The sequence below is a fragment of the Silene latifolia genome, chromosome X (genome assembly GCF_048544455.1).
Source record: "Silene latifolia isolate original U9 population chromosome X, ASM4854445v1, whole genome shotgun sequence".
Classification (NCBI taxonomy): Eukaryota; Viridiplantae; Streptophyta; class Magnoliopsida; order Caryophyllales; family Caryophyllaceae; genus Silene; species Silene latifolia.
Genome location: NC_133537.1, coordinates 9826225 through 9892491, shown reverse-complemented (window position 1 = coordinate 9892491; position 66267 = coordinate 9826225). Strand labels below are relative to the sequence as shown.

Sequence of the window (66267 nt, the reverse complement as noted above, 5' to 3'; positions counted from 1 at the left end):
ATTGTGGCTATGTTATTTAAGAAATAGATTTTCTAGAATCATTCTAGGCAATAAAGAACAATGAGAGATATTTATAACGGAAATTGAGTACATTTGCAATCATGAGATGTGCAAGAGGATGAGTCTCGCACACTGTGAAAATAGTGGGAGCTATTCTTAGGCTAGAGGGCCTATGTCTTGATTGGATCTCGACACGTACTCAGAAAGTTTTGTAATGCAAATGTATACATTACAAAGGAAAACGAGTATGTAGTAAGGTTGAGTAAGGTACAAGAAGTTTATAAAACCTACTAACCAAAGCCTTCTCATAGGCTTAACACGATGAGTCATGTCATTTCAATTAAATTGAGATGACTACTACATTCAAGATCAAACTGGATTATAGAATATGAAGTAGTAATCAGGCATTGACTATTCATATGTGATAATCGCATTTGTCGTTCGAGTTTTACTTTAAAACTCTTTTATTATACTTTGTTACATCCAAACGGGTTGTATGATGATATTGAACCCCGTTAAAGTGAACTCGGATTAACATAGTATTCGCCCATAGTCACTTGTATGAGGTGACGTCTTGAAGTGACTAGAGTGTGATGCGATTGATGGCAAGTTCAAGTGCCATAGAGTCATGTGAGATGACTAGTCGATCACATAGGCAGACTGTTAGGAACACTTTGTCGGGCAGTGACCGCTTATAGAGTTCTGACAAATTTATATAGCCTGGTCGTGGCGAGAGCTACTATAGTATTCTATTGAGTCGATTCTTTTGACTAAAGACTGTTCGCCTAAGGTGGCACAGTTTCAGATTAACTTTGATTTGTGTTACTACGACCTTCGTAAATGGGGTCAAATGGGCATATTTTGGGTTATGATGGCTGTGGCTAGTCGAAGGGAATAAGTGCGATAGGAATTGTCCACCCCTTTGTCAGGGTTAAAACAATATCTCAGGGCCACTCGAGGAGCAATAAACTGGAAATGCGTGGCCACGCTCGGAAGGTATCTATGGTAGATAAATTCCGGTCAATCAGTTATTCTCCAGATCGAGGAAACCACTCTCGATATGATCACTTGCAAGTACGACCCGAAAGACACCTTGCATTGAGTGGGAGATAGTAATAGGACAAGAGAATTGGTGACGGACACTTCTCGAGGACAAGTGGGAGATTGTTGGAGTAAGTGTCCCCGACAATAATACGATCACAATTGTCGATCATATTGATTGCATATTTAAAACTCATATCAAGACTACGAAAGGGATGATACATTACATATATAGTCAACTGGTCCACACATATCGGTAATGATTGGCTGGCTAGAGTTTGACATTACTGTCGTGCGACGGAGGTGATCAGATGATCCCTTGAGGTCACACCTAAAGGACGATTCCCTTAATTGAAAAGGTTAATTAATTGTATGACGATACAGATTAATTAATTCCTTAAAATTGAACAAATTATTTGATGGGGCATATTCTGCACCCGCCGACCGAGTCAACATATTGAGCAAAGTCAAAGATATCCACAGCAAGTCAAACATATTAGACAGCCTAACCGATGCAGCCTCTCGGCCTGTCACTTGGGTCTCGGCTGGTCAATCAGCCAGCCGGGAGACATATCCGCGTACTCATATCCAAGACCCCTCGGCCGGCCTGCCATGGGTCCATCGGCCGAGGGTAGAACGGTCTTTCCACCTGCTAGCCACTTTGCCACTTGGCCACTACGTGACAAAAGGTGTAAGTCTATAAATACTCCACTTCTCTCAACGAGAAAAGGATCCGAAAATATAGCCTAAACTCACTATTAATCTGGTATAAACTCCCTTATCTCTCTACAATATACTTTGCCAAGTAACACACAACTTAATCTCTTTAAGTTTACTGACTTGAGCGTCGGAGTGAGTACGCTCGGTACAAAGCCGAGCCCTCAGTTTGTTCATTGTTTCAGGAGAGACCGAAAGGAAGAGTCAAGCAAAGTCATCATTCAACAAAGCTTACGTGGTCATAACACTGCTCCGTAATCACACCCGGAACAATTGGCGCCGTCTGTGGGAAAGACTTACTAAAAGCTACTTAAATCCCTTACAAAAAAAAAAAACACAAAACAAAACCCACCCAACAAGCTAAGAAGATGTCAAAACAACAAGAGGTAATAGTGAGCGACGAAACTGCATTCTACCAGGATGACACCGTCCCTAATTCTGAGATCGGGCAGTCCCCCACCGGCCGAGTAATTCAACCGGCGTACGGGATGCCGATACTACTGTAACACCGCGTCACGCTGCCAAGTCACTAACATGGGACATGTGGTCGATGCAGCAAAACTGAAACTACTACTGGACCTGATGGGTAATACGCCGATCACCCCCGCCGCAACGACGGTGACGGCAGCACACCCACAGGTGAACAGGGTCCATAAAGTGACCCCGAACAACTTGTCCGGGGCAATAGAAGGAGCCCTGCATACTAGGACGCCGGCGGTGCCCGTGGTGCTAGTGGCAGACCGAAGTCCTTCCCCCACTTACAGGAGGACAGCGTCGCCACCACAGCAACGAGGCCACCCCGAAGAAACGAAGAAAGAAGTCCGACTCTCCAAAGTCGGACAACAAGAAGCCCTTCCCGCCACGGGGAGAGAAGCCGGACTAGGATTGCGAGGAGCCGATCGCCACGTGTCATTCGACACGTGGTCGACAACCCTCGGTGCCTATGTCCTCGACGTCTCGTGCTTGACCAAACTAAAGTGCCGTCCATATCATACAAAGGGGACGGTGACCCAACCGACCACGCCGAGGCTTTCGAGTCTTACATGCTCGGTATGGGAGCGGCTGATGAGGTATGGTGCGGTCTTCCCAACAACCACCGCATGGGATGGCCCGGAGTTGGTACAAGGGGTCATCTAATGGTTCGATATCTTTCTACGCCGACCTAAGGGATAACTTCATAGCCCAAAGACGCTGCCGCAACAAGAGGAGGGCCGTGGAGACATCGGATCTCCTCACTATCCGACAGGGGGAGGACGAGTCTCTACGAAGCTATGTGAAGAGGTTCGATGCAAAAGCTCGGCGAGATCCGCGAGCCGAACACCGAATCGGCGGCCTTCGCACCGATGAAAGGCCTCCCGAAAGGCGAGCTCAAAAATGAGCGATCAAGTGCGAGGCCCTCAACCCGGACTCCGCTTGAAAAGATGGCGGACAAGGCCGTAAAGGTGGAGGATTACCACAAGACTGGATAGGCCACGGTGAAGCTGGGCACCGGGAAAGGAGAAGCCGGGAGAATATCGATGAAGGTCGCCGTGACATGAATAGGTCACGGCTGAAAGATCTAACAGAAATGAGCTCGGCGGGCGCCGGGAGTTCGGGACCATACACCCGAAGAGGTATCACGGTCTCACCCCTGGTCAAATCACCGGCGGGTCTATGCCCCGAGCAAGAATGAAGGGCGAGTGGGCAAGACCTCCCAAGACGAGGGCGGAAGGCGACCCAAGCCAATTTTGCGATTACCACGGCCAGGCCGGGCCATAAGACCGACAACTGTTGGCATCCAAGAATGCCATCGAGGAGCCGATCCGAAAGGGGGCCCTCGGCAAGTACGTAGGCTGGGGCCCCGAGACGAGCTCCGACGGGCGAATAGAAATCGGTATTCCGGAGGATGGGAGTGATCCGTGGTTACCGAGGAGACGAGAACGGAGGGTCGGCTAATGGGCACAAACGGCACCTAAATGAGCTTTACCAAGCCATCAACTTTGTGCCCACCACAGCGATCCCCGCTTCCACCGTCCCCGATATAACCATCGGAAGGAAAGACTACGAAGGAGTCGTAGCCCCGCACAAATGACCCACCGGTAGTCCACCCGGACATATCCAACCACTTGGTTAAGAGGTGCCTAATTGATACAGGCGCCTACACGAACATCATGTTCAGGGAATGCTTCCTCAATCTCGGTCTGAAGATTGAGGACCTGAGCCCCTGCACCAGCCCACTATACAGCTTCTCGGGGGCCGGCCTGGTACCCCTGGGGTCAATTAGGTTGCCGGTGATGTTCGGCCAAGACAATGCGGCCAAGAATGTTTTATCTGAGTTTGTGGTCATTGATGGTTCGTCCGCCTACAATGTTCTGATAGGTCGGGTTACTTTGAGCGAGGCCGACGCTGTAATGTCCATCCGGGCCCTGACATTGATGTATGTCTCGGACCGGGGGGAGGCACAAAAGCCCGTCTCAAAGGACGAGAGAGACGAAGTTGTCAATGTCCAAATATCTGCCAGAGGGTGTAACATGCAATCCCTCAAAGTGGCAAGGAAATCAGAGAAGGGGAAGAGCCCATCCTTACGACATGAGGGTGATCCGATGAGCACCAACAACGTCAGCATGGTCGAGAGGGCCGAGATCGAACAAATAGAAATTGACCCAGGACGCACCGTAACTGTCGGTGTCGGCCTGGAGCCAAAGTTCAGAGCCGACCTCCTAGACCTGCTGAGGAAGAACAAAGACGTCTTCGCGTACTCAGCCGCCGAGATGCCAGGCGTGAGCCGAGAGGTGATCTTTCACAAGGCCGAACGTGCTCTCCAACGCTCGCCCGTCGAGAAGATGAGGAACTCCTCGGCCGAGAAAGACGAGGCCATCAAGGCCGAGGTAGATAAATTATTAGAGGCAGGCTTTATCATGCCTTGTACTTACCCTAAATGGCTAGCAAATGTTGTAATGGTGAAGAAGTTATCAGGGGGGGTGGAGGATGTGTGTTGATTTTACAAATCTTAATAAAGCATGCCCTAAAGATTGCTATCCCTTGCCTCGAATAGATAGTTTAATAGACGCAACGGCAGGCTACACTATGCTGAGCCTGCTCGACGCCTTCTCAGGGTACCATCAGGTATTCATGGCCGAAGAAGACATGCCTAAGTGCGCATTCATCACCATACACGGCACATACATGTATAAAATGATGCCGTTTGGTTTGAAAAAACGCAATGGCGCAACTTACACTAGGCTGGTGGACAAAGTGTTCCAAGATAAAAAGGGCGAAACATCGAGGCTTACGTCGACGATGCTATTGTAAAAAGCAAGTCCGACAATGAGCACTTGGCCGACTTGAGCGAAACATTTTGTTCACTAAGGAAATACAAGATGAAACTTAACCCAATGAAATACAACTTCGGTGTCCGGGCAGGTAAGTTCCTCGGCGTACTTGTCAGCGCCAGGGGAATTGATGCCAATCCAGAGAAAGTCCAAGCAATACTGGACCTACCGGAACCGAGGAATCGAAAAGAGGTTATGATGCTGACCGGGAGGATGGCGGCTCTTGCCGTTCATCTCTCGGTCAGCCGACAAGAGCACCCCATTCTTCAAAGTGTTGAAGGGAATAAAGACTTCACCGGGGGAGGAACAGAGCACAACTTTCAGCAACCGAAAGCTCATCTTCAAACTCTCCCAACCCCGTCCGGCCGATCTTTGGGGAGACGCTATATCTATACATAGTCGTTACCTCGGCCACGGTCGATCGTAATCGTCGAGAAGAAGACAAGCAAGAACACCCAATCTACTTTGTCGACCATACACAAGCTGTTGCGCCGAGAAATTACCCACCGATTGAAAAAGCGACCTTTCTTTGCGTCGTTGCCACAAGGAAATCAAACCTTACTTCGATCGCATCTGTGACGGTCTTAACCGACCAACCATTGGAGAAAACATTGGAAAAATTTGAACAATCCTAAGAGCTCATCAAATGGGCAGTAGAGCTATCCGGCTTCGGCATTCAATACAAACCGTGGCCCTCGATAAAGGGGCGAGGCACTTGCAGAACTTCCGGCCGAGTGCACATACCAAGAAGAATCCCGGCCGGCGTATGGGAAGTATATACCGACGGGTCCTCTCGGCAAACAGCTCAGGAGCCGGCATCCTTATCATCAGCCCAAACGGGGACGAGTTTGAGTATGCCTTGAAATTTACCTTCTCGGCCTCAAACAACGAATCCGAATACGAGGCGGTGATAATGGAGTCGAGCTAGCTAGAGGCTGCCGGGCGGAACACATTGTGTTGAAGACGGACTCACTATTGGTGACTAACCAAATCAGAGGAGAGTATGAGGCTCGAGACGATGGGATGGTAAGATACCTAGAAAGAGTAAAAGCGACACCTTTGCTAAGTTGAAATCTTTCCAAATCCAATGCATCCCAGTGTCGAGAACAACCGAGCCGACGCTCTCTCAAAACTTGCCGTTCAAGCATCAAGAATGTCACCGACCGTCTTTGGTGGATATCAGGAATGCTAAAAGCATCACTGAGACCGTCGGCATGGTGGGCGACATCGAAGCCGAGACGACGTGGATGACTCCGATAATGAAATACAAACTAACAAAAGAGTTACCGGAGAACCGCAGTCTCTCCCAGAAGATAAGGAGGATCGCCACAAGGTACTTGGTGTTCGAAGGAGAACTATACAGAAGGTCCGTAATAAGACCACTTTTGAAATGTGTCGGCCCAGCCGACACGGCTCATCTTGTGACAGAGATTCACGAAGGCATCTGTGGACATCACATGGGGGCAAGAACGTTAGCCCACAAAGCTCTCCGAGCCGGCTACTTCTGGCCTACCATGCTTGAGGACTCCAGAGCTAAGACCAAGAAGTGCAAGAATTGTCAGATGCATGCTCCGGTGATACACGCACCCTCCCGAGACTTACAACCAGTACTTAGCCCCATACCATTTGCACAGTGGGGGATGGATTTATTAGGGCCATTTCCGACGGCCTCCGGAGGAAGGAAGTACCTGATCATCGCCGTTGATTACTTCACCAAATGGGTAGAAGGCATCGCGGTACCAAGACCACGGCGGCCGTAAGAAAGGTAATCTGGGAGAATATTATAACTCGTTTTGGGTTACCCCAAGTCATGGTATTTGACCACGGCCGAGAGTTTTGGAGTGACATGGTGATGAACTGGCTAGAAGAGCTCGGTATCAAGTTTGCATACTCCTCCGTCTGCCACCCTCAGAGCAACGAGCAGGCGGAAGCAGCTAATAAAACAATCCTAAACGGGCTGAAAAAGAAAATTGAAGATCTAAAGGGAAGGTGGGCTGATGAACTACCCGACGTCCTGTGGTCCCTTAGAACCACGGAGAAAGAAACAACGGGGTACAGTCCATTCCACCTCGTCTATGGGTCCGAAGCCGTCCTGTCAATTGAAGCATCGGTGCCGACATTCAGAAAACAAATCTTTGACCCAGTCGAAAATAAGGAAGGCCTTAGAGTCTCCCTAGACCTGGTCGAAGAAAGCCGAGACACGACACGGTTTAACTTGGCAGTATATCAAAATCGAATGAGAAGAGCATACAACCGTAGGGTCCACAAAAGAGACTTAAGAGTAGGAGATCTAGTCCTAAGAAAGTCAGCCGCCACCAACAAAGGAAACATCCATGGCAAGATGACGGCCAACTGGGAAGGACCCTACAAAGTGGTTGAAGAAATGAGGCCGGGTACATACCGGCTGACAGACATGGACGGAGTGCCTCTAATAAGCCACTGGAACACCGACAATCTTAGAAAATACTTCGTATAGCGGTGGAGGTGTCCGAGACCGTTGTGGGCACCCCAACGCTTGATTATATCTAAGGAAGAATGTTCCGAGTTTTCTATCAAAATGAAGTGTCCCTCCCATAGTCATACCAAGATATTTACAACGCAAGAAAAAACGTAAACTCAGTTGCCTCGGCCAAAGCCGGGAGTGACGAGGGAAATGCGACTTGCCCCACAGCAGTTATAAACATGCTTAGGAACGTATAAGTACGGTTGAGAAACGCAAATCGGACGCCTCGGCCAGACCAAGAGTGAAAGAGGAAGCGATCAACACGTCTACAGATACGAACGCTGTCGCGCCGTAACCCCAATTGCCTCGGCCAGACCGAGAGTGACGGGGACACAACGACCGATACGCTAACATGTTCACAACGGCGGTTGGGAAACGCAAATCTGACCGCCTCGGGCGGTGGAGGAAGCGACCGACACGCCAACATGTTTAAAAACGTTAAGTACAGTTGAGATACGCATTCTAACTGCCTCGGCCAAGTCGAAGGTAGAAACGAAAAAAAAGCGCTCAATTAATAACGAAAGAAGACAACTCAGATGAAAATGAGATAAAGACCTCGGCCAAGCCGGAGGCAAAATAAACAAACTCTTATTAAGGTATTTACGGTAATACAAGAAAGAAGTCGACGTAGTCCCCATTGGGATAGCCTAAACACAACCTACCAAGAGTTTACAAAAAAGAAGGAACAAAGAAAAGGTTACGGACATAAGACATTAAGTGACAAAAGATGGCGGGGAGGAAAGGCTCAATAGTTGACCCCAAAACCGGAAGCTATCCGAGATCTTTGGGTGAATCTGGTGACGACCGCCCGTCTCCCTATGCCTGCTTCATCATCATCGCAGCAGAGTAGCGCATCACCATCGATGGGCGACTCGAGCGACTTGGCAGCTTCAGCTGCCTTTGCCCTCTCAGCTTCCTCCCTGGCCGCCTTCACCTTCTCAGCATGGGCCGCCTTCTCCACAGCCTCCTCTTTCTCCTTCTTCACCTCTGCCTCCTCCGCAGCAGCCACCTTATCATCAAGCAGCTGGTCGAATTTTTGCCATGGGAAGGAGCCGTCAGGAAAGAGCTCTCTGATTACTTCCCTGGTAGCTTCTTCGGCCTGGTCCCGGTATTGGGCGCACATGGTAGGGATGACGTCATTTTAGAGCGTCTCAATGTCCTCCTCCCTCTGGGCGAGGATAGCCTTTGTGTTCCTGTGCGCCTTCGCCTGAGCCGTGTACAAAGACTTCCATTTTTCCCTCTTAGCAACAGCAAAGTCGAAAGCGGGCTGAAGCTTATCCCGCTCATCCCGCAGCTTAGCGGCGGCAGCCTCCGCAGCCTCAGCCTTGGCCCTCTCGGCTAGGACCGCCTTCTCAGCATCCTCCCTGAGCTTTCGCTCAGCGAGGAAATCATTTTCGGCTGCCTGGAAGTCCTTCTTCGCCTTATCGGCCTCTTGCTTAGAAGCATCAAGCTCAAGCCTAAGCCGTTCAAGCGCAGGGGCAGCTTCAGCCATGACCTTTTCTTGCTCCATAATGTGGGCGGGGGAAGGCTTCGGGGAGGAGGAGACGACGGCGGCATTCTTATCACCCGTCTGCACAGACTGCTTCTCTGATCGCCGTTCAGAGGGACCGGTAGACGGCGGCGGTTGATCTACAAAAAATTCGGACAAAGCATCCATGTCAACATTCATTGACATGCCAGAGAGCCTGTCATCAGGAACGCCTAATGAACTAGCTAAATCTGAGCCACAGGTTAGATCTGTACCAGGCTTGGCCTTCTTGGTTGGAGGACCCATTTCTTTGCCGGCCTCGGTAGCAGCAGCAACGGCAGCAGCAGACGCTGTCTCTTTTCTCTTACGTAAAAGAGGAGATTCCTCTGCAACGGTGACCTCCTCATCGGTAATATCGACGACCACCACCTTCTCCTTTTGGACTGCATGGATTGAAGGTTGAGCTGAAGTTGACGCCGTCGCCGCCATAGACGCTGCTCTTGGCTTTCGGCGCGGCACGTTACGCGATCTTCCTCTCGAGCCGCCCCGCATTCAATGCCTTCAACTCTGGTCCATAAGTTCGTTAGGGGCCGATCTGCGATCACGTGCCTCGGCTTTAGGATGCGGCTCAACAATTCTCCTGTCCTAGCCGAGTCCCAACCTCTTGAGGGTATCCGCAGAGACGGTCCGGGCCAAAACGATCCGCAAAAGAAACGAAGCGGGAGTTAAGAAAAGGAAATAAATCAAGGTTCAAAAACGAAGCATAAAAAGCGAGAGATGCGCCTCACACCGACCCCACTCACCCCCTGTTCGAGGGCCGGTATGAGGCCGACGCGCGAGCAGGCTCATCCTCAAGAATGATCTGCGTCGGGGCATCCATCCCTTTGGCATCCCATCCTTCTCGACCTCAAACAACTTCATTGCCCGTTTTTCGTCCTCATTAAGATGGACCCTGATGGCGTCCATCATAAGCTTACTCGGGAGACATATTTCTCACGCTCCCCGATTCTCACACCGCAAGTTGACACGGTCTTTGAAAGGACCGGCGGCATGGATAATCCTCCGGAACCTCAACGTATACCCACCGCCCCTTCCAGTCCTTGCAAGAAGTAAGCTTAGAGACGGTGATATAACCCGCTCGGTTGTATCTTGTACCACCCGAGCCCGCTTGGGTAGTCATCCTAAGATGGTGGAGCCGTGAGAAGAGGTTCACCGTTGGGGCCTCCCCTTTGAAAAGACACAACCATACAAAACCAACAATCGTCCTGATGGCCAACGGATGCAGTTGGGCCACGGCGACATTCATGGCTTTAATTATGGCCATAACGTATTCATTCGAGAGGAAACCGAGCCCATACTCCGGTGTCGATGTATACGCCGATACAACCTTGGGAGGGCAACGACCGCCCGACCTTCCCCGGAATAACAATTCTATACTCCCCGCCAAAGGAGTAATGGTGTTCAAAAAGCTCAGAACCGGAGCAGCTAGCAAACTTATTTGTCCAGGCACGACTAGGACCGATCGAGCAGGCATCACCGTGATGCAAAACAAGCGGCCTCTCTACGGCAGAAGGGGTCGCCTCATCATCAGTACCCTCAGAATGGGTCCCTTCATCATCATCCTCCTCCTCGAAACTCTCCAAAAATTTTGGATCAACTTCAGGAGAAGGAGACCTGGGGCCCCCAAACCCTATCGGGGTGACGGCCAGCGCCTCCTCCTCATCAGGACGCGGCGGGGAGCCCCCCGGCGCAGAAGTACTGGGTTGAGCATCCGCAGAAGACATAGTGACAACAAATACTTAACAAATAAAAGTTGAAAAATTTGTTTGTTTACCTTGGAAAAGTGTTACGCCGAGTAACGCTTTTGAAGACTAGAGAGAGGTTTCGTCGAAGAAGGATAGAAAGAAGAATTTTTTTTTAGAAAGTGAATTTTTGGTGGCCAAAATCAGAGGGTAACTGCTCTATTTATAGAGCAAAGCCCATGAAACGGACCAATCAGGGCAAAGCCCATGAAGCGTCAACCAATCAACGCCGAGCCACGTGTCAAGCATGCAACCATGGAATGTCAATCGACAAACAGTTACAAATCTTCTTTGACACGCTCCTTGACAGAATGTCAATCGACGTATCTTCTTCAACACGCTCCTTGGTATCTACTTGCCAAACGGCCCGCTGTTCAAACCAAGCTTGGCAGCACCGGCCGGGGGCATTCAAAAGCTCCGGCATTCTCAACCCCGGTCTCAGCCAGGGCCATTTTCTTTTCCACATCTGATGTCCATTACACATCCATGTGGAGGGGGGATATGATATGATACGGCCTAAAACGAAACCAAGCCGAGGAAGAAGAAGCGGAGAAGAAAATTCAACTTGCACGAAATACGCTCAACACTCATCGAAGGTCCATACCACGGCATAGACTACGGCTGGGGCAAATTGATGGGGCATATTCTCGCCACCCGGGCCGACCGAGTCAACATATTGAGCAAGGTCAAAGATATCCACAAAGAAGTCAAATATATTAGACACCTAACCGATGCGACCTCTCGGCTGTCACTTGGTCTCGGTCAATCAATCACCAGTAGAGAGACATATCCGCATACTCATATCCAAGACCCCTCGGCCGGCCTGCCATGGGTCCATCGGCCGAGGGTAGAACGGTCTTTCCACCTGCTAGCCACTTTGCCACTTGGCCACTACGTGACAAAAGGTGTAAGTTTATAAATACTCCACTTCTCTCAACGAGAAAAGGATCCGAAAATATAGCCTAAACTCACTATTAATCTGGTATAAACTCCCATATCTCTCTACAATATACTTTGCCAAGTAACACACAACTTAATCTCTTTAAGTTTACTGACTTGAGCGTCGGAGTGAGTACGCTCGGTACAAAGCCGAGCCCTCAGTTTGTTCATTGTTTCAGGAGAGGCCGAAAGGAAGAGTCAAGCAAAGTCATCATTCAACAAAGCTTACGTGGTCATAACACTTCTCCGTAATCACACCCGGAACATTATTATAAGAGAGAAAAATGACATCTTATTATAATGTGATTAAATGAGATTTTATTTAGTAATTTAAGAAATTATATTACTAAAATTAATCGGTGTTTGCGAAACACGCGAGATGAGAATGATAAGTTAGTTATAATTACAAGATGTTGTGAATTATACTAACTAGTAATTAAATGACCATTTTATGAGAAAGTAATTTTAAATTACTAGTCAATTTGTTAAATATGATTTATTTAATTTGTAAATGATATTTAATTTGTTAAATATGCATTTTAAATTAAAACATGACATAAGACATGTCACATGTCACATGACATACAATTGTACAATTGACAAAAATAAAATGGACTCCATATTACACTATAGAAACCGAAAATTGGTGGGCTATATGAGAAGTTTTGTCTTTTTCCATTTGTCTTATTCATTTGTCCATAACACTTGATAGTGACATGACCATGGAAAAAGACTTACACATTTGTTTTGTGAAGACAAAAAGAAAAAGAAAAATGGTCATAAGACCACATGAAGCCACCGGTTTTTAGCGTGAGGATTGAGAGAGTTTTTCTCAATTTTTATCATTCTTCTTATGTTTAATAAAAACAATACCTTCTCTCTCTTGTTCTTCATAAAATTCATTTTTATGAATCTAATTTGTACAAATCAAATACTAATAATACTAGTAGTAGTATATGAGTATTAGTAATCAATTTTAAGGTAAACCACATTACAAATATCTAGTACATGTTAGTTTGTGGGATTAAGGGATAGTCTTGGGTGCTACTAATTGGAGGGCTTCTATTTTGAAGTCATGAATGTTCATCCAATATTGGAAAGCTCAAGAACTAACAAGAAGGAGATCTTGTTGGTGCCCATTTGACCGAAATTTAATTGGTGAGAAATTGATTTTCTTATCTCTTCTTATTTAGTTTGCATGCATAAGATTTAAATTAATTTTATGACTAAATTAATTTGTAACATATAAGAATATGTTAAGTAATGAGATATAGATTTCTAACAAAAAGATCGTTGTTTTTAAAATGAAAGATTAGTTTAATGAAAGAAAATTTAATTTGTTTCTATATTTAGGTTGGAGTACTTTGGAGGGAGAAGTTTTTGAGAATTTAGATGTAGGGGTGTTCACGGACCGGACCAAACCGGACCAAACTCTCTGGACCGAAGACCAAATAAGTGTTAAGAGGTGGATCGAGGACCGGACCATATTAATATTGGTCCGGTCCGGTCTGGACCATAAAAACACGTGGACCGGACCAAATGGACCAAAGTTGACCAAATATTATTGTCATTGACATGTTTTAGCATATAAAACTAGAACTCGAGAAGTTCGCAATGATAAAAATAAATAATATTATTTTCTTACCAGATTTAACTACATAATTACACATGTTATAATACGTGTAAACAAAGTAGAAAATAAAATCAATAATATTACAAATTTAAAAATTCTTTTATTACATAACTTTCATCCATTGGTCAAAATCCCCACGCTCTATTCGGGTTGGTCCAGGACCGGACCGAAGACCAAAGTAGAGTAAATAGGTGGATTGTGGACCGGACTAAACAAAATTCGGCCTGGTCTGGTCCAGACCAAATGGTCCGATCCAGTCTAGTCTTTGGTCCGGACCACTGAGTGGCAAAATCGGTTTGGTTCGAGTGAAGCTCCTTTTGAGTCTTTGGCCAACAGATCGAGCCCGCGCACGCGCACGATCAGCATTCATTCCCAAACACAGTGGAGAAAGATGCAAGCTTCGAGCAAAAATGGCGATCGAACCAATCTTTCTCGCACATTCAAATATCTTATGGGTTTGTCACTATCCCATCAAATTTCCAAACTATTTTACAAAATTTTACTAACCCAATTTGTTCTTCTAATTTAATTTTGATTTTCTATGCAGCAACCCAATTTCTATCAAGAGGAATCCCCTTTATCTTCAATTCTTGGATCGTTAGGCATCTTACCGAAGCTGATTATGCTGTAAGTTGCTTATTTACTGTCAATTTGTTATAAAGTTGTCACCTTTTTTGTAATTTGATCTTTGTAGTTGTAATTTTAGCTACATTGCTAGGATTATGGATTGTTGAAGTTAAAAAGATTGATTTTTTGGGTGTTTTACTGTGAATTGTGGTTGCGCTTATTTCTCTTGTGAAGCAGCGCTCCTTTGAACACAAGGGTAAGGCTAAGTACATCCGACCCCTTACCTCGCTATTTGTAGGAGTCATTGAGGCACTGGGGTAATGTTGTTGTTGTGGTGGGTTGTGGTTGAATAAAGTTGGAATCTTGGAAATGTATTGATAAAGCTAATTTAGTGTTAAACCGCCGCACCGAAGAGTTTTTGGTGATCATGATTAGTGGATGGTTTGATAAAGATTCTCTAATAAGGAGCTATGTTGCAATTTGCAAATAAATGTTTTTGATGGTGATTAAATCCGTTTTATGTGTTCTGAATAGTTTTAATGGTTGATTGACTTCCTGACTGTTGGGTTGCAGATTTATGCAGTGCAATTCCATCTGTTCGTTACCTGTGTACTGTTTCTCAGTCGTGAAGGATTTCGGCGTGCGTGTATGCGTGCTGAATTCAAATGGTATTTTTTTATCTCTCTTTTTAGATTGTTGATTTGGTTTACATTATTAAATTGGGGTACACTGCAAATTTTTTGTATTGTGATGTTAAATGCTTGGTCGGGATATCTCAGGTGTCCGTTGTAGTTAAAAATGATTCATGAAAAATCAGTGATATTTGTCTCTTCTTTTTTGCTTGTGCTGCAGTGAGGACGACACAAATGGAGAAAATGCATCTAAGTTAATGAAAGTGGCTTGGCTGTCTCTTCCTCTTGGTATTGTTGTTACCGTGATAGCTTGCACAGCCATCTTCTGGTGGCAAGAGCTGAGCTTTTCTAGCTCATATGGCCAGGCTATATTAATAAACGGTAAGGTACTGATCATCTCAGCTATATCTTGTAGGGGATGAAGATCTTGTGAAGAATTTTATGTTAAATTGTTGTCTTACTGCTTGATCTGTTACTTGTTAGCGCTGCAGGCTTTGCATGCTTGTTGGAGCTTTTGGCAGAACCATTGTACATACTTGCTCAGTATTTGTTTTGTCTCAAGCTACGGATGGTAGTTGAAAGCACAGCAACACTTGCTCGTTGTCTAACCACTTATGCACTCATTGCTAGGAAAGGTGGCTTTGTAAGTTGTGGATAGCACGCTAGATGTTAACCGTCTTCTGAATTGTGTTACTGCTTTCTACTTTGATAGCTTGCTTTCTTTTCCTTACTTGAGTTCAGTTTTTCTATTCTTGTGCAGCAAAATGCTATAGTGTTTGGATTGTCTCAAGCATCATATGGAGGTTGCATTTTCTTAGGTTATTGGGGATACTTTCTTTTTCTTCATAGATTGCAAGGTTCAAAGCTCTTCCCCTTCAGGTAGATTCTACTATGCTGTCTAAGAGATGTATTTGTTTGTCTATTTAAGGAGGCTTCACTGAGTGTGTTTCTGATTTCTGTTAGGTAGCGTTTGGAAACACGGAATTGATTTCGTTTTCATGATTTCAATTGTAGAAATTCAAATGTTTGAATTCAATTCCAAATCCAATTCCAAAATTGCGTTTGGGAAACCCATGGAATTGGAATTGGAATTGAACTTGGGCGAGACGGATATGGGTCGAGGTCATTGGATGTTTTATATTTGAAAAAATTAAATATTGTCTCGAAAAATATTTGCGATCGGAAAAAATATCATAAATAAAAATATTTTGATGAAATTTTCGTCACAAAATAAAACTTAAGAAGTGATGGAATTGAAATGACTACCATATGGTAGGTATTTGAGAACCCCAAATTTTAACTAGCTTGGAATTGATAAGGAATTGAGTCAAATCCAATTCCAAATTCTAGGGATTCCCAAACACTTGAAATATCTCAATTCCGGAATTCAATTCCAATTCAAGGTTTCCAAACATAGCATTAGGTTATTTCTCTATCATAGTATCATGTTGGGTTAAGACTCTATATATCATTTTCTCTCAGAGCAGGTGACATAATGAAGTACGATAAGCCACTGTTCAAGATGTGTACGCTGTTTACCCTTCAGTCATTCCGTAAATTGGTTCTCCAAGAAGGAGAAAAAATGGTCCTTGTGTGGTTCGACACTCCATATAACCAGGCTGTATATGGTCTAATAGACAAATTAGGTGATTTGTCTTCCAACACTTGATACTTGTCTGTCTACTTTAAAGAACTACAAGCTATATCCCAATGTTCAGAATTCAAGACATCTTTTGCTTGAAACAGTAGGTCGATGTTCAGGGCTTATTTGCTTACGTTGTCGACAATTTATATCTCAGGAAGCTTGGTCGTGAGAATGGTATTTCTACCCTTTGAAGAAAGTTCCTATGTGACGTTTGCAAGGTCTGCTACAGGTTATATACTCTCTCTTTTCAAGTCCTCTTTATCAGTTCTCCAAAAAAATTCATATATACTCAATAGCTCTTGATGTTAGGCATCTCTACTTCCGCTCTTTAGGATGTATCTGCGGTTGTATTTGAAACACTTAGTTTTCACTGAAAAAACATCCGTAATTCTCGTCAAAAGATAGCAATCAAAGCTTTGCTATATGCATTACTTTCTGTGAAAATGTTGTATCACCAATCACCATGCATAACTAGAGTACTAGATATTATTTTTCTGTACTCATATATAAAATGCTGCCTTTCACATTGCAGAAGAATCAGTAGACAGAAGGAAACAGCGCCTAACAGAAGCCCTGAAGCTTGTGTTGTTAATCGGTACATCTGCCCATCTTGATATGTCATTGATACGTAACTCGGACTAGATGGCTGGATATAATTGCAGATTTATATATTTGACACTATTTGTGTTGACGATTGTCGTAGGTCTTATTGTTGTGGCTTTCGGACCAAGCTATTCTTATTCACTCATTAGATTGTTGTATGGCCATAAGTGGAGTGATGGAGAAGCTTCACCTGCCCTCAAATACTATTGCCTGTATGTTATGCTTCTTGCAATGAATGGTAAGTGATATTTTGCAAGAATTTTAATGACCGTATTACTTCAATTACTTTTGAACTTTCTTTTAACTTCGATCACTTCTCATTCCGGTGCTTCTCGGCTCGAATAAAAACGAATGAACCTTTCTGATTCTATGTTAATTACTATGAACATTCGCAGGACACCCCCCCTCCTGTAAGAATCCATATACAGATTTCATTAACATATATTTTTCAATTTTTGAATTGCACCAGGAACATCGGAAGCTTTCCTTCATGCCGTTGCGGATGAGAGCCAATTGAAGCGCTCTAATGATTCGCTACTTGTCTTTTCACTGATATATGTTTTGCTGAATATCCTGCTGGTTCGATCAGCTGGGGCCATCGGTTTAATAATAGCAAATTCTACAAGTATCCTTGTTTATGTTCATAGCTGTAGACAATCATTTTGCCAAATGTTGTGACTTTAATTTCTTTGGCCGATTATACATAAGAGCCTCTATTTACGTGTCAATTCATATTTTCCATTGAAAGAAGTCCGACAAGATACAGAGTTTTTCGTTTAGTTCTTAGACTGCTAGTTTTCCCCTTTACCCGCACTCGTGCTGTTGGTAATGGCTTACTGTGTTGTGGTCATGTTGTGAATTTCCAACCTCTGTTTCCTTGACTATAGTAAAGATATGGCACTGAGGATAATTTATTCAGCGGTTTTTATTAAGCGTTACTTCAAGGTTGGATTTCCTTTCTTCGAAAAAACTTATATGAGACGGTCTTACGCGTGAGACCAAACTTAAATGAGGCATGTACCAGAACTTTGAGACAATCTCACGCGTGAGATTGTCTCATACAAGACTCTTTACTTTTTCTTATTGCCAAACCTCATTAAAGTAGGGATGTCCTTGCGACTCTCTTGTGCGGTTTCGTAGTTTGATTTGCTAGTGCCTACAGGATTCATCCTCGTTTTCGCTTCGAAGCTGTTTGCCCTCGGGTTGGGTGGTACTGATAATTTCTGGAGCCGTCACTCTCATATCCGAAAAGATATTTCTGGACAAAGATAACTTCTGGATTTCCTTTTTAGTTCACTTTTCTGTTGGATTTACTTGCTTCTGTTTTTCAGCTGTTATCATGTAAGTCTTGTTTCCATCGCCACCCTATACTGTACTGTTTAACTGAGCAATCACTTCAGATAGTTTCTGAACTTACGCTCTATCTTCTTTTTGTTCGATAGTTACTACCGGGAGCGAGGTTTCATCAACAAATTGATCCGTATTCGCCATCATGCCGACTAGATGGGAATATCCTCTTCTCGCATCACTGAAGGTATCGTCTTCTCTCCCTCCTTTGCTTGCGTAGTTGCCTTGTCCATTCTTGTTCAATTATAGACATTCCAACCACTGATTTTATGCAATACTTGCCTGCTGATCGACTTTGGTTTGTGGGGGTCATTATCTCTTAAGCAAGTGGTCTACCCATTAATTTGTTTTTAGCAACCAACTGCTATGTGGAAAATATATGGAAATTTATGGTCGATCAGAAAGCAACGAGTTTAACTTTAGGTTTATATGTATGATTTTGAGCATCTTCCTTGTTTGTGATAGTCTGAACTCTGAAGAAGCTCTATATCACGCACCCTCCCGGGAAAACTCACCTATGCCTTCTCTGCTTTTTTTCCCTACTAGTTTTATACACGTACAAAAAAATGTACGGGTCGTAATAGCAGTCGCCATCATTAAATACATGAGCATATAATTGAGCGTGATTAAGTGTTCAATACCGTGACAATATAAATAGTCAAATTTGGAGATTCGAATATTTGATAAATATTAGATTTGAATATCAGATAATATACAACCGTATTTTATTAGAATTATATTTTAGGTATTTGACATGTTAGACCCGTTAAATGTACGTAAATTGCAACATTTTATGTAAATTGTGACATTTTAACTCATGTTTTAACCCTTGTGGTGGGACCCTTCCCCGGACCCTCGCCTATCGGGGACGCCATCGTGTTGTGCACGGTGCACCGGGCTACTCTTTTGGTTGTCCCAAGAAATGTTACGTTGACAGTTGACACACATTGGCCACACCAAATGCTACGTGCTGACACAACACTCCTGACACATAGGTTCGGAAAATGTGATTGTTTTCACATAAAAACATGTATGACATCCATAGCCGGGTTTGAGTAACATAGTTCTCATTTCTCAAGCACTCGTCCTATTTGTTTATAACTTTTTTTTTTTTTTTGAAAAGATTTGTTTATAACTTAACTATTCCTAAGTTGATTGTTTCGCATAAAACATAATGTGTACAACTCTCACAGGTCGGTCAGACACCTCACTACCTCGTCTTTCATCGGTAGTCATCAACCTATGAGACGGCTTTTCTACGAGGTGTTACCGTAGCAAGAGAAACTCTGAGGACAACAAAGATCGAGCCATTTCCATCGTATCCACTAGGTCAATAGGTGACTTGTATTCTTTCCCAAAATTCGAGTTTTTCTTGAAATGAGCAACAAACAGAGACAAGAACTTGTCCAAATGATGTGTACAAAAGGATTCGGGTGATGTTGGTTATCAATTAACCATACAAATCTGCATACTTATTCGGGTCACGAGATATATTATGGGTTTGTACAACATTGCTTTATATCCTTGTAAAAAAAAGTTTTCAATAGCGGATTTAGAAAATTTTCTTTCCAGGGTCCCAGAAAAAATATACTCCGTAATACATAATTCTACATGAAAATATAAATTTACTCTATTTTTACCTAAGAATTGGATCAAAATACTGATGTGACCTCTATTATACTATGTCGGACTTGTTTCGAAATCAACAATAGGAATGTAAACTCACTAATGCATAGTCTGGGGATCGGAATGTTCCTTGATAGGGTGGTCAGTTATGCTCATTTTTTCCTTCTCTTCCGAGACAGCAACCAGGCAACGCATCTCGGGGTCTCGACTCAGGATGATGATTCTTGTTGAAGCTAAATATACGTTTTCGGCAACAAATAAGTAATAATATGAAGAGGAAGAATGAGAAAATGATGACAATGGTGACCAACATGAGCTTTCCATGTACACCATAATATTTGTCATTCAGAAAAACACTCTTTTGCAAATACAAGGGACTTGGGCTTGGAGTTGGACCTCCTTTTAGGGTAATGCTATATTTTCTCATGTAGTTTTGTGTGTAATATTAAGTGAGAAGATGTTGAAACAAAGGTTATAATTTATACACCCTTAGCCTTTATGCATTTCAGTAAGTTTCCCTTAAGATGGGTCATTTCCCTCTTTTAAGTTTTAAGACGGGAAATGTGACTACTTTTTAATTTTAGCTATAATAGTAGCTATAATATTTTGACGTTAAATGATCATTTTTAATTATAAAAAATGGCAATATTTCACCCGTTTTAAATCTTAAGCGGAAATAGACCGTCTTAAATGAGAATGGGTGTGTTTCCAATATGGGGTACATGTACTGAAATCAACAACATGCATGATCAATTTCGTACGGTCCAATTTCGTCGCAAGTGGGCCTAAATTTGTCACTTAGCTACCCACTAGCCCGTCTCCTTGAAATAAGCAATAATCCCATGGACCATGGTTACCTTGTTTGAACCCGCTCAAAAACAATGTGAACCAAAAATGATCCGGCTCGATAATAACTCGAACAGTAAAAGTTAAGACTTGCCCAACCTGTAACCCGACCCGTAAATGGATAAGGTTATTAAAAATTTGTTTTTAGTGAAAATAAAACTAATATAAAATTATTAAAATAACCTAGATTTTCAAAACATTGAGATAAAGTATACTTATATTGTTTTTTAAAAAAAATATAACTTTTTCAAGATCGAAATCAATGTCGCATGACCAATCATCGGTTTTTTTAGTTAGAAATCGCACCCATTGTTTAAACATCTTTTTAAGTTGGAACTTGCATGAAATTATTGCGTAAAACCAATTCGTTTCATATATTCTCATTTGATCATGGAATTTGCATGGAATTGCGTTTAAAATAAATTTATATTTAACTAAAAATACGAAAAAAATAGCCATTTAAATACGAAAACCACGATCAAAATGAGATTTAAAAATCCTAATCATGGACAAACACAAATTCAAAGATCGGTCGTGGTCGGACTTTGAAATACGCCGCCAACCATAGGGTAGGACGTTGATATTCAAAGTCCGACATGGTCAGACTTTGAATTTCAATATATTAGTAAATTTACGAAAACACTATTTAAATTATTTTTTCTTGTTCATTCACTACAATTATAGATGGTGCAATATATTATTAAATTTAAGAAAATACTATTTAAAGATGTATATTAAATGGTAGAGAAATGGTCGTAGACAGCTAAGAATGCCAACCTCATACAATGTTGATTGATAACCTTGTATATTTGGTAAAATAAACTTGATATAGCTAGTTGTGCTAATACACTCAAATGTAGATTAGATATGATGATAACTTATAAACTTCAAACAAAATTATTTGATGTGCATATTATTTTTATTTAATTATACTGTATTGTTAGCCTCTTTTTTACTATTCACACAAAATTTTTAATGTGTTATATTGACCAATTAATATACTATTTTCAAGTATTCAGTAAACTGCATATTTAGATATAGAGCATATTGGTTGAAATCTACCATATCCGTCCCTATTTACCTTTAATTTTGGCATAAAGAGCAAGGAAAGTGGAGTGGACCAATTATTGAATGACAAGTGTGCCAAATTGAGTGTGTGGAGAATATAGTTAATCATCAAAGACATTCTTAAAATAGAACGGTAAATAATTGACTAAGACACTTCAAAATAAAACAGGTAAACAATTGAGCGGGATGGACGGAGTACAATTTTTTTTTGATAAAGAAGGGAGTACTATTTTTTAGTATGATGTTAATAACAACATATTATATCAGAATATTCGACTTATACATGAAAACACTATAATTTATTTTTATAATCTGCTAAATACTAAACACTCATAATATTCCTAATCATGCTAATTTAACTACTAAAACCTACTAACGTTATCCACTACTATGAATTTGCTTCCACTGTTTGTCAAACAAGCCAAGATCTTTGGATGAGCCTGTTAACTTTATTTAATTATGTTGCATTATTAGGTTGTTTTTACGGGAAAGTGGTGATTGACCCCCCATAACTTTGTACAATTGTGAAATTAACCCTCATAACTTTTAATTGGAGTGATTAAGCCCATAACTTACATTATAAGTGAAATTAAACCCCTTTATCAAAATCTCACGAGAAAATCAATTTATCATATCATAAAAGTAAAAATGGTTATGTTTTTTTATGAAAAATATAAAATAAAAGGTTAAAAAAAATTAATAAAAAATGGCATAAATTAGATAAAAAAAATTAAAATATTTTACGAAAATCAAATAATTTATTATTTTTTATGTAACGTACAGATTTTTCAACTTTTTTTTACAATTTTCGCAAAAAAAATTCAATTGCGAAATATTTTATTAGATAATTGTGTTAAAATCAGAAGTCGAAGAAAAGATTTTCATTACAAATAAAAAATATAATAAAAGGGTAAAAAAATAATCAAAATTTTCTATTATTTAACATTTCAAAAAAATTCACTTAAAATTGTTAATTGTTTTTTTTTTTTCAAAAAATCATACTGAATTACATACGTATGTAAGAAAATGCTTTAACTATATAATATGTATGATTTTAGTATGTTATACGTATAGTTGTTGGTATATAATGATATTATGCAGAGATTTTGATAAAGGGGTTTAATTTCACTTATTATGTAAGTTATGGGGCTAAATTACCCCAATTAAAAATTATGAGGGTTAATTTCACAATTGTACAAAGTTATGAGGATCAATCACCACTTTCCGATTGTTTTTACGTCACATATTAGCTCATTCAACATCACACATTCACACATATCTAGCATATTGAATATTTAAATATTTACCATGCATCCATGAGGACCATGACACACGTTTTTGCTAAATATAATTAAACACCTATCATTTATCAGTTATTTTAGTTAATACTTCACCGACCTATGACAAGCTTTTTTGTCGAAAGACAAAGAAATAAATAATGTTTGGAAGAAAAGGATAACACTCAACTACTCAAGCATGCATATAATTGCTTGAATTATTAATAATGAAAGTATTTCACTATTTTGGTTGAATTGGTTCTTTCTTTTTTGGTCTAAATATTTTGTCAAAATCTAATAATGGTCAATAATCTCAAAAGTTATACATGTTGTTACAATAATTTAATGACGTTGTGATAAACTTTGGAGTGATCTTGTAATTATCTTACCATTTTATATTTTTATTGCATCGTTTATCTTACTTGGTATATTATGGAGTACTTAGGTATCCATAGTTGTGTGGCGATATCGGTCCTTTACAATGGTTAGGGACGACACATTAATAATCCTCCTTAAGGATCTAAGAATTTTTCGAATATGGGATATTTGTGAATTGTGATCAAAGTAGGCATCCATTTGATTAAAAATGTTAACTTAATAATATATATGAAAGTGTTTATGTGTCTATAAGAAAACTGATGAGACACGAAATCGAGATGTAAAAATGTAGAATGATGAAGGCCAAATATGGGACGCAAAAGATAAGAGCCTCCGATCCACCTAATAATAATTAAGGTAAAGTTGGACCAAACGGTAACAAACTAAAGTGATTACAATTACACCTCCAAATTACGTGGAAGTTGACTCATTACTTGTACGTTAGTTTTAAATTTAACCACGTAATAATTCAATCGTATTTCCTCTTTTTTTTCTTTTCAATTTCTTTCTTTCTTTTTTCTTGATTGATACTCCATCTAACCACCTAAGTCAACGTTTAATTTAGTTTTTAAATTTATGGCCAATCGGAAAATGCGGCAGCTTGAAATATTTTAGGGCAAGAGGTTACTTACTATATAGACAATCACATGTTGCATGGCTTCGTTTTTCTAAACAACGTCGATTGCGTGTATTATTTCATTGCTTGATGATCCAAAAAATCATCAACTTATCTTTTATTTTGAAAATTTTATGTAGGATTGTTCCAGAAATACATAAAAAACAGACTATATACAGTATTCGGCAAACGTTTTCAAGTAAGACGGTAGTACAACGGTTATCCATTTATAATACCGAGACTTGAGTATATATTATTGTGTAGAACTTTATAGTTAAATAAAATGTATAAGTTGTTCTACGCAGTTATAAATTTATTGTAAAATATACTGTAGTTAATTATTCTTCTTTAAGGTAGAAGAGTAGAAGCTTAAGGTCAGGCATTATACCAAGGGAAGTAACATGCTTGTCGAAGTTTAGATCGTCAACTTGAATTTTTACAAGGATGAATTAATGACCCACATGAATGCATGTATGGGTGTTAATGAGCCAAGACGAGTCTGAGGTTGGCCTTACTCGGCTTGTACTCAAGAACAAAAATACGAGCTTGAGTGATGACTAACTTATCCGAGCTTGAAAAAATGTACTCGTTATCAAGCTTGCGAGCTCGAGCCAACCGAGTGTATATATAATTGTTAATTGTAATATTTTCTTTCTTCCGTTATTTTCAATAACAAGGCTCGAAACTTATGTGTAAAAATATTTGGCAAATCAGTAAGACATTTGTTATGTGTGATATAAAGATATAATCATGAGATTATTTTCATAAAAAATGAGCAACATCTAATCTAATCACACAAGTTCGTCCCGCTCGCGAGTTTTTCCAGTCAAGCCAACGTTTGCTCAGCTTGACTCGTTAAACTCTCGAGCCGAGCTTTGACCGAGCCGATTTCGAATTGCTCGTGAGCTGTCTCGTCTCATTATCAACCCTACATGCAAGGACATGAAATCATTTAATTTGCTCGTACCTATAGGAGAACACTCATGACGACGAGATTATTTGATGTATGTTACGATTCAGTAGTTATTAGAGTAGGAATCCTAGTTTTACCGAAAAAAAAGGAAATTAGTGTGCTAAATCATAAGTTTACCGAAAACAAATGATCAAGCTCTAAAATAATTTCACTAGTTACTAAACTCCTCATAACAGTGTAAAAAAAAAAAAAAAAAAAAAAAAAAAAAAAAAAGATATTCCCACCGTCTTGATTATTTGTTTTCCTTTATTTTTAACACCTTATCAAGGCAGACGGAACTCGGAAGTAACCATTTATAGCTAGTAACATCATTTGTATGACAAGTGAATTTAAATTTATATGAATATCAAATTTAATGAAAACATTTTCAAAACAGAAAGGTAAACAAACGATATTCGGGAATCGAAAGAGGGAGTAACATTATTCAACACTAGTCTTATATTAGCTTGAGAAGTTCAAACAAATTACCACATGATGTAAAAATATTGACCGTTGACCATTATTATTAGACATTATGACATACATATTTCTATTTTGTTGGTGAAAATGACATATTATTATACTCCATCATTTTCTATTAAACTTGGCTGATATAACTGATAAGGGCTCTCATATCTTAAACAAGTGATTAAAGGTTTGATTTCCAACTCCTACGAATGAAAAAAGCAAACTTGGAAGGGGTCAATCTATTAAATCATCTTCAGTATGACAATATCTCGAAAAAGATTACCCCAACTATCGGTATGAATACTCTGATAAAAAAAATCATTTTCTTTAACTAATCACACCAATTACTAATACGTATCCATATTTACTATCTCCACCTATAGTATACATCCACCAATTTCCTTGATGCTTCTCCTCTCACATTTGACCTTTTAAACCATGGATATATCATATATTTGGGTCCCACAAAATCAACAAATAACAAAATTAACCATGCAACTCACCATTTCTCCTCCTCTATAAATACCTTAACATTCAAGAACACCCTACTTCATTGAACTCCATCATTTCCTCTCATTTCTCATTCAATGAAAAAATTATTATAACATACATTTCATTAGCTACAATTATACGTTCCCTTAAAGGGTCGATCTCTAACATCCTGACTTATATATCATTAGTTCCTCGTTTATATCTCGGTTTTAACCCCTAAGCTACATATAAATAATTAAATTAAACTAAGCATGGCTTCTTCTTTGGTTATGTTGCTTATTTCCATCATTCTTTGTTATGGTTTGGTTAATATCCAAGCTTCTCACCATGTGTATAGCCACCTTCAAAACAAAATGTCATTTCCTCCTGTTAAGGAACCGTATCGAACCGGGTACCATTTTCAACCCGTTAAGAATTGGATTAATGGTACGTACTATTTTTAACATTTTCCCCCCTATTATTAGGGCTTGAATTTAATTTTTTAAAATTTTTTTCATGTTAATTATTTCTAACGTTGACTTTTTCTTAATTTGTATTTTGGAATCTACCAATGGTGTATGTGTACGTAGATCCCAACGGTTAGTTTTCATTGCCTCTCAACTTTGTTCTTGTTCTTTGTTTTTATTTTAAAAGTCAATGTTTACATTTTAGCTAAGATAGTTTTTTCTTTTGTTTTGTTTAGTTACGTAATGTAGTCTTATTCAAGGACTACGTACCGTACGTGTTCGTTCAAGGGTTAAAATCAGTTAGTCTTAACATTAACAAGAATGCTCGTAAAGTCCTAATAATAATAACGACGACATAATAACAATATTACTCCGTAATCTTATTTATACTCCGTATGTTTTATTTTTCGAACTTAATATTTCTCAAAATATACGAGTACTAAGTTACTAGCAAAAAGTAACATGGAGTACATGGTATGCAATTGCGGAATACTAGTCATATGAGAACATTTTTCGGAACAAATAAGATATAAATTTCATAACTTTACGTTGAAGTACTATTTACTTCATTTAAAATCACGTTAATGGAAAACCAAAAACGTAATTTATAAAAGAATAATATTATATACGAGTATAATGATGGATGAGAATAATTATTTCGGATAGTAGAATTAATTAAATTAAAATTAGAATAATACGTATATACATATATATCTCATGCACGAATGCGCACGTCTCAACTAGAGATGGCAATCCGGGCCGGGCTAAGGCGGGCGGCACGGGCACGGCACGAGTCCGGCACGGGCACGACACGGCACGGATGAATAATACTGATGGCACGGGCACGGCACGAACGGGTTTGAGGCGGGCCGCGGCTGCAATTTTTGGAAATTCCCGTGCCTAGGCACGGCACGGCCCAAGCACGGAGGGTCCGGCACGAACCAGGCACGGCGGGCCTGGCACGGCACGGCCCGAGATTTGGCCCGTTTCTTAATTATTTAATTAAATTCCATTTTTTAATATCGTTTTTTAATTATTTAATTAAATCTAGTACATTAAAAATACAAGTAATCAACTAATCAAGACATCAAGTACATTAATATTTAATAAAATATATATTTAAATCGTTAATATTCATTATTTATATAAATAAAAGTGTATTTAGAAAAAAAATACTAAGGTTATTGGGCGCCCACGTGCTAGGCACGATTAGCCCATGGGCCGACGGCCCGAGCACGAAATTGGGCGTGCCAGGAGCGGGCCGCGGCGGAGATTTGGGTGAGTGGGCCAGGCACGACGACGACACGCCAACCCAATATCCGTGCCTTTTCCGGGCCATTTTTTTTGGAAAAGCGACGATGGCCAAGACGCGCCGCCAAAGACGGCCTAAATGTAAGTCACAAGCTCCCAATAAGTTGCTTTACAATGAGTCATGACAAGCTGTATTTTAGTGCTCTCTTTTTGGATCTCGTCGTCAATTTTTTAAAAAGTCAATTCGTATCGTCTTTTTATTTTTTGGTGACCGAAACAGTACCCGCTACTTTTAGAGTACATTGAGTATACCGTATACTAAACCTTCTAATTAAATCTTGATTGACTCTGAGTTTTCAAAGTAGGTGATGTTTGGTAAACGGCATATTGACCAATTTTTAGCATATTAAAGGGTTTTAGCATGTTTGACCAATCAATATGCTAATTTTAGTGTTTGGTAAAACATATTGAAACAAAGATATTTGGGAATATGTTGTTTTTTCAATATCTTCGCTTACCCAAAGATATTGGTTAACATATTATAAAATAGGAAATTTTTCTCCATTTTACAAAGAAAACTAACAATCTACTAATCGTAATCTGTCAATTACTAAACACTCAAATTAATTCTGCTAATTATAATATGCTAGTCAAACCTTCTGATAAAATCTATAATTTATAATATGTTTTTGCAATTTGCTTATGCTGAAATTAATCCGCTGTTTACCAAACAGGGTTTATATATTAATAATTTTCACTCTTTCAAAGTAATATTTATCCAAGTTTAATTTTTATATTGACCATTTGACATATAATATTGCAAATTAAGAAATGGTTTCTGACTTACTTTCATTATTTATAATTCAAAACACGTCTTTTTGAATAAATTAGTCATAGCAAAATAAACATTCATCATGTTTACGTTCTGATCTAATTCTTATGAACGTTTTGACAAGTATGACGGACATTAACTCAACATTAACATACCCTTCTTGCAACGATTGGGCACATATTTTTTTATTGAAAAATTCTTGATTAAAAGTGTTCGTATATTAATTGTCGTATATTTTATAGAACATTTTCGTATATTTTATACTCCATACTTTGTTATTAATTAAAAATGTTAACAATTTTAATTGTCATTAATTTGGGTGTACGGTAACATACTGCAGCACCAATGTTATACAAAGGAATATACCACTTATTCTACCAATACAACCCAAATGGAGTAGTATGGGGTCCCCCAGTGTGGGGCCATTCAACATCGACAGACATGATTAACTGGTCACCTCAACCCTTAACCATAAAACCCGAAATCCCAGCCAACAAATACGGAAGTTGGTCTGGTTCGGCCACAATTCTCCCCGGAAATTACCCGGTTATTTTATTCACCGGAATCATCAACCAACAAAACGGTCAAGTCCAAGACATAGCCCTACCTAAGGACCCAAACGACCCATTTCTTAAGGAATGGTACGTGCCTAAGGCCAATAACCCGGTCATCTACCCTACACCACAAAACGGTATCAATGCCAGCTCGTTTCGAGACCCGACAACTGCCTGGATCCTCCCAGATGGTAAATGGAGAGTCCTTGTAGGGAACAAGATTGGAACCGAAGGCGTCGCGTTGTTATTTAAAAGTAAAGATTTTATTCATTGGGGTTTGGCTAAACGTCCATTGTATTCTTACCAAAAAAGTGGAATGTGGGAATGTCCTGATTTTTTTCCGGTTTATGCTAACGGTAATAGTATCGGAGTCGAGGACTCGATTTTTGGGAGAGGAGTTAAGCATGTACTTAAGGTTAGTTTGGATGATACGAAGCATGATGTTTATACTGTCGGGAATTACAATGTGAAGAAAGACGGTTTTACCCCTGATGTCGGGTTTATGAACGCTTCTAGTTTGAGGTACGATTATGGGAAATATTACGCGTCTAAGACGTTTTTTGATGGGTCGAAGAAAAGGAGGATTTTGCTCGGTTGGGCTAATGAGTCGTCTTCTGTCGAAGACGATGTTAAGAAAGGATGGTCCGGGATTCATGTAAGTTTCGTTAAATAGTAGAGTTGTTCATGAGTCGTCTTAGTGATTGTTGAAAACTTTTTGTTAGAAGATTTTTTTTCGATTTTAAATGCAGACGATTCCAAGACAAATTTGGCTAGACAAATCTAAGAAGCAGTTGATCCAATGGCCGATTGCGGAAATCGAGACGTTGAGACGAAAACCGGTTAATGTTAACATCAGAGCACTCAAAGGAGGGTCGACTGTTGAAGTTAAAGGTGTTACTGCTGTACAGGTGAAATACAAATTTACACAATTAGTTACATTTTTTTTTTTTTATAAAATAAGACGGTCTGATACTATGAGACTGTTACTCATATAGTTTTAACTTGTGCAATTTTATGCAAAATTTTCAGGCAGATGCGTCAATAACATTTAAGATCAAGGATTTGAGCAAAATTGAGAAATATAACCCGAGTTGGACCGACCCACAATTGCTATGTAGCCGAAAGGGTGTGTCCGCCAAAGGTGGGGTCGGACCATTTGGGCTATTAACATTGGCGTCCAAGGGCTTAGAAGAGTACACTGCTGTTTTCTTCAGAGTTTTCAAAGATCACGAAAAATTTGTGGTTCTAATGTGTAGTGATCAAAGCAGGTAAATTCGATTTAAACCGTATTTTCCAACGTCTATATATAGAATGTGGAGTAACGTAAAATTATGACTAACTAAATTAAAATGCTAATGTTTTTGTATATAGGTCGTCTAAAAACCCGACTACTGACAAAACGACGTATGGAACTTTCGTGGATGTAGATCCGATTGCTGAGGGGTTGTCCTTAAGAACATTGGTAAGTTAAATAACAAGATTTATATACGGAGAATGTTTTTTAATTACTTGAATATGAAACTTCTCGGGTTATATATATGGCAGATTGATCATTCCGTGGTAGAGAGTTATGGAGCGAAAGGAAAGAATGTAATAACAGCAAGAGCATACCCGACATTGGCGACATTCAAGAACGTTCACTTGTACGCCTTCAACTATGGCTCATCGAATGTTGAAGTTAGCGAGTTGAAGGCATGGAGCATGAAGAAAGCTCGCATAGCTTAGATTTAGAGTTCTAAAAGAGATTTCTTTTGTCTTAATTACACTATTTGATTATGCATTGTATTTTATTTGTTAAATGTAAAGTGTGCATGTTTTGATGAGGGCAAACATTTATGTGAAAATGTAATTTTTGACCTATTTAATAACAGAGAGAACGATTGCGAGTCACGGTACAATGGTACTATAATGGTAGAAATAGCTTTTTTTCTAGGTATTAAGTAACTGACGTACTTTTTCAGATCCATTCATTCGTTTACCTATGATTAAAATACCTTTTACTGCAAATAAAAAAGGTAAAAAAATGAGTGAGACGGAGAAAATACAACTTTACAATTACACTTTAGGTAAAATCATCAGACACAGGTATTTCCGGCCAATATCCACTCAAAAAACTCTACACAATATCATGTAGAGACTAGAGACAGCATGGGTAATAAATGAGCAGGGGTCGACAAATCTACCATTGTACCATGAAGGCCGAGTCGAACTCAAAAGGTACTTGAGAAACAAAACCATGTATATAATTTCATTTTATGTTTCAAGCAATCATATTACAAATCCTTCGCGAAAGAGGAAAACCAAACGAATTAATTTCATTTTATCTCATAGTCTTGCTCCATTAAATTCTGAAGCTCCGATCCTCAGCCTGTCAAGTTTTAAAGTGAGAACTGCTACCTTCTGAAGCTTTTTCCTCTCCCTGCTCCTGTGTGGCTTCATTTGCAACTCCGTCAACCTCAACTACACCATTCACAATTTCGTACCTCTATAGATGATGGGAACGAAAACAGAAATTAATTAATTAGTAAACGGTAACGTAAGAGCTTCATTTTCAACTCCGTCAACCTCAACTACCGTGATCGCTTGCACAACCGGCTCATATGGCCAGGCTATATATTAATAAACGGTAAGGTACTGATCATCTCAGCTATATCTTGTAGGGGATGAAGATCTTGTGAAGAATTTTATGTTAAATTGTTGTCTTACTGCTTGATCTGTTACTTGTTAGCGCTGCAGGCTTTGCATGCTTAAAACTACAGTATATCCCAATGTTCAGAGTTCAAGACATCTTTTGCTTGAAACAGAGTATGTAGGTCATGTTAAAGGCTTATTTGCTTACGTTGTCGACAATTTATATCTCAGGGAGCTTGGTCATGAGAATGGCATTTCTACCTTTTGAAGAAAGTTCCTATGTGACTTTTGCAAGGTCAGCTACAGGTTATAATTAAGCTTCTTCTTATCAATTCTCCAAAAAATTTCATATATACTCAATAGCTCTTGAGGCTAGGCATCTCTACTTCCGCTCTTTAGGTTGTATCTGCATTTGTTTTTGAAAATCTTAGTTCTCACTGAAAAGCTATCCTTAATTCATCGTCAAAAGACAGCAACTAAACTCCCTCAAAAAAAAAAAAAAAAAAAAAAGCCCTGAAGCTGTAAAAATGTTGTATCACCATGCACCCTAACTTGGAGTATTATATACTGTTAAATCATATATTAAATGCCGCCTTTCACATTGCAGAAGAATCAGCGGACAGAAGGAAACAGCGCCTAACAGAAGCCCTGAAGCTTGTGTTGTTAATTGGTATGTCTGCCCATCTTGTTGCGTCATTGATCTACTTCCCGCCGAGAGAAAAGTGTAAGGTCATATTCCGGATTTATTCATGTAACGAACTCTATATTTGTGTTGGCGATTGTCGTAGGTCTTATTGTTGTGGCTTTTGGACCAAGCTATTCTTATTCACTCATTAGATTGTTGTATGGCCATAAGTGGAGTGATGGAGAAGCTTCACCTGCTCTCAAATACTATTGCTTGTACGTTATGCTTCTTGCTATGAATGGTAAGTGATATTTTTCAAGAATTTTAATGACTCACTGTATTATTTCAATTACTTTTGAACTTTCTTTTTAACTAAAATTACTTCTCATTCCCGCACTTGTCGGCTCAAATAAAAACAAATGGACTTTCTAATTTTATGTTAATTACTATGAACGAACATTCACGAGACCCCCTCTGTAACAGTCCATATACAGATTTCATTATTTATTTTTCAATTTTTGGGTTGCATCAGGAACATCGGAAGCTTTCCTGCATGCTGAGAGCCAATTGAAGCGCTCTAATGATTCGTTACTTGTCTTTTCACTGATATATGTTTTACTGAATATCCTGCTTGTTCGATCAGCTGGGGCCATTGGTTTAATAATAGCAAATTCTACCAGTATCCTTGTTTATGTTCATCTTTCTAGACAATCGTCGTGACAACTGTCACGGTCTTTTTTGGGCCAATTTCTTTGGCCTTCTATACATAAGAGCGTCTTTTTACGTGTCAATTCATATTTTCAAGTAAACAAGTCCTATCAGATATTTCTTTTAGTTGTTCTTAGACTGCTAGTTTATTTCAGAAAATTTTCTGGTCAAATGCTACATGTAGCTTATTTCAGAAAATTTTACATCACTCTTGCTGGTGGTAATGGCTTTCTGTGTTGCTGTTATGTTGTGAGTTTCCAACCTCCGTTTCCTTGACTATAGTAAAGATATGGAGCCGTCACTCTCATATCCGAAAAGATATTTCTGGACAAAGATAACTTCTGGTTTTCCTTTTTAGTTCACTTTTCCGTTGGATTTACTTGCTTCTGTGTTTCCGCTGTTCTCATGTAAGTCTTGTTTCCATTTCCATCCTATACTCTGCACTGTTTAACTGCGGAATCAGATAGTTTCTAAAGTTCCACTTGATCTTCTTTTTGTTTCATCAACAAACTGATCCGTATTCGCCATCATGCCGACTAGATGGAAATATCCTCTTCTCACATCACTGGAGGTATGTTCTTCTCTCCCTCCCCTGCTTGCCTAGTTGCTTTATCGATTCTCATTCAGTTAAAGACAATCCAACCACTGCTTTTATGCAACACTTACCTGCTGATCGAAGTTGGTTTATGAGGGATGTTCTCTCTTAAGCAAGTGGTCTAACATGAAAAGACTATAGTTAGGACTTAGGAGGTGTCAAGGCGGAAGTACGGGATACTCTTGGTCAACAAAAACCATCCACTTACAGTTGCTATGCTTTTCCGATCTAAGCTGAAATATCATGGAATTTGCTAGTCGATCAGAAAGCAACGAGTTTAACTTTAGGCTTATGTATGATTTTGAGCACCTTCCATGTTTATGATAGTGTGATGAAGCTCTATATCACGCACCTCTCGGAAAACCTCACCTATGCCTTCTCTGCTTTTTTCCCTATTGGTTGTCCCTTGGCCACACCACATGCTACGTTAGACACGACACTCCTGACACATAGTCGAAAAATGTGATTGTTTTCACATAAAAACATGTACGAGACCCGTAGTAGGGTTTGAGTAACATAGTTCTCAAGCTCTCGTCCTATTTGTTAATAACTTTCTATTTCTCAGTCGATTGATTTCCTACCCGTCCTTGTTCAATGTTTCCCGTAAAACATAATGTGTACAACTCTCACAGGCCGGCCGGGTACCTCACTACCTCGTCTTTCATCGATAGCCATCAACCTATGAGATGGCTTTTCTACAAGGAATTACGGTATCAAGAAAAATTCAGGGCATCAAAGATCGAGCCATTTCCATCGTATCCACTAGGTTAATACTCAATAGGTGACTTGTATTCTTTTCCCAAAATTGAGGGAAAGTTAAATTTTTACTTATCCAAATGATGTGTACAAAAGGATTTGGGTGATGTTAAAAAGATTTTTTTGGAAGCGGATCTAGAAAATGTTCTCCAAAGAAAATATAATACATAATTCTACATGAAAATATAAATTTACTCTATTTTTACCTAAGAATTGGATCAAAATACTGATGTGACCTCTATTATACTGTGGCGGTCTGGCTGACTTGTTTCGAAATCAACAATAGGAATGTAAACTCACTAATGCATAGCTTGGGAATCGGGATGTTCCTTAATAGGCAAGACTTCATCTGTTGTGCGGTCAGTTGTGCTCGTTTTTTACTTCTCTTCCGAGACAGCAACCAGGCAACGCATCTCGGGGTCTCGACTCAGGACGATGATTCCTGTTGAAGCTAAATATACGTTTTCGGCAACAAATAATTAATAATATGAAGAGGAAGAATGAGTACTAGATTTAGTCGGCCACCTCCGGCAAGGGCATCGGCGATGCATCTAGTTTATCCGCGACATGTTTCAGACTCTCCCCTTCTCTTTATCTTCCCTGTCTTCACTCCGACCATTGCGCAAGCTTCACTGCCACCATCGAACACCACCGCACCAGAATAACTCGAAACAAAAATGACGACGCCGACGACATTTTTCCAGTCACTTACACATGTTTCATCTACAAAATTCGTTTTCAAATTAAGTAAATCTAAGCTCGAAAATCGACAATCACTGCTGGCACAAGAATGACCACCTATACTCCTGAAGCTCGACGGTAATTTTTAAATCCGAGCATCATTTTATTTGTAGATTCGGCGAAGGTTTTACTTTCCCTTAGAAATGCGGTGTTTTGGTGGTCGATCCGACGAAGGTTTTACCAACGCCAGTCAATCGACTCCGATGCCCTTTCATTTTACCATTGATTGTCCTCTCATCTTACGTGTTGGTTAAGATGGCTGGGTGCTTATAAGGTGATTAGCTGATGGGGTAGTGGTGGTCAATTAAGGGGCGATGGTTGTCGGAGTTTCTGTGACTTGGTCACTTGGGTGACATGTATGGTGAATGGTTGAATATTGCGACTGAGTGTTACTGCTCCGGTGGTGGTGATGATGGATGGTGCGAAATGGAGGTGTAGGGCAGCTCATCGTGGCTTCAATTGGTGGAAGTGGTGAACTGGACTCGGGTTTTGATTCTGAGTTCAGTGTTGAAGATGGAGATGGTGGTCATGGCTTGGTTTCGATGTCGAGACGAGCTGGGGTTGATTTTGGTGGGTCACTGGTTCACAACGGTGAATTCACAAAAACTTGGCCATTGAATTAATACTTTGCCAATTGTTAAATGAAATTGTTGGTGGAGTTGTATAGCAAAACGAAGGAAGCAGGGGATTTGTGACTTTATCAAAGTCATTGGTCAACTTACTAGATACATGCATTTAAAGTATTAGATACGCTACTTTAAATTACTAGATACATTTCTTTAAATTGCCACAGATACACTCATTTAAGTAACTAGATACATTTCTTTAAATTGCTAGATACACTCTTTAAGTAACTAGATACATTTCTTTAAATAGCTAGATACGCTCCTTTAACTTATAATGTATACCTTTAAAGTGTTAGATACGCTCTTTTAAGTTACTAGATACATTTCTTTAAATTGCAAGATACACTCCTTTAAGTAACTAGATACATTTCTTTAAATAGCTAGATACGCTCCTTTAACTTATAATGCATACCTTTAAAGTGTTAGATACGCTCTTTTAAGTTACTAGATACATTTCTTTAAATTGCAAGATACACTCCTTTAAGTAACTAGATACATTTCTTTAAATAGCTAGATACACTCCTTTAACTTAATGCATAACTTTAAGTTGCTAGATACACTCCTTTAAATGACTAGATACACACCTTAAACGAGCTTGATACACTTCTTTCAGTAACTAGATACATTTCTTTAAATAGTTAGATACGGTCCTTTAACTTATAATGCATACCTTTAAAGTGTTAGATACGCTCTTTTAAGTTACTAGATACATTTCTTTAAATTGCAAGATACACTCCTTTAAGTAACTAGATACATTTCTTTAAATAGCTAGATACACTTCTTTAACTTAATGCATAACGTTCACTTGCTAGATACACTCCTTTAAATGACTAGATACACACCTTAAACTAGCTAGATACACTCCCTTCAAGTAACTAGATACATTTCTTTAAATAGCTAGATACGCTACTTTAACTTAATGCATAACGTTTAAGTTGCTAGAGATCACACTCAGTAATGTTCATTGGCTCCATCAGAAAACAGAAAGGTAGCCAGGCATGCATACAAGAAAATAACCACAAACAAAAGAAATGCAACAAGAAAACCATTGTTTTTTCATTTAATTTTCAAAGATCACATACAAGAAATTCCCCGCCTTTGGTTTCTAACAACTGCAATTTAACATTCGATTCTGAAAGGTAAAAGTACAAACAAGACACATAAAACTATTTTCCTGAACCAACTCCTCTAAGGCTATAAAACAAACCAACGACAACCACTCGCAGAGTCAGAGCCAATCGCGCTGCTGCAACTTAAGAGGCAAATAAACATCAGACAAGTACTGAAACCCAAAAGAACTAAGCGCCTGAATTTCCGCCTTTTGCTTACTCTTAACCTTCAACTCCAACTCCTGAACCCACCTAGGATTCTTCTTGACAAAATCCTCCTCCAGTAAATCCTTCCCCGTCTAAATATCCTGCTCGGTCATAGGCAACCTACATTGCTCAGAAATCTTATACTTTATCAATTTCTACAAACACAAACCCACCACAAATCATTAATTGAATTGAATTGAATTAATCAATCAGAGAGTTAGTAGAAGAAGTGGTGACCTGGATGGATATCAAAGAGGTGATATTAACACGCCCTTGAAAAGCCATGAGCATGATTTTAGAGCCATCGCCGATGCGGAATGAGCTTAGAGATGCACAATTAATGTCTGAGTGTTTCTGTCCAAGAGAGGGTACTGTTCAATGCCCAAGCTACTAATTATTCAATTCATAAAAACTAAATCCCAAACTAAAAGATGATGTACTGATGAAAGATTTTGACATGAGCCTCCATTATGTCGACATTTCCCCGATTAACTGGCCTTCCGAAAGGTTCCCTCTTAGTGTTGTCTTGTAGGCATTTCCAAAAGGTTCCCTCTTATTGTTCGAGGTTTCAGGAGGAATACTGAATGTGACAGAAGTAGATAAGATGGCTAAAATTGAGAAAAAGTAAGGAATGCAATAGAGCCAACAGTACAATAATTCAAATCCGAGGTTTCTGGGGGTATTCCTCATAGTTGGAGTTGCTACAGCAACATCTCTCCTCATTTTTTAATACACTTCTTGTATGAGAATCGGGACATCTGGATGAACTCGGATGATTCCATAAGGAGTAAAAGCAAAAGGCTAGCCAAAGCCTTTGAGAATCGAGACATGACTGCTCACACATTCAGGAAAAAGGATGCACAAACCCTGCTCGGAACCCCCGCGCCTTATTCATTCAGGCAAAAGGATACATAAATCATACATGCGACGCTGAAGGGCATGAAATAAACATGGGCATGACTTGGGTCTCTGATTCGAAATTTACTCGGCCCTTGCTCGATCTCATGGATAAATCTCCCCTTGATTGTGTAAAGGTTCTTGCAAGGACCGTCGTGCATAATTGGCAGCTCTCCCTCATCGTATACATAAACCTTCAGCCTACGCTCCATTTCTAAGTAACTCCTGAAATACATGGTAGATGAAAAAGCCAACTGCCAGCTATTCCTGAAATGTAGATAGGCAGGCCAATGTCAAGGTATGGACATTCACGAAAGTTTTTTTTTTCTTTTACTTAAAACGGTTCTGCATTTTAAAAAAAATAATGAGAGAAATAGAGAATAATAAAATAGATGGAGAGAAAGGAGAGTTAAATTACTGTTATGTATCCACATCCACAACACTTACATTTACTAGACCCACTCTCATTTCGTTTCTACATGTATATGCCATACTAAATGATTTATCAAGTCCATATCTTAAAGCCTATGACTTTACCGTTTGAGAGAATAATAGATTGTATAAAATAGATGGAGAGAATAATTACGCTCTTTATAACCTCTTATGTGTATGTCTATGACTTTACCGTTTGAGATTGAATTAGTCGCCTTTCATATTTATGCTAAAAGCCTTAAATACACCAAAGATGCCTTACATGTTTACCAAACAGGACCTCGATCGTTAGATTCTCTTTCAGAATGACACCAGAAGTACCTAAGAATAACAAACCAATTGACATACCAAATTGGCACAAGTGCAGGAAAGAGGGGGTAACTTAAGTATAGTAATAGTACTACTGGAAAAGGTTGTGGTTTGAGTAGGTTATAATGTTAGAATGAGATGGTTTCCCATTAAATGAAGTCCGTCTTGCAGTTTTACCTGGTTGATGGAAGGCTGGATCGATGGCGAGAATCTTTGGTGCGTGGGTGAATGTTAAAACCAGCAGGCCTCTCCTCATCATTATTATCCTTTTGTGGGGAGTTTCATTCCTGACCCGAAGTCGATAAAGCTTCCTGGTTTTCCTGCAATGAAAACTCATTATTAACATATCAACGACATTCTGTCGAAATGTCATTGTGTCATCAATAAATACCAGTCTATCTATAACCAAATGTTGTTGCTCCTGTTATACAAACAGGTCACGCATCAACCTGAATTTAGACAGTCTCTTGTCGTATTCCTGCTCACACATTCAGGAAAAAGGATACATAAATCATACATGTATCTAGTATTATTCATACATGTATCTAGTAACAGTGCTTCATGTATCCACCCCATTGGAATCTTGATACATAACAGTTATTTCCCCTGACCACCACACAAACCCTGCCCCCCACAACCACTCGAGATACACAAATTAGTATCTCAGATACACATATCAATACTCCCGGATACACAAATCGATTTGTGTATCTAGGGTATTGATATGTGTATCTCGAATAGATTTTTTTGATTGAATTTTCTCATATGTAGCCCTCAACTATTGATTATTGAGTTCTAGAAGTTAAGTTTTAATCGACAATTTATTAGTCGTAGGAAAAAAAAGAAAAGAGAAAAAACTAACCACAACAACATCAGTATTGCAGATTTGAATACCCGATTGCATATTCTCCTCCATAAACCTTGACGCTGCAAACCTGGTTCAAGAGACAAATGAAAATTCTAATTTATAACTCCGAATAAAACACAGTAGCAATAACACCAGTTTCCAACGGATATGAAAAACAACATTAATCAATCAATTCCTAGCCGTTTCGCAATAAAGATTCAATCAAATCCCTAAAATAACTTTCTCAAATTGGTGAAAAACCAAACTTGAATTGAACTGCCCACCAATTTTTCAATAAAATCAATCAAACCACCAAATTTTTACAAATTAAGAAATACCCAGATTATCGTTGTTAGTATTTTTTTTTTTTTTGCAAAATTCAATCAAAATGCGAGATTCTACAATAAATGAAGTAAGATTTCAGAAAACTAACTCTACCATCGAAGAAATCGAAAATTTAGAGCCGAAAAATACAATTCATGAAAGTGAAGAAGTCGGAAAATTGACTGGTGAAGTTAATCCATGATATGGAAACTCCATCAACGTGAACACCTCCGCGGTGCGCCGACAAGCTCTAGCCATTGCCCCGAGAACAGCGGTGCCTTGTCGGTCCTCTGGTGGCAGCTGCAAAAGTGGTTGGTAGTGATGGTTTTGTGGTGGGTAAGAATGAGTAAGAATAAAATTAGGGATTTGAGTTACTAGTGTCAGGTTTGACTTTGAAACTAGGATTTTTAAGTTAGTTCGTACGGTTCGCACCTGACCCCGACCCTATATAAATATATATATATATATATATATATATATATATATATATAGATAGAGAGAGAGAGAGAGAGAGAGAGAGAGAGAGAGAGAGAAGGGTTCTTATAAGGCTTTTATACCATATAAGGCCCTAAGTCCTTATAAGAGCCCTTGGATGAAGGGATTGAATGGATGAGATGAGGAGAGAGGGGGTATTTTTTAGAGCAAAAAAAAAGAAAAGGAAATGCTTGTTGTATGAGAGAGGGTCCACTGGCACTGTTTTCTGTACTTCCTCCACTGCATATCCCGCGGACAATAGGAATAAACAAACACAAATATATCATTTTGCATGCTTTCCCTCTTCATTCACCATTCAAAACCTCTCAACAAGCAAAACCCATAAAAATCACCACAAAAACGATCCTAAATCCTGTAAAATCCAATATAAATCATCAAAAAAATAAGAGAAATTTCATCCCAAATGTAAAACAACTTCATTGATCATCAGATAAATAAATTGTTATCAGATAAACTACTTCATTGTTCATCCGTTAAAATTCATTAGCTTTGTTGAAGACAAAATAAATTGTCATTGTTCATCAGAGAAAGAAGCGGAAATGACAAATCGGTGTTTGTGAAATGGATCATATGCAGATTGAAGTTGCCGTCGATGGTGAGTTGTTTACTTTCTTATTTGTGTCTAGGTTATTATTGTAGCTTGATGTTCAAATATAAAGTGCTATATGTAATTTTGGATTGATGTTCATTATTGTAGCTTGTAGTTATTTCATTTGTGTTCATTATTCTTAATGGTGTTGTACTTTAATGGTGTTCATCAGATTTGTTCTTTGATTTTGGTAGCTTGTTGGTCATGGCAAAAAATGATGGAAATTTAAAAGCTTGATAAAGAACGAATTATAACTTCAGTGGGTTTTAGTAAAACTCTGACCATAATATGTATAACTTCAATAATACAGTGTACTCATGCAGTTCTTATATTCATCGTGTTATAACTCCACTGGTTTTTTGTAAAACTCTTTGACAATTTCCTGCAGCTTCAGGTAACAGAGTAATTCAAACCCTAAATTGTGCGTAAAAACTCTTACTAAACAACCAATGTTGATATAGTTATTCATGTTATAGCTTAAGTTATACATTCATTAAGTGAAGTTATAGGATGTGGAGGGTTGTACATTATATGCCTAGAGTTATACAGGCTGTGTCTAGAGTTATACATTGTATGATTAGAGTTATACAGACTGTGTATAGAGTTATACATTATATGCCTAGAGTTATATATTGTATGATTACAGTTATACAAATTTTGTACAGGAGTTATACAACACATCACTGCAGTTATGAAAAAAGGCAAAATTTATTAGACAGCTATGAGTTATACAAAAAATATCAAGAGTTATATAAAATGTGTACAACAGTTATACAACACATGACCGCAGTTATGAAAAAGGCAAAATTTATTAGACAGTTATGAGTTTTACAAAAAATAACAAGAGTTATACAAATTGTGTACAAGAGTTATACACTCTGTGAAGTACAGTTATCCATATATGGGTAAGAGTTATACATTGTATGACTAGAGTTATACATTCTCAAACTACAAAGAATATTAGTCTACAAATGTATAACTCTAGGCATATAATGTATAACTCTTAGCATATACAGACTGTGTTTGGAGTTATACATTATATGCCTAGAGTTATACATTATATGCCTAGAGTTATACATTATACGCTAAGAGTTATACATTATATGCTAAGGAGTTATACAGTCTGTGCCTAGAGTTGTACATTGTATAGCTAGAGTTATACAGTCTGTGCCTAGAGTTATACATTGTATAGCTAGAGTTATACAGTCCGTGCCTAGAGTTATACATTGTATAGCTAGAGTTATACATTGTATGACTAGAGTTATACAGACTGTGTATAGAGTTATACATTATATGCCTACAGTTATACAGTCTGTGCCTAGAGTTATACATTGTATGACTAGAGTTATACAGAGTGTGACTAGAGTTATACATTGTATGACTAGAGTTATACAAACTGTGACTAGAGTTATACATTATATGCCTACAGTTATACAGTTTGTGCCCAGAGTTATACAGTCTGTGCCTAGAGTTATACAGTCTGTGCCCAGAGTTATACAGTCTGTGCCTAGAGTTATAAAGTCTGTGCCCAGAGTTATACAGTCTGTGCCTAGAGTTATACAGTTGTAGATACCCAGTATCTGCCGAGACTCCAACAAACACCCGATGATTATCGGACTACAACATATTTTGGGATCGCAGCGTTTGATCAACAGTTTGTGTACAACTTTACGTCGGAAAACTTAAAACGATTTCGAAAACAAAACATTTCAAAACATTTCCAAAAATACCTGGAGTGTTTAATGCACGACGACGGGGTCGCAATGACACTAACTAGAGTCAAAACCGACACCGGACCAAAAACCGACTCGAAAATTCAAATCCCGACTCCAACAACGAGTCAAACCGAGTCAAACAAAAAAACCAAAAATATCTCAAGCCTTCTATGCTAAGTTTTCCCGGATTCATGTTGGTTAAGTACCAAACATGTGACTACAAAACCTAGGATAGAACAAATCATGATTGCGTTTGTTGTGATAGTGACAACACAACTCGAAGTGCCGCGACGTAGCTCGCGCCTCTTTGAGCAGCCCAGGTGGCCACGTCGCTCAAAACTCACACAACCACTCATTTTCCTATAAATACCCCTCAAATGCCACCCATTTGAGACTCACGCGAGTGTCCGTCCCCTCTTTTCTCCCTTAAAATTCTCGACTCGACTTCTTAAGTCACAACCCGACGCGTATTTACGACCTACCGATCGTAAATACAAGCCTTACACATTGTTTGGTACCGTCATCATGCATTAAATCACTTGTCCGACCACTTTGACCACTACACCATCACTAAACTTTTAAAACACTCTTTTACTTAACAAAACGGTTTTAAACCGAGTTTTTTCCGATCAAACGAGTTATTACACTTACGTCGGTCACTCGCCATAACCAAACATGTAAGTATGAGGGTGTAAAAATCCTCTTTTATTATGTTTTCATTTGTTTCATGACTTTAACATGCTAAAACGTGCATAACATGAACCAAAACATGGGATAAACGAGCCAAAACTGATTTTTCGTCTGAGGCAGAAGCCCCTTAAGTCGCCAACTGGCTCGCGTCTAAATGGGGTATTCAGACCAGAAATCAACCGTGTTTGTTCTCGTCATTTCTCTTAATCCATTTTTCATATTTGTAATCGGTTTTTACCATTTCAAGTATTTTCGAAACCTTTTTGTTTCATTTCACATGTTTTAACCATAAAGCATTTTTCACCCTTGGTTCTTCATACCATGACGGTTAAATCCGTGTTTCGGTGATAATATTTGGTTAATGACATTTAAAAGGTATTTAAAGCCTTTTATTTCATTTCTTCATATTTTCAAAACAAACATATTAGTCACCAACACAAAGTCATCCTTGGTTATACATACCATGCCGGATTTTAACCCGGGTACGATGATGAGTACCGACTAATTACATTCAAAATGGACTTAAAACAATTAGTCCATAATCATTTTCAAAACTATTCATGTCAAGCTTGTCAAACCGAACCCGACACCGAATATTATCAAACAATGATGATTATTCGAGTTTAGTTATTCAAATCGACAAATGCGGTCTAAACGACCCTTTCAAATCAAACCGGGTTCAAAAAACCCATTTTTAACACGTTTTATAACGTTTTCTAAACAGTCAGAACACGGCATATAGCCGTTGGCTAACCCGCGCCTCAAGCAGGCCTTTTCTTTCTCATTTTCAAAACCAGAGGGAGGCCCCTTACACCGCCGACTGGCTCGCGCCTCTTATAGCCGTCTGGTACATGGCCTGTTCCCTTCCAGCATTAGTCCAGGACGGTCCCGAATCCGGTTAACCCGGATATAGGACGGATCAGATGACTATTCAAAACCATATTTGCAAAATGCCTTACTAAGACAAATGGATCATGTTATGCACCCTAAACCTAATACGGTAAATGGATGTTTAATTTCCGTCTTACATGCAAATCAACCATTAATCCAACTCGACATCTTATACTTGATACGTGGATTAAATCAACTGACTTAGAAAGCTCTCACATGTCAGGTTTAAATTATTGGATGCGCATTCATGCATTTAAACCGTTTTATCAACTTTTGCATTCAACCAACCAAGATCGATCAGTAGAGGCCGCTAAACGCGGGCGGGATTGGGTGTCTGATTAAAGGGCTTCCCAATACGTACCTTCACCTCTTACTCAGAAACTTTGGATAGTGGACGACCTTATCCAGGGCGTACGAGAGTCATTCTAGAGATAGGATGCTAAAGAGGGACGATTTACTTCTCTTTAGTACCTATGTCAAACGCTGCTTTGTGCTTCGATTTGACCGAGGTATAAAGTGGAATTCGAACGGGTTCCAGGCATCCCACAAATGCTTGGTGGCGACTCCAAACATCTCTAATCGTTTCGAGACCCTTACCAAGACGAAACCGACCGATCTAAAACGATCCGGTCGAAGGCATTTTTACGCCGCCGAGCTTGGCTTTCAAAAAGACCGCTGTATGTCCACAGATCGAACCGGACCTGCAGGTGGGCCATGTCCACAGATTGGCGACTCCGCTGGGGAAAACTAGGACACTTACGTCTTTGTGATCCCTAGATGGTGAGACTCGAACGAGGTCTTGGTTGGAATGCATTAATTGATATTACGGTCACGGTCGGGTTTCCTTGGCCGGGCCCACAACCTAACCCTTTTCGACCAATTGGCTCGTCCCGTCGGCGTGAGTTTTCTCATCCCCGCGTTTCGAATCTCGATTGAGTCAAGCATACCATTGACGTTACACATTTCTGTTTCGTCAAAGAGCTTTCATCACTTTCGAGCACGAGGCTAGGGCACCCTCCTTACACATTTTGTTTGGATTGGTATCCCTCTCGCAAATCGGGGTTTGATTGCTTGGTGTGTAACCCACCCTTTTAAGCCAAAACCCGTGTCAGCATGATGCATAATATAATGAAACTGTGAGTGCTTATGTGCTACTTGATCATAAGTCCTTCCGTGTCATTTCAAACTTTCAAAACACCTTTTTGCACCGTTATAATGGCCATTTCAAACCTCGGCCTTTCGCCGACTGTTCCACGCCTTTCTAGGCCGTCGTAATGACGATTTTCAAACTTGGTTTTGTATAACCATTTCAACACGCCTTCTAGGCCGTCGTAATGACGATTTTCAAACTCGGTTTTGTATAACCATTTCAACACGCCTTTCTAGGCCGTCGTAATGACTATTTTTCAAACTCGGTTTTGTATAGCCATTTCAACACGCCTTTCTAGGCCGTCGTAATGACGATTTTCAAACTCGATTTTGTATAACCATTTCAACACGCCTTTCTAGGCCGTCGTAATGACGATTTTCAAACTCGGTTTTGTATAACCATTTCAACACGCCTTTCTAGGCCGTCGTAATGACGATTTTCAAACCCGGTTTTGTATAACCATTTCAAATCACCCTTTTACGCCGTTATAATCGCCGCGTCTAGACACGGATTTTAACCCGTTTCGCGTCGACAATGTCTCTTTCAAAACCCGAGAAAAGCACACACCCTTTTCTCTAGACACTTTCAGATCCCGAGGACCATGCACCGTCCCCGAGACCTCTTCAAACATTTCAAACTCGATTTTCAAAACATACAATTTTGAATTTCAAAACCGTCTTGGGAAACAATACACTGTTTTCCGAGCCGACTCAAACTCAAACCGTCTTTTGCAAATAAACTTAAGACAACCCTTTTCAACTGATCGACTTGCGGAGATTTCTATCTTCGGAAGTCGCCCACTCAAGCGACAAATGAATCTTTTTGAAAATTTCTATTTTCGAAAACTTCAGTCCACCATTCCAATTCCGCCTCGTGTCTATCAAGTCGAAGCAAACGTACTTATGGGTCTTTACTTATGAGTCGTCTCACCACGAGACCCGTCCAATGGCGTCACGCCGTCACGATTGGACTCGTGTCAAAGGTTCGATCAAACACCGTCACATCATAAATCGAGTCGGCACCGAGGTACCACACACGGTCACTCCGTCTTGTTGAGTCGATCTTGGTCTCGTCCCCTGTGTTGTCTACGTTCAGTCTTGGAACCGTGTCGGATTGAGTTGTAATGTGAGCCGTTTTTCTACCTCACAGCCATGGCCCCGTCTTCAGCTTCGTCCAACAACAACAATGATAACAACAGAGATGTCACAACTGATCAGCTAGCCAGCCTGCTTACCGCTCTTAAGGTCACCCTGGATCGCGTCGAGACCCGTATCGACGCCCTAGAGAACAAGGAAATTGGGGAACACAATACCCCACCTCTGACTGAGACTGAAAAGAGGCTGAAACTCTTGGAAGAACAACTCCTAGCCCGGGGTAACAACATCCACCTCGAAAATAACCGAAGGTTCGAACTTGTTGGGGACCAGTTACCTGACAACTTCACCCTGACTGATGTGCCTAAGTTCAAGGGAGTGGAGGACCCACTCAACCACATCCGTGGTTTCAAAGACTACATGGCCATTAAGGGGATCAAACATGAACTTTTTACCAGGATCTTCCCATCCTCTTTGGAGCCGATTCCTCGCCAATGGTACTACTCCTTGGACCCGAAAAACCTTACCACCTGGGATGAGATCGCAGTTGAGTTTGCCAAATAGTATGCCGACAATGTCGAGATCCAGGCCAACACCCGTACTCTCGAGGTGTTGACCCAAAACGACAAGGAAGGATTCACTGAGTTTCTAACCCGTTGGAGGAGGGTGAGTACTCAGTTGGTCAGTAAGCCGAGTGAGTCAACTCTGGTGGAAAAATTTGTCAACAACCTCCGCCCGGTTTATGCCAACATGCTGAGATATCAAAATACCAAAACTTTTCAAGATCTGCAAATTCTGGGGACACGTATTGAGGACGACCTCCGAAAGGGTGTCTTAGCAAAGACCACCGGCAGGGGTTATCAAGGGTCCACCTCAACCGGATCTCGCCCTTACGGTCAGACAAACAATATTGATGAGGTTAACCTTGTCGAACCATCTGCCAAGAAAATTGAACGCTCCCAGAGAGTGTTCACCAACATAGGGTCAACTTATGCAAGTGCCATGAAAAGGCTCATGGACCAAGGGAAGCTACAACCGATCGGGCCCACCCCGGACCCGGCCGACGCCAAGAAATCCCGATTTTGGAACCCCAACGCCTACTGCCAGTATCATCGAGGGAAAGGGCATGATACCGAAAATTGCTTCAAACTCAAGCGCCTCATTCAAGACATGATTGAGAAGGGAGATTTGCCTATATCCCCACCAACTAAGCCAAAAAACAAGACAAACCCTCTGGGAATTCACGCCATCTCTGACGATGAGCCGACCCTAGACTGCTCTCATCTCATCTTGCCGATTGACGACGAGGTGAATGTTCTGGAAAAGGACCCTTCAGACGGAGTGTTCGTGTTCGATCTTTGCCACTATGCTCACTATGTTTCAGCAAGTTGAGGAGGCCATTGCCAGCCTTTCTGAGAGAATCACCCGACTCGACGACGCCTACCGTCGACTCATCTTCAATCCCCCGGCACCACGTCTGAGGGAGAATTCCCCAAGCATTCAAAACTACCCACCCCAGGATGGATTGCTCCCGCGACCATTCTGGCATAGGCCCCACGAAAATCACCTTCAAAATAACCACCTTCACGAGAATTACCCTCAAAATAACTACCCTCACAAAAATATCCCCTCACAAGAACTACCCACCGAGGAATACCCCTCCAAGGTATCCTCGAGACCCTGAAATTAACGGCATATGCGGGATGATGTTGAGGATGTCTATGTCATCCCGGGGTAGGAAAAGCGGACGAAGGAAATCGGACATCTCACCCGGTCCGGACACCCCTATCAGAATCTGAGTAACCCAACGGTCGTTCCAACAACGAATGACCAAATCGTCCCAGAGGTGGACACTCAACCAAAGGCTCCCGATAACTCAATCCCGGCGCCTCCAAAGCAAAAGCCGAGATCTCTATCCGCAATTGATCGCAACGTCTTTTGAGCACCAACGGCCTTGCTTTGCAGCCTTGGGAAATTAACCGTGCCCTCCATCTCTTCTCCAGAAGAAATAGTGGCACACATGACGAGAGACGCCCCTGACCTGAGTAATCCGGTCGTCTTCTCCGACGAGGATATCCCACTGTTCGGAGCCAATCATAACCTGGCCCTGTATATCACCGTACAATGCCTCCAGAAAAACATACCGATGGTCCTCGTGGATGACGGCTCCGCCGTGAATGTCATTCCTCTCAAAACTGCCCACAGGCTGGGCATTAAGGAATCTGATTTAATCCCAACGAATCAAGGAGTACGCGCCTACGACGGCACTCGTCGCAAGGTCGCTGGGCTTATCACTCTAGCCGTCGCAACCGGGCCATTAGAAAGATAAACCATTTTTCAAGTGGTCGACATCGACGCGTCCTTCAACATGCTCCTGGGACGTCCCTGGATTCACGCCGTCAAAGCGATCACATCAACGCTCCACCAAAAGATCAGGGTCCCCTTCAACGGGAAAACGATCACGAACCCCGCTTCCCCAATCAAAGCAGTTATGAGAAGAGGGGTAGCCTCCCAAGCCATTGAGGAGGACGACAATGAAATATGGGGTTTCCAGGCTGTAAACGCCATAACTGATGAATCGGCAACCTCTGACGGTGACCCGTTCGCCAACCTCACGATCAACCGTATCATGATGCGTCAGGGTTATTTCCCGGGTTTGCCGCTCAATCCACTAAAGGACCCTTTGCCTCCCTTGAAACAGGCTAAGGTCCCCAACATTCCCTTTGGACTGGGGTACGAACCTACTCACGAAGACATCCGGGAGATGAACCTCCTAATCCGGAAACGCAAGAAGCATGGAGTTATCCTCCGTCCCTACCACCTGACTCTCAACGGATACTTTGTTCCCGAGGGAGAGTCTAAACTCTACCACGGCTTTTCGGAGCCAATCTATGACTCTATGGCCAAGGCTAGATAACCGGGAGTGGAAGTCTTCCAGGACTGCTACTTTATCTCCGACAACATCGAAGCCGCATCAACTGAGTCCAAACCGTCACCATGCCTCGACGGACAAGCTGTCACACTCCTATTTGGGGAAGATAATGTCAAACACCTCGACTATGAGGACATCATCAACATCGCCCTGAAAGACAATCAATTTGACCCAACTGCCTTGATCTCCGATACTGACCCGGAGAAAGCCACCCAGGGCCGGAGGAAGACCATCAAATGGACCGATTGCCAAGGCCGCATTCTCAAGATCACAACTGGAGAAGGCCCTATGTTCAAGAAGGAAAGTGAAGAAGGATCCGAGTCTGAGTCTGAGTCGGAGTCAGAGTCTGTTATAGCTCCTAACGCTCCGGAAGTCCCAGTCAAGGTCCCCTTCCCACTATTTTATCATAAAGTCGTGGCTGATTCAGAGGCTGAGTCTACTAAGGTCACCCCCACTCCCATAAAAGGTGACAACCTGGAGCCTGTTCCAGGGGCCACTTCTTCTGTCGTGTCGCCTCTGACTGACCATGAGATGTCTGTCCTCTCCGAGCTTTTTGCTCGTGTCAACTTAATGAACGCTAAGTTTGCTTATGACTCGTCTCAATTTGACTGAAATGCGATTCTGAATGATTATGAGGAATTTGACTTGAGTGACTACCCACCTCACTTAGCCAAAGAACTTGACAAACGGGAAACCAGAACCCCCATCATTGAGGAAACCGAGCCTATTAACGTAGGAACCGACAATACACCTCAAGAACTTAGGATAGGGACAACCCTGGACCCCCCGGAAAGACAATAGTTCATTGACCTCCTCCACGAATACAAGGACGTGTTCGCCTGGTCTTACAGAGACATGCCTGGGATTGACAGAGAAATTGCAGAGCACCGGATACCCGTCAAACCCAAGGCTAAACCTGTGAAATAGAAGCTACGCCGGATGCGTCCTGAGTGGGCCTTAAAAATCAAAGAAGAGGTGGACAAACAGTTCAAAGCCGGGTTCATCAATGTATCTGAATACTCGGATTGGGTGGCCAACATTGTGCCGGTACCAAAGAAAGACGGACGAATTCGGGTTTGCGTCGACTTCAGGGATCTGAACAAGGCAAGTCCAAAGGACGACTTCCCTTTGCCACATGTTGACATTCTGGTGGACAACACTGCCGAACATGCTCTCCTATCATTCATGGACGGGTATGCCGGGTACAACCAGATTAAAATGGCTGAGGAAGACATGCACAAGACTGCGTTCACTACACAGTGGGGTACATATTGCTACACGGTCATGCCTTTCGGCCTTATCAACGCCGGAGCAACCTATCAGAGAACCGTTACCACTCTCCTACATAATATGATGCACAAGGAGGTAGAGGTATATGTCGATGACATGATTGTCAAATCAAAAGAACGGGACGACCACATCAGTGCCCTCCGGAAATTCTTCGCTCGTCTGCGGAAATATAACATGAGACTAAATCCTCAGAAGTGTGCATTCGGGGTCACCTCTGGAAAACTCTTGGGACATGTCATCAGCAAAAGAGGCATTGAGATTGATCCAACCAAAATCAAAGCCCTTCAATAAATGCCTCGGCCTAAGAACGAGAAGGAGATTCGGGGATTTCTCGGTCAGGTCCAGTACATCAGCCGATTCATTGCCAAGCTCACTATGATCTGTGAACCAATATTCAAGAAGCTTCGCGCCTCCGATCACACCGATTGGGACGACGACTGCCAGAAAGCCTTCGACAGGATAAAGGAAATCCTATCCAAACCTCCTGTCCTCATGACACCCCAACCGGGGATTCCTCTATCCCTATACCTGACTGTTACTAACACAGCCATGGGAGCAATGCTAGCACAAACAGTTGGCAACGAGGAGCAAGCCATCTACTACATCAGCAAAAAGTTCATCGAGTACGAGACGAGTTATACCCAACTGGAAAAGACTTGCCTTGCCCTAGTATGGTCAACAAAGAAGCTGCGGCATTACATGCTCAGCTACTCGGTCCACATCTACTCCAAGATGGACCCAGTCAAATACATCTTCGAAAAACCCGTGCTAAACGGAAGGCTGTCTAGATGGACACTCATGCTGTCCGAGTTTGATCTCAAGTTTGTACCTATCAAGGTTATCAAGGGAAGAGTAGTCGCTGACTTCCTAGCAGAAAATCCCGTCAACGAGGATCCAACGACCGACACATGGTCACTTCCTGACGAAGACATCCTTTGTGCCGACTCCGACGCATGGGACTTATATTTTGATGGTGCATCTAATCTGAGAGGCTTCAGGGTAGGAATCCTTCTAATATCACCAGAGGGAGAACACGTTCCGATCTCGGTCAAGCTAGACTTCGCCGTCACCAACAATGTCGCTGAATATGAAGCATGCCTCATCGGCCTACAAGCAGCCATCACACTTGGCATCCGATCTGACAGCTTAGCTCCCTACCGAGCAAAGATCAATCAAGAGGCCGAGTTCTTCGACCAAGTCGACTACTTCCACTTGCCGCGAGAGGAAAATCAATTTGCTGATGCCCTGGCAAAACTTGTCGCGCTCGTCAACATACCTGACGACATGACATCGATGCCCCTATGTGTCGAAAGACGGAGCGAGCCAGCTCACATTTGTGCCATTATCGACGACGAGGAAAGCAATGATGAACCTTGGTACCAAGCCATCCTCAATTACAAAACCAAAAACGAATTCCCTCTCAACTCTGACCAAAGAGGACAAAGAGCCATCCGTTTACTTGCATCACAATTCGTGATAAACCAAAATCAACTCTACAAAAGAACACCCCAAGGAATTCTCCTCCTTTGCATTGACCATCACAAAGCCAAAAGAGTCATGGGAGAGGTTCACGACGGAGAATGTGGCCCTCACATGAGTGCAATGATGCTTACACGGAAAATCATGCGGATAGGTTACTACTGGACAACCATGGAAGCCGATTGCCGTAACTACGTCAAACATTGCCACAATTGCCAAATCTTCGCCAATATACAACACATACCACCATCCCTTTTATACAATATGGCGTTCACCCTGCCATTCTCAACCTGGGGCATCGACATCATCGGGAAAGTCAACCCGATAGGCACCAAGGGGCATTGCTTCGTCCTCGTCGCCATCGACTACTTCACCAAATGGGTGGAAGCACAGTCATATGCAGTCTTGACCGCCAAACAAGTGGCCAAGTTCATTCAAAACAACATCATCTGCCGATATGGGGTACCCCATGAAATCATCGGCGATCAAGGCTCTCACTTCCGGGGAAACTCGGGCTTTCTTGGACAAATATAAGATCAAACGACATCGATCATCCCCTACCGTCCCCAAACTAACGGAGCGGTGGAGGCAGCGAACAAAACTCTTGTCACCATTATCAAGAAAATGCAAGACAACTACCGCGATTGGCCGAGCAAACTCCCATTCGCACTCTGGGGATACCGAACCTCCATTCGAACACCGACAGGCGCCACACCTTTCTACCTAGCATACGGTATGGAGGCGGTTCAACCGGTGGAGTTAGAGGTCCCATCTCTACGCATTCTACTGGAGAGTCAAGTCTCTGAGGCGGAATGGACCCGTCGAAGGTACGAACAACTCACTCTTCTAGACGAACGACGACTCAACGCCTTGCACAACGTCCAGCTATACCAACGACGTATACAACGGGCATTCAACAAAAAGGTTAAACCCAGAAACATCCAGGAGGGCGACTTGGTCCTCAAGTCAGTTCGAGCACCATTACCCGTCGATCCGAGGGGAAAATTCAAACCCAACTGGGACGGGCCATACCTGGTCAAGAAAATACTTTTGGGGAGCGCAGTGAGACTGAGTGACCTAGACGGGGAGGACTTTACAAACCCGACCAACCTAGACCAACTCAAGAAATACTACCCTTGAACCCTATCAACCAACAGCCTAGCCTAGTTTTGCAACTAGCCACCAACCTCGACCCTTTTTAAGTCAAGTTCCTTAATGCGTTCCGATTTGAAATTGCATGTTTTATCGAGTCTAAGCTGCGGCACCTTGCCCGTTTCGAATGTCCTTTGATCCGTCAAAGGCGACGTCCATTTGCACTACAAAAACAAAGCCCCTGAACTACGAGCATGGTTTGATTTCACCTCTTCAGGTGAATACGTAGGCAGTCCCTCTTATGCCTGAGGGATACAACCACAAAACCCAATTCAAATTCACAAAACATTTCGAACTACGATCATGGTTTGATTTCACCTCTTCAGGTGAATACGTAGGCAGTCCTTTCTTACACAAGAAGGATACAACCATTCCCACAATCAAAAACAACCATTCCCCACACACACACACAAAAAAAAAACGTCCAAAAAAAAAAGAGAAAGGGAAAACCATTCCCTTTCCCAACAAAATACGAGAATGAGCCTTTCTCCCTTTCCACAAAATACCACTTTCCCAAGTGCAATTGTTTAGGACAATTCAAATCGGATTGCCTTTACAAAACGGATGGAAGAAACAAGCGTTCACAATTTTCGACACGAACAATCCTCTTATTTAATTAATAATGGGAGGGATTACAATTTCAACAATAAATAAAGCTCGACGAGTCTACAACTTGTCAAAGCTAAGGTGTCCACTAACACACCTCACATAGTAAAACTAGCACAAAACACACAATAACTAGCTAGTACAACATAATAAAAACTCACAACAATAATACAACATAATAATAAAGTGGGCAATGGAGGTCTTCACTCTTCCATTCTACCCTTGCCTTTTCCTTCAGGGTACATCTTCCTCTTGTTCTTCTTGCTGGCCCGCCTAGCATGGATTTCCTCCTCGGAACGGATCCTAAACGGATCTAAGACGACGACGGCCTCCGGTCTAGCACAAGACCCCATGTTCGACCCAAGACGAGCCAATGCACGGCCCACCATATGCTTAGGGCCGGAACTCCTCCTCTTCGGTGGTCTCATCACATCGGGAGTAGCTCCATAAGCATACTCCTCAAAGAAGGCACGGTTGGCCTTGCCAACCTCTCGGTACTTCAAGTCGACAACCTCGTCCTTACGAAATTTGGATCTCTCTTCCAAGGACGGAGCACGTGACCACTTGACATAAGCGGGAGCCACCCATGTCGTGGCAACGGGGTTTGGCACCTCCCAAAGTGGCCTAAGGGCCCACCACCTTTCAAAGAATTCCACAAGCTCGGAGTTCCGGAACACATTCTCTTGAACAAGAGTATCTTGAGCGGACACCTTTTGTTGACGCCCCATTTGCCTCATGAGCCTTTCGGGATAAATGAAGGAAACAACCTTCAAACCCACCACCATCAAAGAACGAGGACTAGCACCCGAAGCGGGCAACCCCGTGAAGGACCTCAAGTGCCACCACGGCACCACCCAACGGATATGAGGACCACCCTCCTCCGCCAATCTTGCGGCCCAATAGGCCTCGGTGGAAGCAAAACCATCCGGGTACAATTTCTTCCTCATAGTAAGGTGACGGAAGGAGTAAGAAGAAGGATTAACCGGAGGCTCTACATACCTTAGCTGTAACACCCCGTAATTTTGGACCGTTATTATTTTGCGAGAGTAATTTATTAATCAAGTTGAATTTAATATTAATGTATTTGAAGTAAAAATAATTCAAAGAAATATAATTTTATTATATTTTGAGGTAAAGTATTTATTTTGATAGTTTCGAAACGTTTAAAAATAGTTTAAACCGTGTAAAAATCTTTTAATTCGAGATAAGGGCATATCGGGAAAAAAATGACAACCCTTTTGAAAATTGGGCAAACGATTTTGAAAATGGGTCGTATGAGTATTCAATTTTCTTGTAATCTCGTGTTTAAGAACTTTGGTCTTGTCGGAATTTGCGTTTGACAAACGGTTTTAATTATTATCGAAACGAGCCAAACCCGACTCGTAAAATCCCGACTAAAAACCCGCTCCCTTCCTCCTTTCCTTTCCTTTTCCCGCGGCACCCCATCCCCCTTCTTTTTTTCTGATTTTCTTGTCCAACTTTACCTTCTTTTATGTTCTAAATAATTCCCAAATCAAAAACATACAAAATCCAAGCTAAATTCATCATAATTTCTTCGTTTCTTGTCGGATTTTCACATAATTTATATTTTCGAAATCCTCTCTTCAAGATCTACATCCTGGTATATTTTAATTTCAGTTTTCTTGATGTCGTTTTAAGACGATTTTCGGTATAATTTCGGTTTTTATGCTTATTATTGTGTTTTTATTGTTTATTTAGGTGAAGATTTGGAAGACGAGTTTGGGGACTCGTATATAGTCGAAGATAGTGGCTAGTTGCATGTTAGGGTTTTGTATTCAAGGTGCTAATTGCCTTTTTCTAGCTTAAGGTAACATATTTCGAGTTACTCGACGAATAATCGTCACATTCTTTACTTTTTGTGTGTTTTTGTGATTTTTGTTTGAGTAGTTAATTTTCACATGATAAAATGGGTTGCATGCATGTCTTTTGTTAGTTTTAGTACTCATATTAGTATAGAAATGGAATGGGAACGATTAAGTAATGCTTAAAACGGAATTAAAATGAACAAAAACGGAAAAATGGAGGATTGGGGATGGCGGCAAATAGTTCCCGACAGTTCGCCGTCTTGAACTACTGTGGCCCGGTCACCCGTTGCTTGTTTCGCGGTTTTTCATGCTTTGTTCATCATTTTAGGTTCATTAATGTTATAGTTAGAATAAGTATCATATGGTTAAAACTTTGAAATGAATAATGTTAGTAGTAAAGATAATGAGGTTGGTAAAATTATGCTCATATTGATAGTTATCACATGTTAGGTTAAATTATAAAATGAAATTGTAAAGAATAGGCTCAAAATGAATCTTATAGCAATAATTGCAATGTTTTGATGATTGTGCCGAAAACTGAGCCTTAGTCCCTTTGACTGATTCGATGTCAGTCAATTGAGTGATTGGTCGTCACCGCAATTTAACCCGCACTGCGCAGATCGGGGTTGCGGGTAAAAATTCGGTTGGATGAAATTTAATAGGAATTGGATAATCGGCCTTTTTCTTGTTTTAGGCCATTTATCAAGTTTTTAGTTCACATGTATAGTTGGTTGAATTTAATAGCTTCTTATATTGTAGAAACGGCCCTAGTTTCCCTGAAACCTTTAATATTGTTAATATTGTTAGAATTGGAATTGGTATTAAATACTTTTTGCAGGTTGTTGTGTTTGTCATAGATAGGTCTTTATAGTCTTTGACGAGTATATGTTCACTGCTTAATAGCCTTTGTGTTCCTGACTTGGTGGGATTATATCCAAGTTGGGGCATGACCTCGTTACTTATTTTGGTAGTAAGTGGTCAGCTTAAGTACTAGCCAACCCTTTGGTGGACTCCTTAGGGTACTCACTTTGTTTTAGAAAAATTGTGGGTCTTGGGTGCGGTGGTGTGTATCCGCATGTGTGGACAGCGGGCCGCCCACGGGGGCGCTTGGTGAGGAGCGAGAAACAAGCGTTTGCATTTTGTATGGAGTCGCCACCAATTTTTATGGGAAATTGGAATCGTTCGAATACCTCATGTCATGTCAAGACATAAAGTAGTGACATGAACACTAAGCAATCGTTACCCTTAGCATTCTATGTCTAGAATGACTCGTGGATGCCAATGAACACGGGTGCTCACGAGATCCTGGAGTAAGGGGTGAGGGCACGTATTAGGAAGCTCTTTTGATCGAACACCTAATCCCGCCCGCCTCGATAGCGGCCTCTACTAATGATTAGGGAAGTTATTCGTACTTGATATATCGTCGGTTATATGCATGCAATGCAACATCCATAAATTAATCCTAACATGTGGGGATTAGACTAAGTCGGTTGACATGTAATTAGCAAACAATTGGGTCGAAATTGGAATTTAAGGTTCATTTACATGTGAAACATACAAATGATACAAAATACAATAATAAATTACAATAATTACATTGGAATAGGTGATTTATGTCGAAAATACCTTTAAAACGGATAATTTGAGAAAAAGAAATAAGAATAAAACACGACAGATTAGAAGGTGATAATACAGATATTAGTTGATTAATACGTAAACTAATTAAACTACGTCAAAGCGAAAAGGAGTTCGGAGAGACGAACTCATCCGAACAGCGCGAAAGATCTGCGCCCTTTGGAAGAGGCGCGGCAGCATTCTTTGCGTCTGTTCCAAGGGTGAGTTCTGGCTGTGTGAGCGAATCGCAAAACCGTTAATGTTAATTGATGAATTTAAAGGATTGATTACGATTTTAGACTCGGATGAAAGTGATTAACGAATTATTTACATATGATTGAGGTCATAAAACAGTAAAACATGGATGAGACGGAAATAAACGGATTAATTATGTGAAGGGTCGATGTTAATAAATGATTAATTAAACTAACTAACTAAACGAATTAGACTAAAACATGATGAATGACGACGGAGTAATGACTAAACAGATGAAAATATATCAACAATGAATCCCAGAAACTCAACATGAACGAATTGAATCCCTAAAACTCGAATTGAATTTAATGACGAAAAACCCGCAAATATTGATTATTAGGGATTTAAGTCGGATTAGCAATGATGATTAAAACATGTGAATGAATGATGAATTATATACATGTGAATTATCAAACTATCATGATGAAGAATTAACAGACGAACAAAACAAAAGAAATAAATTTGATACGAATTACAGAGGACGGAGGAAGAAGAAAAGAAGCAGGAACTGCGGCAGCCTCACGAAGAGGCGCAGCAGGTGCCGCGCTCCTTCGAAGAGGCGCAGCAGTTGCTGCGTCTTTTCTCGAAGTCTGTCTACTGGAAATCCGCAAAAAAAGGTTTTTAAGGCGGTTTTAGAAATCGGTTTTAATGAGGTACTTTCGACATAAACCTTACAATTGTTATACAATAATTAAAATACGATAAATAAAAGAGAGATTAACACACCCTCAGACTTACATGTTGACGGAACGAGAAGAACTAAGAAGATCGATTAGTGATGCTCGACGCGAATGCAAGGAAAGAGTGCCCTCGTAAGAGGAAAACGATTAAAACAGATTGATTAATTAGATTGATTGAGTGTAGTGGTCAAATTGGTCGGTCATGCAACGGAAAGGCTGGTACCCGGAAGGATCCGAGCTTACGTGGTCGAATGTTCAAGCACGTAGGCGCCAATTAGTAAGAACGAAGTCTAGAATGCAAAGGGAGAAGAGAAGGGCGGACACTCGCGTGAGAAATATGAGGAGCGAAGGCTCCTATTTATACTAATCACGCGGAGGAATTATGGTAAGAGTTGGATACGGAAGGAAAGATCCGGAAATAACCGACTTAGGTTAAACGCGGAAACTTGGACAAAAAGAAAGCCCTGGGAAAAGGCGCAGCAGGTGCTGCGTCCCTTGGAAGAGGCGCAGCACTTGCTGCGTCCTTTCCCGGGTAGGTTCCTCTGCGCGTAGAAAACGCGTTTGACAGCCTGTCGTATTTTAGGCATAACTTTCTCTACAAGACTCGTATTTAGGTGATTTCGGTGGCGTTGGAAAGCTAAGAGAAAGATCTAGAACTTTCTGTGAAATAGGCCTGACCCATAAAGGTAGTTATGACCTCGTAAAACGGGCCTATAGGTCGGGTTATCATTTTAACTAAATGAAATGCACATTTTGTAATGCAAACTTCTAGTTTAGGCTAATGAAGTGACATGGGACTCAAAATGAGATATAATCTCGACATTTTATGACATCCTAACCTTAGGTAGACAAGCACATCGCCTTGACTCGGGATTTGACGGTTTTAGGAAATGAAGACGGTTTTAGGCCCGGACTCCAAATGTACTCAAATTACTGCCAAAACGACCGTATCGGCGCGTAGATGACAACTAAGAGGTAGACATTAATGTTTGAGCAATCACTTGACGATAATCTTACGAACTGTCACAAATCGTTCCGCGTACCAAACATGCGGCCCAATCATCACCGGGTGGTTTGCGAGGGGTGCAGAAACGAGGTGTCTACAGAGCCCCCACTTTGACTGAGGCTTGGACAAGGCGAAAGTCAAAGTATAGCCATCAGGTCAATCGAAGATTACAACCTGACGACTATGGCGACGCGAGGCGGCTCAAGGGGTCTGAACCAAGGACCTGTCGTCGGGAACATTTTAGAGTCTGTCGACTATCGGGGAGGGTCGTTTAAAGTCCATTAGACTACGTAAGGAAGCTCGCCAGCCATAAGAAGAGACCATACCTGAGACTTCTTTCTCGAGATGCTTCTGGAGGTGCATAGGAGCTAAGGGTAAGACCTAAAAGATATGTAAAGATTTGTGCTAGGGTGTGGGGCCCTAAAGGAAAGCATCGACGGGAAGGAGGCCAAATATAATCTCAACATGAGGGGTAACCAAGGCTTGGGTGTAGGAACTCTAAGAAAAGGTGATCCTAAAGGAATATGATCCTAAAAGGAAAAGGTGATCCTAAAGGAATGTGATCCTAAGGGGAAAAGTGTATGAACTCTAGGGAGTTTGGGAACCTAAAAGAAGTTAGGTGTGTGAACCTAGGTATATGAACCTAAAAGGACGGCTGGTATGGGAACTTAAAGGCTTGTGAACCTAAGAGAATCTGGGATCCTAGGGTTAAGTTTAGGAACTACTGGGTTACTAATTCTTGTTTTAAACGCGTGAGGTATGAGAACTCCTAAAGGATTTATGGGTTTATGAACCTAAGGATATTGGCGTGGGAGCTTAAAGGCTTATGAACCTAAAGGAAGCCACTTTGGGATCTAAGAATCTAGGGGGTAAGAATCCTAACTTTGGGTTTACGAACCTAAGGAATGAAGCTTTGGCTTGGGAACTTCTGGAGAACGACACCTTTGTCGCACTCCGCGGGGAAACAAGAAATATTGAAAGCAGCAGGACGTCGGTAGAAACTGCTGGGGAATCCGCTTGCGTCGGTCTCAAGCGAACTCTGGCGAAACTTGAGGTTGAATCTGCTTGCGTCGGTCTCAAACAAACTCTGGCGAAACTTGAGGTTGAATCTGCTTGCGTCAGTCTCAAACAAACTCTCGTTGGGTGATTATATTGACGACTAGGAACATCTTGATCGTCATGGGAGAAATCTTGAGTGAGCAATACTGCAAAATACTACTGCGTTGGATATAAGGATTTGAGCAATACTGCAAAATACTGCTGCGCTGGATACTTACCTGCATGGTTAGTAGCCACACAAGAATGCGATCCAATAGGAAAAAAAATAGCACATAAGCACATATGCACGTAAGCAATTATCACATGGACCTCGAATGAGGAAACACATAGGTTTTGCAAAAGTTGTTTCTTTATAAAAGTTGTTTAAAACTTGTTTAAAGAAATTTGTTGTTTGTAATGCGTTATGCATATTCAATGGGCTTTAGACACGTGATCGACGCGCGTAGACCTTATGCGGACGTGAAAATATAGACTTAGGCTTGACTGACGCGACACCAACTTAGATTTGACGCGACACAGGGATGACCTTGACAGACTTTGCTTAAGTATGCGCAACTCTTAGCCAAGTATGGGTGACAATGCGTATCAGTTCCAAAGGTAGAAGAATTGCAAGAAAGATGAAGGCATATAAAGGCAAGGCATGAGCCATGGATCAGCTGTCTATTAGGACTTCTTTCACTATCGTTTGCTGTAAAAGAGACTCCTCTTGAGGTACGATCACTTGGAGAATTGATCTAAGACCTTTGTCGTTGTCCGGACCGAGTACTAGTTAGACTTAGAGGAATAAAGTAAAGGTGGCATCTTGGAAGAGAAGCCCCCAGGATGAGAAGATGACTTTGGACTTTGGTAAAAAAGAGGCTGGGCGACAATAAGGAGCCCCCAGTATAGAGGTGTTGATTATAGAAGGGATGTTAATTGAGGTTGGAAGGTTGAAAATAGAGGTTGAAAGTTGATGGTTGAGGTGATTGATAATTGAGATTGAAAGTTGAAAGTGGGGATGGTTGTGTCCTTGAGGACTGCCTACGTATTCACGCGAAGTGAAATCAAACCAGATCGTAGTTCTGAGGTTTGATTAATTTTGTTTGAGTGTTGTGGTTGTATCCTTCTTGTGTAAGAAAAGACTGGCTACGTATCCACCTGAAAAGGTGAAATCAAACCAGATCGTAGTTCGGGTGTGTGCCTAAGCTATGTTGTTAGGACCTTAAAGTGAAGGGGTCACAAGGGTATATTCCTTTGGTGACTCGAAGAATCGATTTGAGATAACCCCCTCTGATCATAGACCAAAGAGGTATAATTAATTTTGTAAAAATTTCCTTGTCAAGTGAGCACACTTAGTGGACCCTAAGGATGATATGGGTATGTCTCTTTCTAGGTAGCAAAGTATTGAAGACTCCGTGTCTGGGTCAAGGTGAACCTGGATTGGATATTTGGAATGTGGATCTCGGACATAAGAGGCTTTAATGAACAAATCTCTGGAGTTTGATTTTGTGGAGTTAAGGCTTAATGGGGTTATGGCTTGTAATGTGGCTTGGAAATGGAGTCTCTTGGCTTGATGTAGCCTGAGCACATAAAGGTAGGTTAAAATGATGTGGGTTCAAATTTCCATGTCTTGGCCCTAAAGGATGGGTATACTTGACGAGCTTGAGAGGATTCTCAAAATTCCTAACTATCTCCCCATAACGGTCTCGAGAAGGACTTAGGGTGTATGAAATGTGAAAGGCCAAGTGAGGGTGCTAGCTGACCATCTTTATTGGTGTCTTGATTCTATAGACTTCGGCGAGATTCCGTTCGGTATTGTTCTTGATTCGGACTCGATTCTTGGTCTATAACTTATCTCGACCTTTGCTCAGATACTTGATTCAAGTTTTTGAAGATGACTTTGACTTTGGATATTGACTTGCTTGATCGAGCCTTCTCCTTTTGACTCTTTTGTGTTGGATTATGGGCATAATTGTGGCCTTGGATATTGACCTCAGTTTCTCTTGATTGAGCCTTTTGTCTTTGATCATGGCTCGTATCGTCTTGGACTTTCTTGTTACCATGGATTTGGGTCATACTAGCACCTTTGGTGTGAAACGGGTTGGTCTTTAGTAACACGGGTTGTTTATTGTGGGGAATGGGCTTGCCTTCCGTCATGGATCGTTAACAAGGGAGATGGTCTGGATTCGTCCTAGAATCTCTAGAGATAGGCTCGTCCTAAACTAGGCTTATATTGTGGTTTCTATTGCCAGACATGGAATAGGTAAGAAAAGAACACGGAGTTTCAGGTCCTCTACAACTTGGAATGGAACATCATCTAAGTGCACTCACATCGACTTGGCATGTGTTGTTGTTCATTTTAAAATGTCTCAAACCAATTCTTGTTGTCACAGGAAAAGGATAAAGAAAGAGATAGGATAGAATATGTGGATTGAAAAATTGTACTTTTATTGAAATGAATAATGAATGTATTTAACATAGACTCGAGAAGACATGTGACTCGTGGGACAGCCCCCAGGTTGTCACTAGGAATGAAAATGGACACGAAGAAAGTTACTAGAACAAATATGAGATAGGAAGTCTAAAACTCGGACTCGGACTCGGACTTTGACTCAATCTTAGATCTAGACTCGTAATCATCGGCCCACGCTTGAATGTTTTCTCTTCCAAAGAATCGGCCGATCATCGACTTTGAGCATTCACCCATTTGAGCACCATGTCCTCATCATTGGGAACATTGGAAGGATAATAGTCAAGAAGAGTTTCTTGATATGTGGTATATCCATGAGGATTGCCTAAGCTACCCTGTGGGTTAAAAGTTGAGAGGGACAACCTCCCATTTTCGATCATATCCTGAATGACATGTTTTAATTTGTAACATTTCTCTGTATCATGCCCTTTGCCTCTATGGTATTTGCAGTAGGCGTTCTCATCCCAGAATTTGGATTTCCTTTCGGGTTCGGGAGTAGGTCCAATGGGTTGAAGTTTGCCTTGCTTCATTAACCTTTTAAGAACGTTGGAGTAAGTGTCCCCAAGATTTGTGAATTTCCTTGGTGGGGTAGTTTTTTTCTCGGAAGCCTTTGTGAATGATCTTGGAGAGTTGTTAGGTTTCTTTGACGAAGGCTCCATGAGGTTGCCTTTGTTGATTTTGATTCTTGGATGAGAAGAACTGGGAATGGATTGCCCACTCGTTGCTTTAGGACTACTAGGTTGAGGGTTTGTCTGGACATTCTTCATCCTGAAAGATTGAGTCTCAAGCTTCTTACCCATTTCAGTAAACTGACTCTCCATGTTGGAAAGTCGAGAGTTTAGGCTATCAATGGCTCCTTCTATTTTGGAGAATTCTATTGTTGAAGGCAATGGAAAGCATGAGCATTCCATTTTGGATATCGTCGTCTTCAAGCATGTTGACATCTCCGTTGTCATAAGGATCGAGGAGATGAGAACAGTCTAGAGATGATTCTTCGTCATGTTTAATGATATTAGACCCAAGAGGGTCGATTTTCTTGGATTTCTTGACAGAAGGTGGCTCTGGAAGCATGCCCCCTTCGATCATATCTTGGATGGTGTGTTTCAAGAGAAAACACTCTTCAATATCATGACCTCTACCTTGGTGATATAAGCAATATTTGTTGCCCTTCCATAGGTTCACCTGTTTCTCTAAAGGTGGGTCCGGAGTCGGCCCTATTGGATGTAGCTTGCCTTGGGCAGAGAGTCTCTTCAAAGCATCGGCATAAGACATGCCTAAATCGGTAAGCACCCTTTGATGCCTCCCAGGTTTCCTTTCAGCTGTTTTCGGCTTTCTAGGACGATGGTTATTACAAGAGGTAAACTTTGGACGACCTAGATTATAAGTTTCCCTAGTTGGCATGTTCTTTTCCACCATTCCATTTTCGAGGGTGAGGACGCGAATGCTCAAATTTTCCACTGTAGCTTGAACTTGCAGGACCATGGCATAAACGTCCTGGAGAGACACGGTGATGGTGGCTTGAGCTCCTTCATGACTTTGCTGATTGACGGAACTTGCTGGATTCCTACTTGACAGAAATGATGCGCATTACACTCGATTCGACATGGGATCACGCATACTAAAGCAACCAACACAGGAAAGGACAAAATGACACATCTAGAATTGACTTGTGAATTCGTGAAATGTCGTGAGCGACTTCTCGTGTTTGAATTCACGGTGCTTGACCTTGACCTTTAGACTCGAGTGTTGACTTTGACAGAGTGACCCTTATATGATTGACCTTATTGACGGGATTGATGACACGTGTTGATTCTGGACTCGAGGTTTGCTTATATGTGTTAAGAAGACTCTTGTAGTTTAGACTCAAATATGAGGCCCATTGAGACTCGTGTGTTAAGCCTTGGAACGTGTGACTCGAGTGTTTAGATCCTAACTGAATTGGGGTAGGGGGTCCAAAATGACGGCGTGACGCCTTAGGACTTGACTTGAATTTGAAAAGACCCAAAAATGTAAAGGGAGACGCGTTTATGACTCGACAGAGTTCCGACTAGGACATAGTCGGTTTGAACTCTGACTCTAACTTAGCCCAATTGAATTTACATGTTTACATTTACACGATTTGAAAATATTTTGATTAAAACGTTTTTGGTTTTTTTTTTTTTTTTTTTTTTTTTTACAGGTTTTGAAAAGGGTATTAGGCCCGAAGTTTGACTTGACATTTGGACAGAGTTTTGGCTGGTTTTGCTCTAATCAATGGCCTATTTCGAAATTTTGATTTTAAAAAGGGTTTTGATTTTTGCAAAATCGTCATGGTTTCGTTTAGAAATGGTGATCACGTAAGGTACAAACATTCATACAAGCATTATAACGGGATGCTGAGTGCATTTAAAAGGGTTTTGGTTTAAAGGGTGGGTTGCCACACCGAACCATCAAACCCGAAGTCTGTGGAGAGGCTCGTGCCAAACAAGAGTAAGGCCGATTCCTAGTCCATTTCCTCAAGTAGTGAAGGCCCTTGATACAAACAAGAGTAAGCATCATGGTATGGATGACGTCAATCGCTATCCATCCTTAGGCCCAAATAAGAATTAGGACCGTTTAGACGGGACGATTGGTCGAATGGGTTGGGTTGGGCCTAGGAAGGCCGAATAAAACGGTCTAGGAAGACCGAGTTATGAAAACCGACAATTGTCTTGTACAAACTATTCCCTAACCTTGTTCGAGTTTCACCCTAGCTACACGTAAGTGTAAATCCCCAGCGGAGTCGCCAAACTGTGGACAGCGGGCCGCCCACGGGGGCGCTTGGTGAGGAGCGAGAAACAAGCGTTTGCATTTTGTATGGAGTCGCCACCAATTTTTATGGGAAATTGGAACCGTTCGAATACCTCATGTCATGTCAAGACATAAAGTAGTGACATGAACACTAAGCAATCGTTACCCTTAGCATTCTATGTCTAGAATGACTCTCGTGGATGCCAATGAACACGGGTGCTCACGGAGATCTGGAGTAAGGGGTGAGGGTACGTATTAGGAAGCTCTTTTGATCGAACACCTAATCCCGCCCGCCTCGATAGCGGCCTCTACTAATGATTAGGGAAGTTATTCGTACTTGATATATCGTCGGTTATATGCATGCAATGCAACATCCATAAATTAATCCTAACATGTGGGGATTAGACTAAGTCGGTTGACATGTAATTAGCAAACAATTGGGTCGAAATTGGAATTTAAGGTTCATTTACATGTGAAACATACAAATGATACAAAATACAATAATAAATTACAATAATTACATTGGAATAGGTGATTTATGTCGAAAATACCTTTAAAACGGATAATTTGAGAAAAAGAAATAAGAATAAAACACGGCCAGATTAGAAGGTGATAATACGGATATTAGTTGATTAATACGTAAACTAATTAAACTACGTCAAAGCGAAAAAGGAGTTCGAGACGCAACTCATCCGAACAGCGCAG

The 66267-nt window shown here is 41.0% G+C and overlaps 2 protein-coding genes and 1 long non-coding RNA gene across 3 annotated transcripts; all 3 read left to right on the top strand.

The window, feature by feature from the left end:
- The first annotated feature begins 13634 nt into the window (after positions 1–13634).
- Positions 13635–19768, top strand: LOC141622788 (uncharacterized). Its single transcript, XM_074438806.1, has 15 exons — positions 13635–13869; positions 13962–14041; positions 14555–14649; positions 14834–14994; positions 15105–15256; positions 15374–15492; positions 16096–16259; positions 16413–16487; positions 16791–16853; positions 16962–17099; positions 17331–17486; positions 17754–17806; positions 18024–18202; positions 18304–18395; positions 19402–19768. Exons 1-14 carry the CDS (start codon positions 13806–13808, stop codon positions 18362–18364), a joined length of 1560 nt encoding a protein of 519 aa, XP_074294907.1. The 5' UTR covers positions 13635–13805; the 3' UTR covers positions 18365–18395; positions 19402–19768.
- A 9037-nt stretch (positions 19769–28805) lies between these two features.
- Positions 28806–30872, top strand: LOC141621197 (beta-fructofuranosidase, insoluble isoenzyme CWINV1-like). Its single transcript, XM_074437859.1, has 5 exons — positions 28806–29669; positions 29764–29922; positions 30044–30282; positions 30386–30476; positions 30560–30872. Exons 1-5 carry the CDS (start codon positions 28806–28808, stop codon positions 30737–30739), a joined length of 1533 nt encoding a protein of 510 aa, XP_074293960.1. The 3' UTR covers positions 30740–30872.
- Positions 30873–31874: 1002 nt separating this feature from the next.
- On the top strand, positions 31875–32563 carry LOC141621196 (uncharacterized). The gene is made up of 3 exons (XR_012532146.1): positions 31875–31940; positions 32253–32315; positions 32434–32563. It is a non-coding gene; the product is annotated as an uncharacterized LOC141621196 (long non-coding RNA).
- The last annotated feature ends 33704 nt before the right edge of the window (positions 32564–66267 follow it).

What these genes read in the sequence shown, in the direction of transcription:
- LOC141622788 (XM_074438806.1), top strand. Translation starts at nt 13,806, where the DNA reads ATGCAAGCTTCGAGCAAAAATGGCGATCGAACCAATCTTTCTCGCACA. An exon ending in CACATTCAAATATCTTATGG is followed by an intron (nt 13,870 to 13,961) that starts GTTTGTCACTAT and finishes TTTTCTATGCAG; the next exon opens with CAACCCAATTTCTATCAAGA. An exon ending in TGTTTTTCAGCTGTTATCAT is followed by an intron (nt 18,203 to 18,303) that starts GTAAGTCTTGTT and finishes TTTGTTCGATAG; the next exon opens with TTACTACCGGGAGCGAGGTT.
- LOC141621197 (XM_074437859.1), top strand. Translation starts at nt 28,806, where the DNA reads ATGTTATACAAAGGAATATACCACTTATTCTACCAATACAACCCAAAT. An exon ending in AAGGATGGTCCGGGATTCAT is followed by an intron (nt 29,670 to 29,763) that starts GTAAGTTTCGTT and finishes TTTTAAATGCAG; the next exon opens with ACGATTCCAAGACAAATTTG. An exon ending in GGTTGTCCTTAAGAACATTG is followed by an intron (nt 30,477 to 30,559) that starts GTAAGTTAAATA and finishes TATATATGGCAG; the next exon opens with ATTGATCATTCCGTGGTAGA.